This window comes from Rosa rugosa, chromosome 5, assembly GCF_958449725.1.
Source record: "Rosa rugosa chromosome 5, drRosRugo1.1, whole genome shotgun sequence".
In the NCBI taxonomy this organism is placed as follows: Eukaryota; Viridiplantae; Streptophyta; class Magnoliopsida; order Rosales; family Rosaceae; genus Rosa; species Rosa rugosa.
In genome coordinates this window covers 31,880,548-31,935,526 of record NC_084824.1, presented here as the reverse complement: position 1 = coordinate 31,935,526, position 54,979 = coordinate 31,880,548, and the positions used below count along the sequence as shown (strand labels likewise).

The 54,979-nt window shown below is 36.8% G+C and overlaps 3 protein-coding genes across 9 annotated transcripts in view; 2 read left to right on the top strand and 1 right to left on the bottom strand.

Annotated features, from left to right (window-relative positions):
- Positions 1-5,055: 5,055 nt before the first annotated feature.
- On the top strand, positions 5,056-18,260 carry LOC133712746 (ATP-dependent RNA helicase DEAH13). Of its 7 annotated transcripts, none has more exons than XM_062138845.1 (20): positions 5,057-5,236; positions 5,414-5,468; positions 5,634-5,683; positions 6,335-6,469; positions 7,127-7,212; positions 7,484-7,556; positions 7,639-7,713; positions 7,794-7,843; positions 7,999-8,059; positions 8,525-8,905; positions 9,320-9,565; positions 9,719-9,949; positions 11,126-11,239; positions 11,324-12,547; positions 12,879-14,365; positions 15,270-15,446; positions 17,095-17,187; positions 17,261-17,391; positions 17,638-17,760; positions 17,904-18,260. In XM_062138845.1, exons 5-15 carry the CDS (start codon positions 7,181-7,183, stop codon positions 14,355-14,357), a joined length of 3,966 nt encoding a protein of 1,321 aa, XP_061994829.1. In that variant the 5' UTR covers positions 5,057-5,236; positions 5,414-5,468; positions 5,634-5,683; positions 6,335-6,469; positions 7,127-7,180; the 3' UTR covers positions 14,358-14,365; positions 15,270-15,446; positions 17,095-17,187; positions 17,261-17,391; positions 17,638-17,760; positions 17,904-18,260. The 7 variants fall into 7 exon arrangements, with proteins under 7 accessions (XP_061994833.1, XP_061994829.1, XP_061994830.1 ...); XM_062138846.1 differs by having other exon boundaries at positions 15,043-15,446; XM_062138844.1 differs by having other exon boundaries at positions 14,948-15,446.
- A 23,584-nt stretch (positions 18,261-41,844) lies between these two features.
- On the top strand, positions 41,845-44,017 carry LOC133713101 (uncharacterized). The gene is made up of 2 exons (XM_062139223.1): positions 41,845-43,858; positions 43,951-44,017. The coding sequence occupies exon 1, from the start codon at positions 42,230-42,232 to the stop codon at positions 43,796-43,798; it is 1,569 nt and encodes a 522-aa protein (XP_061995207.1). The 5' UTR covers positions 41,845-42,229; the 3' UTR covers positions 43,799-43,858; positions 43,951-44,017.
- Positions 44,018-46,737: 2,720 nt separating this feature from the next.
- LOC133709338 (CMP-sialic acid transporter 2-like) overlaps positions 46,738-54,979 on the bottom strand; it is a 9,225-nt gene continuing 983 nt past the window's right edge. The window contains exons 2-16 of the mRNA XM_062135049.1: position 54,979; positions 54,273-54,389; positions 53,647-53,703; positions 53,220-53,297; positions 52,708-52,752; positions 51,378-51,437; positions 51,057-51,179; positions 50,662-50,739; positions 49,510-49,579; positions 48,636-48,743; positions 48,320-48,453; positions 48,090-48,169; positions 47,478-47,523; positions 47,314-47,374; positions 46,738-47,194 (exon numbers count right to left, since the gene is read on the bottom strand). The exon at position 54,979 is cut by the window's right edge and continues 209 nt beyond it. Of these exons, the coding sequence (XP_061991033.1) occupies positions 47,324-47,374; positions 47,478-47,523; positions 48,090-48,169; positions 48,320-48,453; positions 48,636-48,743; positions 49,510-49,579; positions 50,662-50,739; positions 51,057-51,179; positions 51,378-51,437; positions 52,708-52,752; positions 53,220-53,297; positions 53,647-53,703; positions 54,273-54,389; position 54,979 (1,048 nt within the window). The 3' untranslated portion in view covers positions 46,738-47,194; positions 47,314-47,323. The remainder of the gene's footprint in view (positions 47,195-47,313; positions 47,375-47,477; positions 47,524-48,089; positions 48,170-48,319; positions 48,454-48,635; positions 48,744-49,509; positions 49,580-50,661; positions 50,740-51,056; positions 51,180-51,377; positions 51,438-52,707; positions 52,753-53,219; positions 53,298-53,646; positions 53,704-54,272; positions 54,390-54,978) is intronic.

The following is a 54,979-nucleotide window of genomic DNA, read 5'->3' as shown; positions in this document are numbered from 1 at the left end:
TCCTAATCCCATGTTGTACGTATCAGCAGCCTCTATGTCCTATAAATAGGAGCTATAGTGGGTTTTCTGGAATTAAGAGGTTGATGAGGCAATTGGAGATAAGCCTGCAACAATGACTGAAGCAGATTATACGAAGAAGAATAAGAAAGCAAAGAGCTCCATTGATCAGCTGCATCTTGCTGATAATGTCCTGCTTCATATTGGTGAGAATATGACTGCAAAGGAAGCATGGGAGAAGCTTGAAAGCGTCTACAGGGGTAAAACTATCAGCAGCAAGCTACTCTTGAAGGAACAACTCTTTGGCCTCAAGATGGAGGAAGGGGATGATCTGAATGATCACATATGCAATTTTCAGAATTGCATATATATCAAACTTGGAGAAGGTTGGAGCAAAGATGGATGACGAAGACACGGCTGTCATGTTATTACATTCGCTTCCACCTTCATTCAAGCACTTCAAAACCACCATGATATTCAAAGATACTATCACACTTTCTAAAGTGTGTGAGAACCTGGAATCATATGTCAAAATGGACAAAGAAGAAGAAAGTTCTCAAGCACGGGGACTTCATGTCAGAGGCAAGGAGAGAGGAAGTTCCAGGAATAGAGGTGGTGGATTTGAAGAAAGAGGCAGGTCTAAATCCAAGGGGAAAGGCAAAGAAAAGAAGAATGGTTGCTTCGAATGTGGTTCACTCGACCACTGGAAAAGGAATTGCAAACAATGGAAGGAGAAGAAAAAAACGCAGATGTTAGGAGAAAGCTCCAAGTCAGCCAATGTCGTTACTGGAAATTATAGTGACGATGGAGAATTTCTTGCAGTAACAACCAGCTCCGGTGCACTTAAATATTGGACCTTGGATACAGCCTGCACATTTCATATGTGTGCACACAGATATTGGTACGACACATATGAAGAGAGGAACACCAGGGAAGTGTTGATGGGAGATGATTCACCTTGTAGGATTATGGGAATCGGAACAGTAAAGATCAAGATGCATGATGGAATTGTCCAAACGTTGGGAAACGTCCAACATGTCCCAAAATTGAGCAAAAATCTGATTTCATTGAGCACTTTGGATAGGGCTGGATTTTGGTATAAATCTGAAAAAGGACAGCTCAAGGTAGGAAAGGGACAAATGGTCTACATGAGGAGTGTGATGCAACCAGATAACATGTATAAACTTACGGGTTCTACGGTGGTTGGTGGAGCTGTAGTTTGTACAGAGGAAGACAAGACTGAGCTTTGGCATAAACGGCTACGGCACATGAGTCAGAGAGGGTTGCAAGAATTACACAAAAGGGATCAGTTGGAAGGTGTAATGAGCTGCAAACTTGAATTTTGCAAGTATTGCACACTCGGAAAGCAGACCAAGGTGACGTTCAATGTGGGCAACAGTGAGAACAAATCCAAAGGAGTATTGGACAATATTCACACAGATGTTTGGGGGCCTACACCAACAAAATCAAAGGGTGGAGCCAGATACTTTGTCTCTTTCATAGATGATTTTTCAAGGAAGGTTTGGGTATATTTTATGAAAACTAAAGACCAGGTTTTCACTAAGTTCAAGGAGTGGAAAGCTGAAGTTGAAAACCAAACAGGCAAAAAAAAACAAGTGTTTGAGAAGCGACAATGGAGGTGAATATAGAGATAATCAGTTCTTACAACTATGCAAGGATGCGGGCATCACAAGACACTTTACAGTTAAGAAGACTCCTCAAAAAAATGGTGTTGCAGAAAGGATGAACAAAACTCTCATGGAGAGAGAAAGAAGCATGAGACTTCATGCGGGGTTGCCTGAAACTTTTTGGGCAGAAGCGGTTAATCATGCATGTTATTTGATTAATCGATCACCTTCTAGGGCTATTAACTTCAAGTGTGCAGAGGAGGCATGGTCTGGAAAGCCAGTTGATTATTCCAACTTGAGAGTGTTTGGTTGTAGTGCTTATGCACATATTCCCAACTATGAAAGAACCAAACTGAAACCAAAGTCTCATGAGTGCTTGTTCATCGGCTTTGAGAAAGGGGTGAAAGGTTATAAGTTGTGGGATATAGTCAACGACAAAAGAGTGATCAGCAGGGATGTAATCTTTGATGAGAAGACTATGCCATTGAATGAGGAGGTTACTAGCAAGAAGGAGAGGATGGTTGTTGTTGAAGAAGAAGCAATCAAGATTTCATTAGCTAAATCATCAGATGAATATTTCCAAGCTCAGGTGGAGCAAATTGAGCAAGTAGGGAATGATCAAGGAGCTATTGAAGAAACAGAGCAGCAACAACGGTCACCAGTTAGGGCTCAGGTGGAGCAATCCCCACAGAGGGTCGAAATTCCCCTATCCCACAAGCACCTGAGTCTTTTAAAAGATGCATAGCACTTGACAAACCTAAGAGGAATTCAAGAAAGATACAAAGGTTTGGGTTCGAATAGGAAGAAGATGTGAGTCATGCTCTGAGTATAAGTCAAGGAGATCCAACTACTTATCAAGATGCCATAGAAAATGAAGAACGGGCAAGTTGGATTGGTGCTATGACAGAAGAGATGGAATCTTTGCATAAGAATTCCGTGTGGGAGTTGGTTCCTAAACCCAAGGAAAGAAAACTTGTTGGCTGCAAATGGGTGTTTAGGAAGAAAGAAGGAATACATGATGCTGATGCCATAAAGTAAAAAATCATAGACGTATTGAACGTCCACTAACTCGAAGACCAGTTACTACAGATGGATACATATATATAAACAAGATTTTAGATGAAGACCCTAGAGTGTTTAGACATGTGTATAGAATGTTTCCTGATGTGTTTCGAAAACTATGCAGTATTATCAGACAGAAAACACTTCTTCGAGACACAAGACATATTTGCATCGAAGAAATGCTTGCAATTTTTCTACTCACTATCGGGCAAAATAATCGATATTCGCAGGCAATCTTGACATTTCGTCGCTCTCATTACACTTGTAGCAGAACCTTCAATAAAGTTCTTAAAGCATTGAATACGTTAGCTCCAGAGCTAATGGTCAAACCTGTGTCTGTGCAAGCTAAAATAAAAGAAAGTACAAGATTTTATCCTTACTTTAAGGTAAATAGTGCAAGTTTTATTAATTTTAGTACAGAATCATTAGTGTAAGCTAATTACTTTTTTTTTTTTTTTTTTCAATTTTAGGATTGTATGGGAGCGATTGATGGGACACATATTCCAGCAATGGTGAAGGGACCTGAGATAAGCGCATACCGAAACCGATATGGAAAAACATCACAAAATGTATTGGCTGCTACTAACTTTGACTTGGAATTCATTTATGTGCTCAGTGGGTGGGAAGGTTCAGCTCATGATTCAAGAGTACTAAATGATGCATTGACAAGGGGAAATGGGCTTAAGTTAGCTCCATGGACTATACCCTATTCCTAAATTTTATTAGCTCATAAGTTTTCTTTTAATTCGACGTAGTCTCCTAATTCTAACCTCATGTCTAACTAGGTAAATTTTTATTGGTGGATGCTGGATTTGCAAATAGACGTGGTTTCTTAACACCTATTAGAGGCGTCCGCTATCATCTTAAAGAGTTCAGTGGTCAGGGTCGCCACCCTGAAAATGCGCGTGAGTTATTCAATCTTCGTCATGCTTCCTTGAGAAATGTAGTTGAGAGAATATTTGGAGTACTTAAATCCCGTTTCACAATATTCAAGACTGCACCTCCATTCCCATTTAAGACACAAGCGGAGCTAGTGTTGGCTCGTGCAGGACTTCACAACTTTCTTCGTAAGGAATATCGTTATGATTTATTTCCTGTTGAACCGGAGGATGAAGAAGATTATGAACATGAAGAAGATCCGGAAGATGAATTCCAAACCCAAGACCAACAAAGAGAGGAAGCTAATGATTGGAGAATGGAGATAGCTAATCATATGTGGAGAGATGCAAGACCTGCACCTGATCCTGAACCCAATCCTCCACCCGTTGTTGAAGGCAACAATGCAGCAGAACAATCATGATTGTTTGAAGATGTAGGATTTCCAAGTTTTGTTTTTTTGTTTTTTTTTTCTAGTGTATACGATTGTTTTACAATGGTATTAGTACAATTTTTTTTCTTTTATGTTTTGGTATTTTTCAACATAATGCAGGCATAATATAAACCATTCTTGGTTCTTTGAATTTGTTCGTATTGACTAGCAGAATTAAAATATAGGGAATACATGATGGTCTACTCAAAAGAAGATGAAGAAAAATGAAGCTTTTGATAAACCATCAGAAAATTTGATAAACCATACCCAATCAAGAATACCAAATTCCATAGTTGCCTTAACTAGAGTGGGATTTCCATGAGGGCAGCAACAGCAAAAGCAACCTTTTTCTCAGAGGCAGATGCTTCATGCTTGTTTAGCCATAATCTCCGTAAAATTAACAAACTACCAACATAAAGAAACTAGTTAGAGATTTCAGGTATTCTGAATAACTCTCCATTTGAAGTCTATATCTCAGTGTTATAGCTAAAATACCTGAAAATTATCGAATTCTCGTGTAAGGAGCTTGTCATCAAATTTTCTCATGTCTTCCCAGGGACCATCGCTGACTCCAAGATACACAAAGCGAGATAGTTTGAATGGATAAGGACCTTCACGGGTATCGTTTGCCTCATCCCAAACCAAAAGGGATTTCAATTTGGCCACTGCTAGAATCGAATTGGGAAGTTTTGCTTGGGAGCTCAATGCTGGGTACACACTCTCTGCTTTCACTCTCCATCTCGTCTCGATTTCCTTTTCTGTTTTTTTTTTCTCACTCTTTTGGTCTTGGGCCAACAAAAACACTCCATCAAAATCCATAAATTCGTCTTTACAAATCAATAAACTCATAAAATCTATTGAAATCTATCACTTAAAAAAAATCCACTAAAATCCAACTACAATACACCCCCCTAAGATAGTTCTTATTTGGATTTGCTCATAAGAACCCAGATGCGATGCAATCACAAAGACGATTTTGGCCTCATTTGAATTTGTTTTACGGCTCTGCCACTGCCCAGACCGAGTGTTTTTGCTTTCTCTTCTAGTGTTCTGCGTCCTAAACCGCCTCCTTCACTCCCTCAGACAACTTACCTCCTCAACTGTGGCTCTTCCTTCAACCGCGTCTTCATCGGAGATTCCAATTCCGGGTCGGGTTTTGTCTCCACAGGCCGGTCCACCTCCAAACTCACCCTCTGCTTCAAGCTATAGCTTTAGCATCAAGAAAATTGGAACTCACTTGGTACGTTTTCATTCTCACCGTTTTCGGCTTAGGGTTTTGATTTGAGAGCAGCAAACTTTACCTTCCTTTAAAGCTTTCATTCAATGAGTATATATATATGAGTGATTGGGAAGAAAAAGAAACAAGAGGTGAAATCTTGAATTTGGTTTTGATTCTTTCTCATCGGATTGGTTTCAGGCAGACGAAGAACAGGGGGTTGGTAAGAGGTGATTGCTCTTGGATTTTTGGAAAGGTCAGTCTCTTTCTCAACCCAGAGAAAGATTTTCCTATTGTTTTCAATTATGAGAATGATTTAACAAAAAGATTTGCTTATTTCGTTAACTGAAAAAGACTTTACATATGTTTTGTATTTGATTCGTAGATGACTAACTGATAAATTTTCTATGTGCATTTGCAGCTACACTCAAAACACTGAATCAGTTTTTGTCATTAGAACCAACCACCTCGGTAATTTTCTCACTTTTTTGATACATGTACAAACTGGTTATTTGGATAGAGATATGAGATCAAAATGATAGAATCGTTTAGCCTTTATTGCTGTTTGGTTTGTTTCTCAGAATTTGTTATGGTTTTGTTGTCACTAATGGTGTCATTAGGTTTCAGATCGAAAGAGTTTTTCTCAAGTAGTTCAAAGTGTTCCTATATCGCATTCATTCCCGTATTATTCTTTATTTCCCCTAAATCCATGCAAGGAAAATGAAATCTGAAATAGGCATTGTATTAGTAAACTTATAGACATATCAGTTCTCAATATTGAAGAAATACAAACGTTCAAATTATTCTACATATTGTTTTCTCCGGTAAAAGACGTACTTTGATTCTTATCTTTCAACTTTTGTCCCCAGAATCACGACTTTGAGGTTTGCAATCTAATTGTTAAAGTTGTTCCAGATCTCACAATCTAAAGAACTACAAGTTTGGACCTCATTAACAATATATATTTGCTAGAAAAAACCTGTTTTCCTGTTGCCTTATATTCTATTCTGCAGAGTGATCACCTGCAAACTATATTCGTAATTTGGTGCTCTACTTAATATTTTTAGTATCCTTAAAGTTTTGAATGCTGATAAGGGGTTCATGAAAATTCTGAGACTGCAGTATACTGCTTTGATCCGTAGCTGGGGTCATAGAGAATCACTAATAGAGCTTACAAATCAAAAGGAGATCGTAGGAGATCTTTTCAACCAACCTCGACTTGCCTCTCAAAGACGAACTAAAGGGCGTCCTGCTCAAGTATGCTTTTTCTAGAATTAGTTTTCTTTCATTGCATTCATAATAACAAAGCAACATTTGCTGGCAAACAATTATTTTTCTTTTAAATGCTCGAGTCTCTTTCCTCATGAGTCTATTAAAACAGTTGCTGCTTTAGCTTTAATAAATAGGAGTAATATAGTAATCCATTAATGCGACCCTTAAGTCTGGTGTTACCTCTTAACTAAATTGATGCTATATATATATATATAATTTTTTTTTTCATTCATACCCTTATTCTACATTCAATGGATTACGTCATATCATCAGCATTTAGCAAGCATTACAAATTCCTAATCCAAGAATGTGGGCCAAAAGATGTTAGACTGAAAAAGGAAAGAACACGTATTAATGTATGTGCTCTTTATTGTATCTCAAGTGTTGCTATCCTTTCAGACCCTTGCTGCAACAAATTTACTGAAAACACATATCAAACCTTGTAAGAGGGAGATCCCAGGGGCCTGGGCATTTCTGTTTTCTGCATCATTTTAGGAATTGTTAATTTGCGGAGCATTTTTCTACTAGTGTTACCGATATTGGCTTATCGTCTCTAGGCTCAAGTATCTACACGCATTTGATATGAGTGGCTAAGCCTGTTATGATATTCTGACTCTGCCCGTGTTCGTAATTTTATTACAGTCATCTTTTCAGCTTTGTACAAGATAAAAGAGGACCAAAATTTGGAGTTTCAGTATGGAAAATTTTGAACAGCCTATGGACTTGAGGTATGATTTCTATTGCACAATGGAGGATTTTTTTTTTTTTTTTTGTAATTGCATTTTGCCTCAAACTTTGTATCCTGGACAATATAACATGGAGCAAAATTCCTAAACTGTGGGCACTGGCTCGATTGTTTTAGCTTTTGGAAATTTTGATTTGTTTCTTGCACAAGTTAATGTAGATTCTCTACTAATAACTAGTCTGGTGGGACTGGGCACTGAAATATGTACTGCACTTTCTGTTTGAGCATTCATGGTCTTTCCCTGTTTCTGGCAGCTCTGGAGGTGGCGATAGCAATGCAATCATCTTGCCAAATAAGAGAAAGAGGAAAAGGAAGGGTACTACTCAGGTATGTGCGGAACCTAAATCACCGATCTCATTCTTTTCTACTCTATCTCAAATAAAGAATTTCTCATATCTGATTGGCATAGGAGGGTAAGATACTTGGCACAAGAAAAACACCGAAGATGACCAAATCCCAGGAAAGGAAGTTGCAAAAGTTGGAGGTACGTCAATATATTCATTTGTGTATATCTGTTTAAGTCTCTTAGCTTGACATGGATTAGTTTGCTTTCTATTTCTGCAGGTCGAGAAGGAAAAAGCCCTTTTGCTATCCAAGAGCATTGATGCCTTAGGGTAAGTCTATCGTCCCCATCCTCCCCTCCCCAACTTCTTCTTCTTCTTCTTTTTTTTTTAAAAAAAAAAAATTATTATTTAGTGTCTTTCTTGGTGGTTAGGCCAGTTTTCTACACAAGTAGTGCTTGATGCAATTTATATGTTTAAATTATCAGGAAATATAAGCTTCCGGAGGGTGCATATTCTCTTTTGCAATCATCAAAAGATATTGGCCAGGTTTGTATTTATTAAAATGTTCATCATTTTTTTTTTTAATATAAACAAATTTTATTTAGCAAAAAGAATGATACAAAAGAAAGTGGACAAGCAGTCCACAAATGCACTGAGCTACATAACAAAGCTCCAAACAATCTAACAACACTAACAAAACTAGAAAGCGCACAACAACCATACAAGAACAAGGACTCTAGAGCAGCCTTCCAATCTAACAGAATGGAAGAAAGACTAGAGTTTGGAAACCATCGAAACAGAAGACCCCTGAGCTGCCCAATATCCTACTGTTTCACCACAGTAATCTTCAAGAATCCTTCTATTTCTTTCCATCCAGAGCACTCAAATGACAGCACGAACACTACAACCCAAAGTACTTTGGCTGACCCTTTCCCAAAGCAGACAAAATGAAAATGTTCATCAAAATTTGTTGCATATATCTTCATTCTTGACGGGTTCTTCTCTATGTAGGTTGAATCAAAAAAGGAAAAACGTAGGAAGGCTGTACTATTCTCCAAAGCTGGATTAGAAGTTCCCTATACCAACCAACCATTAAAAAAGAAAGATGGTATGGATGCTTGTAGTGAAAGTGAACCTGAGTCGGAAAGAACTCAGTTAAGGCAGGATCTTGACAAAAGTGGTCAAGTACAACCGATGGTAATACAAAAGGAAATCCAAAAGACCACATCTGTATATTTGAACTCCTCGCAGGGGCTAGTCTATAGCAGAGGACATGCTACGAATGGTGGTCCTGCCGCTGGCTCACTGTCTAAAAATGTTATTTGCAACGTGTCTTTGCCAGAAAACATAGCTTCTAGTGTGAATGATGACCATGAAAGAACAGAGGCAATGGTACTTTTCATTTTTATCATATTGTGAATTTCACAACTTTGTTGTTTTGCTTCCCTATTTATGCAATTTAAAATTTTAAAAGGAGACTTGTTTTACTCTTAGATTACATATTCTGTACATTCTGTTATTCTGGCCTTTTGAAAAGGGAGAACTTTTTGGAGTCTAATATTTTAGTGTCTTTGTGACACGTGTCCAATGAGCAATCTGAGATCACATTTCATTTTGGATTAGGTATTAGATCATAACAATGAGCACCATGTAAAAAAGATGTGGAGATGTCCCTGTTTCTCAACTAAGAATACATATATAGAGCAATGACAACTGTAAAACTACCAGTTTTTGTATCTTTCTGGGTGGCATTCATTTGTATATCTAGTATATTTACTGACTAATTGGAGATTGGATATCGTATAGGATAGAGTAAAAGGGAGCCCAAAGGTGACTTCAAGCAGGACAGGTGAATTTTCTGATTTTGCTGCTCCAAGGTCTCTGATCGCTCCAACTATAGTGCACGTATCAAGGCCGGTTGAAGTTGAAAACACAAGGAAGGATCTTCCAATAGTAATGATGGAACAGGAGATTATGGAGGCTGTTAATGACCATTCCACTGTTATTATATGTGGAGAAACAGGGTGTGGTAAAACCACTCAGGTTCCTCAGGTGGGTTATAATATTTATACCCTCAAAATAATAAAGAGAATCATCATCATTATTATTGCCCATTATTTTGCTTCATCTGTCATTATTTTACAGTTTCTTTTCTTAATTCTTTTTGAAGTTTCTAATTTCTGCATTTTGGTTTACATCTTGCAGTTTCTTTTTGAAGCTGGCTTTGGTTCAAGCCACTCTTGTCATCGAAGCGGTATTATTGGTGTCACTCAACCTCGTCGTGTTGCAGTCCTTGCAACTGCTAAGCGAGTTGCATATGAGCTTGGTCTGCATTTAGGTAAAGAGGTTGGCTTTCAAGTTAGGTTTGACAAAAAATTTGGCGACTGTACCTCTATCAAGTTCATGACAGATGGAATATTACTACGCGAGCTTCAGGTGCACAACTATTACTTTTAATGTCAGGATTTGAACAACTATGCATCAAAATCAAATCTTGACTCTGATTTAATTTATTTGAGTTTTTACTTAGGCAGGTCCACTGTAGAATGAGCCTATATCTGCTATCTTATCTTACATCTCCATCTGAAGTAGGTTCAATTTAGGAAACAGAAAGGATTGTATTGTTCTGGCCCACCTGCAATTTTGCCCAACAAAGATACTTTAGACAGTCCAGTTTTGAAGTCTCCTTTCTGTGACCCTGCAATAAGAAACAGCAGTAAAATCGGAAACCATTTAGCCATTATGAGCATATTATTGTTTGAAATATTGTGTTTTTCTTACTTTTAGACCACTATAAGTCTCAATTGAGATGATTTTATGTGACGATGATCTTTAAAGGGACAGGGGAGTTAAGAAAATAAACAGTGTTGAATATTAGAACCATAGTCCAAGCTGAAAACTACAAGTGGTATTTTCTGAAAAGGTGGATCCTTTTTAAGAAGTTTTGCCTGAGTACCCTCTCTCAGTCTCCAGGGCACTTGAGGTGCAGACAGCTCGGGGCCCCTTAAAAGAAAAGGTTTCACCCTGTTAAAGCCCTATTCTTAGATGCCCTTTCTTATTTTTCTTAAAGGCCACATTTTGTTTTTCCTTTATATTCAAGAACAAAGGGATCATAAGAGCATTGAATTTAGGCCTCTTCCATACCAATATAAAAAGGAAAAATACATTTCCTCTGCAGAAAATCAAGGATATTACTACTTGTTTTCAATTAATTGGTAGGTAGGTGGCAGTGGCTCTTTGAAACTCTTTGAAGGGTTCCATTCGTTTATCTCTCTTCCTTTCATCCAAGATCAAGAAATGGTTTGTCTTTGCTCTGCTATGGTGAAATTGCTATAATTTTGGATACCCTCCACTTATGTGGGCGCTGCCCAATTTTATAATTGCATGATTTTATGCAAAGGGTCCTAGTTTGAGGGTTTCACCAATGGATCTTTGGAACTGGAACCTTAGTGCCAAGTCTTGCTCAGCCCCAAACTGATTTCTGTTTGTTTGGATTTGCTCCTTTCTGTTTAGAGAAGCATTGTTCTCTTTCGAGGATCTGTTTTGAACTCTTTTTCCTTTTCATGTTAGATTCTATGCAGCATGGTTGCTAAACCCTCTATTTTTTTGCAGAGTGATTTTTTGTTAAAGCGATACTCTATAATAATTCTTGATGAAGCTCATGAGCGGAGCTTGAGCACGGACATACTTATTGGAATGCTTTCTCGTGTAATTAGTACTCGCCAGGTGAAGCTCAAGAGCGGTGTCTATTACTGGAAGTTTTACTATTAACAATTGTTTATCAACCATTTGTTGTACTTGTATTTGCAGGAAATCTATGCTAAGCAGCAAAGGGCTGTGCTTTCAGGAAAAACTATAGATCCTGGACAACAAGTTTTTCCATTAAAGCTTGTGCTGATGAGTGCCACCTTGCAAGTGGAAGACTTCATTTCTGGTAGAAAGTTGTTTCATGATGTCCCGCCAGTTATAGAAGTTCCCACTAGACAATTTCCAGTAACCACTCACTTCTCAAAAAGAACTGGGACGGACTATGTTGGCCAAGCATATAAAAAAGTCTTGGCAATTCACAAGAGGCTACCCCGTGGGGGCATACTTGTCTTTGTCACTGGGCAGAAGGAAGTAGAGTTCTTGTGTCGAAAACTACGTAGAGCTTCAACAGAACTGGTCATGAAAACATCTAGAGGGAAAATTGGGTGTAATGCCACTGATGCTTCTAAAAAAGATGTTGAATTACTAGATATGAACGAGATTAATGAAGCATTTGAGGTTGAAGAAAATTTAGCCGACCATCAAATAGACAGGTTTAGCTCTGTTGATGAAGTTCTTGGTAATATATACGAGGATGATTCGTATGATTCAGACACAGACAGTGAAGTGGAAATTATTGAGGATGATGGGGGTTTATTGTTACACGATCCCCCAGAAATTGATGGTGTTGGTGCAGATGTTTTAGGAGAGACAGGGAGCATTGCTTCACTGAAAGCTGCTTTTGAAGCTTTGGCCGGTAAAACTGAACTGTACTCTAGTTCTGATGGGAAACAGCCAATTTCAGTTACTGTAGATGCTTACTTTAATAAATCCCATCCTAGTCTTGGGAAAAAGAGTGAGGTTGATATTGATAATTCCCCAGGTGGCTTGCATGTTCTCCCTCTTTATGCTATGCTGCCTGCGGCTTCTCAGCTTCGCGTATTTGAAGAAGTCAAGGAAGGAGATCGACTAGTTGTTGTAGCCACGAATGTGGCTGAGACTTCTTTAACCATACCTGGGGTAAAGTATGTCGTCGATACTGGCAGAGTAAAAGTGAAAAACTACAATTCCTCAAATGGTATGGAAACATATAACATAAAGTGGATAAGTAAGGCATCAGCTGCTCAACGTAAAGGAAGAGCCGGAAGAACGGGACCTGGGCACTGTTATCGTCTTTATTCTTCTGCAGTATATAATAATGAATTTCCCGACTTTTCTCCAGCTGAAATATTGAAAGTCCCTATTGATGGCGTTGTCCTTCTCATGAAATCTATGAATATTGAAAAGGTTCCTCTCTATTTACATTTACATTCCCATAACTGTACATTACTTGTCGCGCGTTAGATTGTTCCATATCTGTTTATTTCTATGTTATTAGCTGTTTATGTATTATTTGTCTTCTGGTGTTCATGGTTTGGATGTTCTTACAACTTTCTTTTTCATTGATTGCCTTCTATATCTAAAAGTATGTTTTTTTTTTTTAATTACTTGTTTTTCATCTGAAAGGATTCTCTCTCTCGTTATTCTTTTGTTTTTGTTTTTTGTTTTTTTGTTTTTTGTTTTTGTGTGTGTGTTTGGACGTATTCTAGTATATGACCTTGTGTTGTGGAAATCCCAGGTATCCAATTTTCCATTTCCAACTCCACCTGATGTTGCTGCCTTGGGTGAAGCAGAACGTTGCTTGAATGCCCTTGAAGCACTTGACAGCAATGGCAGATTAACACCTTTAGGGAAGGCCATGGCTCGTTACCCCATGAGTCCTCGCCACTCCAGGATGCTCCTTACGGTTATTCAAATCATGTACAACGAGAAAAGTTATTCCCGCAGTAAATTAATTCTAGCATATGCAGTTGCAGCAGCGGCTGCTTTGAGTTTGTCAAATCCTTTTGTGAGGCAGTTTGAAAATGACTCAAATAACCATGACTTGGATCAGGATGAAAATCTCAGCACTCCTGTGAACAATAAGGTGTTAGAGAAGCAAGAAAAGTTAAGGAGGAAGAAACTAAAAGAAACTGTAAAGGTGTTTCGTGAAAAATTTTCTAATCCTGTCAGTGATGCTCTGTCTGTAGCTTATGCTTTGCAGTGCTACGAACTTTCTAGGAGCCCACTAAAGTTCTGTGATGATAATGCCCTACACCCAAAAACGATGGAGGAAATGTCCAAGTTGAGAAAGCAACTGCTCCAACTTGTATTTAGTCAATGTGGTGTATCTGGCAGTGAGAAGGATTTTTCATGCATTTTTGGAAGTTTGGAAGATGTTGAACATGTTTGGAGGGCTTCCCATGATAAGAGTCCTCTTTCACTGTATGAGGAAGACCTCTTAGGCCAAGCTATCTGTGCTGGTTGGGCAGATAGGGTGGCGAAACGTATTAGAGGAACCTCAGGGTCATCTGAAGTAGATAGAAAAGTTCATGCAGTGCGGTATCAAGCCTGCATGGTTGAAGAGACTGTGTTCCTCCACCGTTGGTCATCTGTTTCTAATGCTGCCCCAGAGTTTTTGGTGTACACTGAGCTAATACAGACAAGACGTCCATACATGCATGGCGTTACTAGTGTAAAACCAGAATGGCTTGTAAAGTATGCTCCGTCTTTATGCACTTTCTCTGCAGCCTCATCCAATGCCAAACAGTATTATGAGCCTGTGACTGACCAAGTGTTACATGATGTCATTCCAGCCTTTGGTCCTCATCTATGGAAGCTTCCCCCACATAGTTTGCCTATTACTAACTATGTCTCTCGAGTGGCAGTTTTTGCTTATGCTTTGCTTGAAGGCCAGGTTTTGCCATGCTTGAGACGTGCTCGTGAGTTTATGAAGGCACCTCCAGCTAGTATTTTACGGCCAGAGGCAGAAGGGCAAAGACGGGCTGGAAATTTGTTAGCTAAGTTGAACATAAAAAAGATAGACAGCTGTGCTATGTTAAGAGAGATCTGGAAGGAGAATCCTAATGAATTGCATTCAGAAATCCAGGATTGGTTTAAGGAGAGTTTCCGCAAGAATTTGGCAGCTCTATGGTCAGACATGCTTAGGGAAGTTCTTTTAGAGCCGCAAGAACGGTTTTCAAAGAGGGAGATCAGAAGAATTGAAGTTAAAAGATAAACTAAATGGTTAGTTTGGATGTTGGACGAGCACACTGACACAAACATTGTTTGCCTGAATATGAGAGTCAAAATTGTAGTCCGTTTAAACTTTTTGTTTGCTTGTTATTCTATTTGAACTCCCAGCAATTTCACTTTTAACTATTGTTTGCTTACAGGTCTACACACCAGTGTATTTTAGGGCTGGTTAGTTACATGAAAAAAGAAAGAAAGATAAAAACTAAAGTAAACATGGGTATACATATTACTTGAAAGTGTCATTTTAAAATTTATATTATCAATTAAGTCAATATATGTTTTTATTTCTCATTAAGTCACCAAAACATAAAAAAGATCAATATTTACAAAAAAATTGTGATATCCAGTCAACTTAACTTATTTTTTTTTACTGTTCACTGATGGTTATTTTCTTTTAGGTGAGTTCTTGTTATCTGGATTGGTAAATTGACCTATTACTTATTTAGTATTTGTTTAATATGTATCTGTTTTGTTTTGTTTGTTGGTAGTAAAACAAATAAAATGCCTTTAGTTAGCAAGCGTGGTTAAGACTATATATGTGGCTACAGCTTACTAATATACCTTTTGCTATAGCTAATTTAAATGGGGAAATAGGAGCTGGAGGGGTTCTTAGATATCATTATGGTAACTGGATACATGGATTTGTTGCTCATCTTGGGCATGGTCAGGTTTTGGAAGTTGAGACATGGGGTATGTTATTGGGATTACAAATGGTTGCTGATCTTGAAATGGATAAAGTTGCCCTGGAATGTGATTCTGAAGTGTTGGTTAATCTGATGAATAGTGAATTTGATGATATGCACCCTGTGAAGACGGTTATTTTGTCTCCATCTTCAAAGTAGCTTCTCTGTGTGTGTGATTAGCCACGTGTTTTGAGAAGTTAATATGGTTGCAGATGCCCTTTCAAGATGCAATTTATCTGCTGAGAAGTTTTGTTAGGTTTGGGGCTGAAAATGAGAGGACAAAGGCCATTGTGGAAATGAATGGTGCATATTGTTCGAGCAGGCCCATGCATATAGGTGTTGCAATGCCAAAAAATCATCTGGATATCAACAACAGTACTCTTCACAAGGTATGATTGAATGCTGTGGTTTTTATTGCGTGATATGAGTTGGAAGTTTAGTCCTTAAATTATTCACCTGTAACAAGTCCCCCGTTTTTTTATCAACATGCTGGATTCATCTGTGCACATTTGAAAAATGAAGTTTTATCTTCTCTTTTCTTATGTTATGAACTTGCTGTTGATGTAATTTTAAGTCTGGCTTTTTACAAAGCTGAAAGTGTAAAGTAACAAACTTGTATTATTGAGCCAACCCACATCTTGCACGTTTTCCTTTTCCAATTTTCTAATTTCCGTTCCTCCTGCTTTCTACATAAGTTGCATGCTTTGCTTATCTTACTTCTAACCTTAACATTTACTCAAGCTTAGGATATTTAGTATTGCTTGTTTTTCCATCATCAGTCATTTCTACTTTCTCAGCTCTATCGTATATTAAAGAGCTTCTTGTACAATGGCAATTGGTAATAGTAATCGTCATCATGTCATAACTGACTTGGAGGCATTGCAGTTCATTGGGCGCTCTAGTTTTAACAGGCATGTTTGATTGTAATTGGCACCTTGCAGTTTGCATCATCTTCTTTTCTTGGTTCTGTTTTTTTTCTTCGTTCAGTGCTCTAGCTGTCAGCGAACTCATTGACAATGTTTTTCTCTTTTATTTTTTCCCGAGTGCTGGTATACATCCCTTGGATTAAGTCCCATTAAAATACTAAATACATCCTGAAAATAACACATCTATAATGAATTGCCTGTTCCTGGTAGTGATTTGTAAAACATATTGTTTTCTTTGCAATTAGACATAGCAAGAATGGGTTTAGTCATAAAATTGTTATCACTAATTGAAAATTTACGAAATTGAATATTTTCATATATTGAAATATTAAACAAGTCAACTACTAGAACAACTGTCCATAGTCACCAATTTACCTTCTTCTGAGCTACATATTTGAAAAGTACTGAAGCTTTAGTCATTAATTTGAAAAGGGTGTCATTTGTATGATGTCACGAGGGGATTAGTCATTCTTTACATCTAATTTCTTTTCACTATCCTTAACTGTTTATGCATGTTAACCTTTTCATTTTCTTGTAACCTAGAACTTTAATTCAGGCACCACAAGGATGTTAGTGTTGTGTTTTCCAACACTATTAAGTGCTTTCATAAAAGCAGCTGGTTTATGAGCTGGCATGGGCATGTTTAGGGTGGGATGGTGTTATGAAAACAACAGTCCCCATTGCCATGTTGAAAGAGTTGAAGTGTTGATTTACTAAGTTGCTTAACTTTTCAAATATTTGTAAATCTTTCTCTTTTCTTTGTTTTGGCAATCCCTATGATTTCAAATTTTTCCCGTACTGAAAGTTTAATGTAGAATTTTGACATAAATTGTGGACATCTAGAATTGAAGACTCAAGTGACAACTATGCTTCTCAGTGTGTCACTGTATTTTCCTTCATTTTAAAACGAGTAGTTCTACACCAAGCCACTTGGACTTTGGATCAACTTGTAAATGATGATGATGCAATTGAATTATGTTTTCGGTCCAGTCCAGGGACCTATGATATGTAACTGTGGACATTATTGTTAGAAAATGCGGTTTTCTGTTTTAATATGGATAGGATTTTAAGCTGTATTTTGTAGTAAATATATTTTTCTTCCTTTAATTAGGATTGGTATTGGCTGGAGGTGGTGGACATGCAAATGCCAAATGGTGCCATTGCCCAAGGTTCTCAGTCTGATGGCGAGCCCAATAACACAACTGTGAGTCTGACTCTTCTCTTTCTGCTTCTAATATCTTTAACTCGATATGGCTTCTTACTCTGACTCATTGTAGATATTTGTTGAACGGCTTGATTCTGATGTCAATGAGGAAGACCTCAGGCCACCATTTTCTCAATTTGGTGAAGTTGTCTCTGCAAAAATACCGGTTGGAAAAGCATGCGATTTTGTTCAGTTTGCTAATAGGTAGTCTTGCCATGTTCTGTATATCCTTATTATAGAAGTAAGGCTATAATTAGGAATCAGGAATTTTGCTGGTTTGATTATTTTTTTCAATTTCAATGTTATAATAATTTATTGAACTTAAAACTGTGTAAAAGGTAGAGTCAAAAAGAATTATAATGAAAGTATCAAAGACTGCAGAAATTAGATATTCTATGTTCCCATGTAATGTAATGTAATGAAATATAACCACATTGTTTTGATTTGTAGGAAGGATGCTGAGAATGCAATGAATATGCTAAATGCAACTGTTATTGGAAAGCAAACAGTTCGTCTGTCTTGGGGTTGCAGTCAAGGCAACAAGCTCCCTATTGCAGTTCAATAAATACCGTTGTAATGTTTCTCATATCATCTTTAGTCCTATGGTTGAATTTTGCCATTCTAGCAATTCAAAATTGTCCTCTCTCACTCTATCACACTCTTTTTTTTTCCTTGAGTTTTTCTCTTTTGATTATTAATATCATGTGATTTTGCAGTGGAGATCGGACTCAAGTAACCAGTGGAACAATGGAGGACATTATGGAGGGCAGGGGTATGGTGGGTACGCAAATGCTGCGCCACAGAATCCAGATCTGAGTATGCATGCTGCAGCTGCCGTTAACGGGTCTTCTTAACAGGGACATTGCAGTTGCTAGCCGCATGTAAACTGAACTTTTGTGAGTGGATTTTTAGATATAGTTGTCAGTGTCGTTAATTTCTGCAGGATTGATTTAGCTGCTTATTTAGCTAAATCTGTAATATGTGGAATTTTGTGGCTGGATTGAATCATCTTGAAGTCGATGTGTGAGATTAATACTTTATTTAGAGTTCTGGGTCTGCCTGAATTTTTTTTAAATGGACACGAATTTTTTTTATCCCAGAAAATATACACATGCTTGGGAAGTTACTCAGAACAGAATATGGAAACAAGAATTTCGAGTTTCTATTGGCTCTAGCCTCTTAGGCTATATAGATAAAGAGGCCCTACTATTGTTATTGCATGATGTTTTGTTTTTCATTTCTTATTTTTTCTTCTATCCATGCATATAATTCTAGCAGCTTAAATGAGGCAAATCCTTGTGGAAAAGGCCTATGTCCAATCCATTTTAAGATTGTTATGTGTGATCATACTTACCACAATATTGTAAGAGAATATTACCCTATGGTATAGAATTGTAGTTGTCATTGAGGTAGTAAAGCTGCTATTGTACGTTGCCAGTTGATGTCCACACCCTAGAAGGTGTTTTCTTCTTTTTCTTTCTGTCTGCTTTTTCTTTAGGTGTTAGATGACTTGTGTGAAGTCCTTAAATATAGGAAAGTTGTAATAGCCATGGGAATTTGTTTTGTTGTTTTTTCCTTTTGGGCCATTTGGATCCTCATCTATCCAAAAAAAAAAAAAATTAACTGGTCTGGAAAAGTACTGAGGTTGAAGCTTTTGGGTTGCTGAGAGGTCACGCGATAAAAAAGAGATTAAGGAAGAAGAAAATTATATATATTTTTTCTCTGTGATTTGGAGATCTTTTGAGCAAGTGTGGTGTGAGAGAAAGACAACTTGAGAATTTGGTTTGAGTACTGACGGGAGGAAGAAGATCAAGTCTTCTTCAGGATTCCAAAGTCGATTTCTTTCTTTTGAAATTCTTTTTTTTATTTCCTTTTGGGAGGATTTTAAACTAAGTTGTCATCCCAGTTTTAACCTAGGGTTCAATTAGTTTAGTGTCTGTGTTGTTTCTATCCTTCAATACCTTTTCGATTGAACTTTGAGAAATTGGTTCTTAATTTCTATTGTGCTTTGCTCTCAAACATTTTGGAACTATTCTACAGCAGAATTTAGTCTTCTTTCCTTTTGTTTTCATAAATTTCTTCACAAGTAGCCTTAGTGGTTTGGTTACAGAATGTTTTGAAAAACCTTGGGTAATTTTTTATTCTTTATTAATGTGTATGTTTCTTTTCTTTCTTCTTGAAACATAACTTGAATTATGGACTCTAGTTCAGGATGTGTTTATGTTCTGTTAGGTGTTGAGGGAGCTACTTGAGCCCCCTTTTTTTTTTTTTTTTTATTCTCTCTCTCTAGAAGTGTTTATACAATCTTCCTTGTTGGTGAGTGAATTTTTGTTTACTCAAGTATACTGTATACATTAAGTTTTTTTGTTATGATGTTGGATATGCTTGATTTAACAACCATGATATATGGTGACTGATGGTTGTAAAAGTGAAGTTTAAATTTCTAAACTTTAGTGAACTATTGATTTATGTTGTGGAAGCATAAAATTATTTATGTTTTAGGAGCCAACAAGAGAGTGGTTTTGGTAATGTGCACATTACATATGACGTAGCCATATTATCTGGCATGATCCTTGGGCTATGGTAGCAGTTTTAGTTAAAAGAAATTGCAGTGACATTCCTAATATTAAATACTAGAATTATTGCTCTCGCGATGTTGCGGGGCTCTAGATTTTGTATTAGTGCAATTTTGCTATGTTAAGATGTATATACCAAGTCATCAATATCTTTATTAATAATGCGTCACAAAGTTTTTCAAGCCTTTAACACTTCGTCTTTACAACAAACCTGAACATAAAATGGAGAAAATGTATCACGTATAATTAGAGGAAATTATACTCGACTTAGATCATATCACATATCAGATGATTTACGATTTCATAAACTAATATGGCAGATTTGACTCCATTGTAGGAAACTGTTCATGGCTTGAATAAAAAAGGGCTAAATACCGGTTACTACTCTGTGGTTTAGGTCCAAAATCAATTCAGTCCCTAGACTTCTAATTTCATCAAAAACACCCCTGCACTTTCAATTTTGATCTAATAGATCCAATTCGTTAATATTTCGTTATGGGTTCAAGTTATAGTTGGATTATTTGTTAAAAAACTATTTATTTTTAATAGTATGACTCACTCCTAAATTGACTATGCAGGCCACCTCGACGCCACATCATAAAATATAGGCCATATATAAGCCACGTTAACAAGTTAAATAATTCAATTGTTGGAAAACTAACAAATTGGACCTATTAGATCAAAATTGAAAGTGCAGGGTGTTTTTGATGAAATTAGAAGTTCAGGGGCTGAATTGATTTTGGACACAGGGTAGTAATCTGTATTTAGCCCAATAAAAAATGGTGTTCAATAATTATGTTAATTGTATAGTGGATGAAATAATCTTATTTGCTTGTGTTTTAAAGTAATTTCAGATATGTATGTCTCAGATATCTAGAGTGCAGTGTTATCGTTTTTTCTATTATTTTTTTTCCTTCGTTTTTATCTCTTTCTTCTTCCTTCTTCCGGGCTCACTCCCTTGCTTCCAACGCCGCCTTCCTCACCTCCACGCTCACTCCCTCGCTTCCAATGCCGCCCTTGCCCTCCAATTGGTGAGATTTATGGTCCTACAGCTTATATTTGTAACTCAGCAAATATTTAGTCATGTGAAAAGAAAGAAAGAGATAAAAACGAAGGGAAAAAAAACGAAGGAAGAAAAAAAAAATAACAGAAAAAATTAAGGAAAAAAAATAATAGAAAAAAAATTACAGAAAAAATGAAGGAAAAAAAATAATAGAAAAAAATAACAGATTAAACGAAGGAAAAAAAATAATAGAAAAATAACAGAAAAAATGAAGGAAAAAAAATAACAGAAAAAACGAAGGAAAAAAAATAACAGAAAAAAAAATTATTAAAAAAAAAAAGAACTGAGGGCATAATGGACATTTTGGTGTCAAAAATTGACGTCGTGTACTGATAGTGGGTCGAGTTTCAGATTTCGTGTACCGAAATGTTTGGTTTGGAACTTTATGTATAAGGATTATTAGTGGCCTTTACTTGGTGTACTGTTTGCAAAATTTTCCCGAAAATTTAATAGAGAGAAACATTCTTACAAAGTATTAAACTTTCAATTAATGTATCCTAGCTATTTTGAAGCTATTGGGTAAATCATTGTGCAAGAACCTATGCTCTACATCGGGACTGAATCTTTTATACACGATGATTAATTGGAGATTAGTTAAATAAAATTATTTGGATATTCGACGCATTAGCTATTTTTCCTTTAGATAAGAACTCAGACTATATTCTATACTGTCTTCAGGACGGTTGATGGGGACATCTGTAATATCCCGGAAATTCGTTATTAATTTTTTATTATTTTTTAGAAATTATTAAGTTGGTCGTTAGCATGATTTCGTGGTTTAAGGGTAAAGTGAAAGTGTTTCGGACGAATAATTATTCAAAACGTTTTATTTTCGAGGCGTCAAAAGGTTGACTTTTTATTCGTTGGTAATCGTAGAGTGCGTCGATACGAGTTCGTGGACATGCAGAACGCAAAAATCGGAGTTCGTATGAAGAAGTTATGGCCAACGGAAAAAGTTTCCAATATTGGATAAATAGAAAAAAAAAATCACAAAAAAATTCTGGTTTCCATTTTCGAAAACCCAAGTCTCTCTCTCTCTCTGAAAATGACTGGATTTCGTTTTCAGGCCAATTCTCCTCCGATTGGCCACCAATCAGACCGCCACTGGTCTCGTTTGGACTGCCACTTCCTCATCCCTCAATCTGGGGTGGTTTCGCAACCCATCTCGGTCTGTAGGCGGCGCAATAAGGAAGAATCCGACGTTATGTGCGTTTTTGGGTCGCCGGCTATTTCTTTGTCCTCTGGCCGAGCCACCGGTCAAGTTTTGAACCCCATGAGACACTGATCATTTTCCCTAAGTATCTTGAACCAATTTGTAGCGAGGAAGGACAATTGAACAGATTGGGATTTTAGGGTTTCACCGAGCTCTTGACTTATCAAGGTAAATTCCGGCAAATCCTTTCATTTCTGGACTTCATGGTAGTTATGAAAGTTGTTTTGCATGTTTTTGGGAACATTTTGGCTTAGGTTTCATGACCCAATTCAGGGGTTGCTGACGACGCGTGAAGCCCATGTGCAGCCACTGCCGGAGGCGCGTCGACCAATTTTTGGGTTTCTGTTTTCGTTTTTGTGTCCTAGTCGTCGATACGAGCACGTTGATATATTATGGGGTCATGTTGTGATCATTTGAAGCATGCTAGGTTTAACATAGTTTCGATTTTCTCGGTTTACGATCTGTGAGGATTCGACCGTTGGATTGTCGTATAATTTTGATAAATTGATCCTAGAAGTGTTCCGGAGACATTGGGAGGTCTCAGAGGATGTTTTGTCTTGATTGATGAAATATTCGGTTTTTGGTTCAAGTGCTGGGTTCGAACTGTAACCGCTTACGTTTTAATCGTACACTAAGTTGAGACCTTATTTTTCTTAGGTGATTGACGAAGAGTGTTCTGAACTTTATCTCGGCTGTGAGAGAATCAGATGCAACAGGATTTAGAGGTGAGTAAATCTCACGGGATTCATTTATAAACGGAGTTACTTGACCTACACAAAAGTTAGTGTTCAATTTAAAACCCTATCAATGTAGTAAGAATAAGCAGTGCCTTGGTTTATCTCCTTTACGGCTTAAGGCACCGGATTTTATCCCGGTCCGCTGGCAACCTCCACCGTATGGTTGGCTAAAAGTGAATACTGATGGATCATTCAAGGGACCTCAGGCAGCTGGTTTTGGAGGAGTGTTCAGGGATAGTGATGGTCTATTTCAGGGAGCCTTTTCACACAGGATTTCTGCTCAAAGTGCAATAGAGACTGAAATTCTTGCAGTTATAGAAGCTCTTAATGTAGCCAAGGCATGTGGTTGGACTAATATTTGGCTTGAAACGGACTCCGCCCTTGTAGTTCAGTATTTCAAGTCTCCACACTTGGTTCCTTGGAAGCAAAAAGTAGCGTGGTTAAATTGCATGGTGTTCATCTCCTCTATACATTTTAAGGTAACTCATATCTACAGAGAAGGCAATGCTTTTGCTGACAAGCTTGCGGATTATGGCGCTACTAACAATGGTTCTATTTGGTGGCGACAGTTGCCTAGCTTTGTTACTGGGATTTATGGTAGAGAACTTTGTCTGCTTAATACTTATCGCTTTATTTAGCATGTTTGTTCTTTGTTTTTTTTAGCAAGAATGTTGATTATAGTTGGATTTTATATCTGTTCTCTCTTTGTTTTGTCCCTTAAAAGTGGTTTTGGCCTAGTCCCCCACTTCCTTTTGTACCTTTTTTCTTCTATCAATAAAATTTCGAATAAGGGCGAGGAGTTAGCCCTTATTTCGCTTCCTTAAAAATTTAAAAAAAAAAAAAAAAAAAAAAAAAAAAAAAGTGGGGATCGTTCTCAACCGGGGAATAGGGACTTATTAATTCTTGAAAAATAAAGCGTTAGACCAAACAAAACTATATATTATATACATTATTTACGAAAAATAAAAGTGAGAGGATTTAAGATTTATTTTCTAATTTAACAACTAATTAAATATATACATGTGACACATCAAAACACAGAATCAAGTAGAGATAAATGAATGGAACGATTTTTAGATATAATTAACTACTATTAACACGTTGGCAAGGTTTCAACAATCAAATCACGAATCAAAATATGTCAAAGCATAGAATCAATCAAGAACAAAGATGAACGCATACAAAGTTTGATTCATGATGGTGTTTTATGGTTTTACTCTTTGGGAAAACAATATATATTGAGAAGATTGATTTATATTGTGTTGAAAGAGTACTACTTTGAATTGTGGGGCAACATTTTGAGTTATGTGGGTCTTTTTAAATGTTTTTATGGTCGGTGGAGACCTAGTGTCACACTGATGATTTTTAGTGGCTAAAAAGGAGGTGCCATTGGGGAAAATTGTAGTAGTGACTAAACATGGATTTGTTTCTCCTAAAAATGTTCATTATGATGTGACTGACAAAAACTAGCCGATATGCATGTTAAATAATAGAATATATCAAATTTTTTGGTACACCCCAAAGGTGTGTTGTGTGCATCGATGTGAATTATCAAATCATTGTTATAATTTTATTATAGTTAAATGAAAATGTTTGTGGGACTTGTATTACCAGTCTCGTGGGTTGCTTATATAAAAGTTCGAGCATTTGTCACATTTTGAGTCATGTGGGACTTTTTAAATGTTTTCGGTCTGAGGATCTAGTGTCATAGTAGTGACAGAGGCAAGAATATCAGGATACCAAGCCTTTGGCCGGATGATTGGTTACGATTCAGTTAGAGCTCTAGTCTGTCTGTCATTGTATGTCATGGGGGTAACAAGCAGGTTACTTGTGACTCATGAGTACGTGTTTTTAAAAGAGAGTTTGTGGTATATTCTTCATTTTAATTGTTCGAGGAGGGACTTGATTGCATATTTAAATTGTGAGTTACAGTAATATGATTTTGTCACTTTAGTAACATAAGTTATCCTTAAGAGGTAAGGATGTCGAGTTTTGAAAATGAATAATTTTATGTCTCGGCCCTTTGGAAGCCATAACTACCAAGAATGATATTCACAATGGTAAACTGGTGAATCAGATTGATTGATTTTAGAATTTACGCAAACAAATTAAAGTACACAAAAATAATGTAAGCAAATAAAAATACAGACTTTGATATAAGAGAGAAATAGAGACTTGGCATCACACCTAGCCTTACTCATGCATGTAATGTAACCCAAAATTAATGTAACAACATGCTCTGAAAAATTTCCCCTTAGTGCTTTGATGCTACCAAGAAACCAACTAGTCATGTAATTTAACAATCTCTTCCAAAGCAAAGCTAAATTACACAATATTTATACCATTCAAATCTTCCGGATCATAAATGGCCTATGGTGCCGTGAGCCTAAATTCTTCTGGAACCTAAACTCACAACATCATGCTTTAATTTCTAGGTAAGAAATTCAAGCAACTTAGTTCTTCCCGTAGGAATAAGCTAAGCCACCACCTATTTAGCTACACATGCTCACGGAATCAAGAGTTTATAAAGTTTATGTTTCTGATTTATTAATTTCCTAAAGTATTCTTCTAGGTGATAAATCTATAAACACACTTAGGATACATGAAAGTATAGTAGCCAAAAGATTCAAAACATGCATAAACATTAAAGTATATAGGAATTTACATTGTTTTGTGCACAAATTCGGCTAGGGCTCCCAAATTCAACTACTCACAACTCATATTTACACAACTACAAGCCATTATTATCATAAATAACAAATGCAAAGAGTGGAGAACAAGTGATATACCCAAGGGTTTGACTCATTTTGGAGTCAAACCAAAAGCACAAGATGTCTCCCTTGCCTCCTAGATGCTATATGAGAAAAGAAATGCTTCAAGGTATAGGGATTTTGGTTTCTAGAACCCAAATCACTATACAAATCCATAAAATCTCAAGAACAAAGTAAGAACAAGGCTTGGATGTGTGAGAAACAAGAGAAGTGATTGATCAAAGTGTGTAGAAACTTCGGTTTTAGTGAAACCTAAGTGGCTACACACCTTTCTCTTACACAAAACTCAAAAAACTATGTACAAGGTATGAAAAACTAACCTAAAACTAGAGAAAAGAGAGTTTTGATGTTCCAAAATGGGAGAGCCAAAGGTATGCCCAGTTTTGGGGAAGAGAATGAGCTATTTAAAGGCCAAGGCAATTCAAATCAAGGGTGGAGATCAGAAGGAATCAATGGTGAGATGTAATGGACAACGATGTTAGCACAAAATATGGATCTAGTCTTTAAATCCACATAAAAATGACTTAAAAGCCCATAGATATTTGGTGGAGGAGATAAAGTAAGGGTAGGAAGGTCATTGTGTAACAGAACAAGACAATAAATGGGAGACAAAGGAGTCAGATTTAAGAGGAGAACCACTTGTCATCTTTCAAATATTGAATTTCAAAACAACCTACACCACATCTTCCTATCTAAAGTCTCTAACCTAGTCAGCTCTTCCTTGCCCTCCACACATGTTCTTGGCCGGAAATGGAGGAATCCGGCGTTGACATGTGTTGACCCCTTTTTTGTCCGTTTGCGCACTTTCTTCTTCTTTCTTCCTTCAATTAGATCTCTACCAAGACTTTGGAATTGGCCTTTTATTTCTTCATACCAAATATTCCTCCATGAGTGTAGATCATCTTGGTAAAATTTCAGAGCTTAGTTCTCAGTGGTTTGGCCGGAAATGCTGCCAGAATCCGTACAGGTCTGGTTTTATAGTTTTTGTCTTCTAGTACAGAAACTTGCACCTATCTTTTGAAGGCCTTCCCCTCCGAACTAGCTCTTTCACTCTTCATAAGAAATAATTCTCAGGATGTCTAGAATGTCTCTGTAAAATTTCAGTCGATTTGGAGTTCATTTGATAATGTTTCTGCTACTCTTTCCTTGCCTAGCTCGGACTCTTCTAGCTGGAGTAGAAAAATGTGCTAAAGTTGACTTTTTAGGACATTTCGAAGCTTCTCTATCATTTACTAGCATGATAAACAAAACACAATAAATATATATAAATAAACACAAACGTTAAGCAAACGTGCAGGATTAGGGGAATAATTACTATGTGATTATGGACCTAACAACTGTTGCTTTATTTTTCCTCTATAAGAGATCGCTTCAGCTAAGGTTATTCACAGCTCAACTCATCACAAATGGCATTCACTATGTTGCCTATGTTCTTTCTTCTTCAATTCCTTAAAACTTTGCCCTCAAATTTTCTCTACCAATAAACACTCTTGAGATTAATATTCTAACCTCAAAGCACGGGTCAAATTTATAATCTCACCTCGTGTATTGGTAGTAGTAAGCTCATCATCACTGCCACTAAATTTATTTTTAGACTGCCCTTTCCTTTACAAAAAGATGTCCTAACAATGACATTCACAAGTTATCTCTCTTCTTTTTTCTTCTGCTCTTTACAGCTTTGCTCTCAGTTTTTATTCCTCGATAATCATTCTTGGGATTAATATTCTTACCTGAAAATATGGGCGGGACTAATAATCTTACCTTATGTTTCAGCAATATTGACTTCTACATCGCTGGAAACTTTGGCCATTCTATAGTTGTCAAACCTTGTTCTTATTATTAAGTTTTTCGCTCATCAGGCTTGACAGACAAAGGCAAAAGTCATGAAAAACTCATAGTTTGTGGAAGTTGGCCCTACAGAGTTCCATATGGGAATTTCTCCTGCTATTTCTTCACATATTTGTGTTAAACTGAATGAGCAAATCAAGACTAAGATCAATTCACAAGAACATAAACACACTGAATATTAATCAAGACCATATGAACCAAAATATAAGTTTAGAGACTAACCTTCTTTTGTGTTAGGAGCCATAGCAGATGCACTAAACGATCTTGATGACAAACACAAGTTGATCTTCTCCTCAACTCTGGATTCAAGCTCCTTTCTATGGGGCAGGACTTAATGCTTTGTAACAGAGAGAGCAGGGACCAACACTTCTATATATATTGGTTATGTTCCTAAGAATCCTCCCATAAAGATGTTTCTTAGAAACCAAGTCACCAACAATTAGAAAACCTAATGCAACACTAAATTGGATTACAATGTAAACCAACTAATGGATTCCTAACCAATGAGTTGATATAATTATCTCAATAGGTTTCTAGGTATCGTACTTAGCTTACAACTCCTATTAATGAATCAAGTTATAATCCAATTTGCATTCTGCATAATAGATGATGATAGGTCCATTTAGTTCTAACATTCTCCCACTTGGACCATCATTGTCTATTCACAAACTGAATTAAAACAATTTCCAGAAATAGCTGAAGTGTGCACTGAGATGTAAGTGTACTTTAAATCCATTCAATTATGTCAAAATGCATAACCATTGCAGAATCAAGAAATAGGCATGTTCAAATGAGCATACTCGTTCCAGACCACAAAGCAACAGTTTCTGCACTTCACATGAATTCAAAACTTAATGTGATGCAATCAAATAACATTATATATCAAACTGCAGTTGTTATTTGATAACAGTCCAACCTAAGTATTTTGAATATCAAAATCACAACGCAAACACAATTTCTTTACACACAGTGGATCAATGTTTGCTTTTAACTGAATATATGCATATATATATAACAATCCACTTGAACTGAACTGATAAAATACAACAACCATAAATTTTACCAAAATGAATAAATAAGGCTGTCAAAACATTAACTGAAAATACCTCATTTTATTAAATCAAAGCATGAAGTACAATATTTCTGTTACATAACTCAAAACAAAAATCAAGAACTGAACAAAAACCAAAACTAAACTGAAAAACAATTTTCTCAAAACATTTTGCTCCCACTGAACTTAAGCATCTTCAAAACTCGACAGAATTCCCATGTTCCTGGAATGCTCCTTAAAAGCTGCTACTCACAATGCTTTAGTAAATGGATCTGCCAGTTGGTCACTTGTCTTGACTCCAGAAATCTCAACTTCACCATCTTTAACTCTCTTTCTGATACTATAGAATTTTAAATCTATGTGCTTAGAGTTATTTGATCTCTTACTATTCTTACTGAAAAACACTGCAGCCTCATTATCACGAAACACCTTTAAACTTCCAGTTACAAGATCACTCAACACTTTATTCTCCAAAATAAAATTCCTGATCCACAATCCCTCACACACTCCTTCATATATAGCTATCAACTCTGCCTGCATGGTGGAAGTAGCTATCAATGACTGCTTCATTGTTTTCCAAGCTGCTGCACCACCCGCTAGCATATAAACATAGCCACAGGTCGACTTCATAGACGTAGGATAATTCCCAGCAAAGTCAGAATCAGTAAAGCCAACTAATTCAAGCTTTTTCACACGTTTATACACAAGAATATGGTCTTTGGTCCTTTGCAGGTACCTTAGAACCTTCTTACCAGCTGTCCAATGCTCATGTCCAGGATTTGACTGAAACCTAGATAGCATCCCAACTGCAAACGACAAGTCTGGTCTTGTACAGACTTGTGCATACATTAAACTCCCTACTAGCCTAGCATACGGTATCGACTCCATCTCAGTTTTCTCAATATCAGTTTTAGGACACTGATTTTTAGTTAGTTTATCTCCCTTAGACATTGGAACTTCACCATTAGCACATGTTTCCATTCCAAATCTTTTCAGAATTTTTGAAATATAATTTTGTTGAGATAATCCCAACAATCCCTGCTTTCTATCTCTCTTAATCTCAATTCCTAATACATATGATGCTTCTCCCAGATCCTTCATGTCAAAATTACTTGACAAGAAAGCTTTAGTATCTTTCAGCAATTTTACATTACTGCTAGCAAGAAGAATATCATCTACATATAGGATAAGAAAGATAAAATTGTTTCCAACAACTTTAAGATAAACACACTCATCGACAAGATTTTCAGTAAATCCAAAAGATGAAACCACCGAGTCAAATTTCTTATACCACTGCCTACTAGCTTGTTTGAGTCCATAAATGGATTTCTTGAGTCTACAGACCATATTTTCTTTCCCTGCCTCAATAAAACCTTCAGGTTGTACCATGAAGATTTCTTCCTCCAGCTCCCCATTCAGGAAGGCTGTTTTTACATCCATTTGATGTAATTCCATGTCATAATGAGCTACTAGAGCCATTATGATTCTAAATGAATCTTTAGTTGAAACAGGTGAGAAAGTTTCTGTAAAATCTATCCCTTCCTTCTGTGTGAAACCCTTAGCAACTAGTCTAGCTTTATGTCTCTCTATGTTTCCACTGACATCTCTTTTGGTTTTAAAAACCCACTTGCAGCCAATAGGCTTGTGATTTTCTTTTGGCTTTACAAGCTCCCATACACCATTTTTATACATTGAATCAAGCTCTGCAATCATAGCTTGAGTCCAAGCATCAGAATCATTACTTCCAGTTGCTTGTTTAAAACTAGCGGGATCATTGTCATCAGATAATGCAGATTCTACTTCATTTAAATAAACTTCATAAATATCATCCTCCCCTCCAAACCTTGGTTTCCTTACTCTCTGTGACCTTCTTGGTACCACAACTTGGTTTTGTTGTGGCTCAGTTTGAGGTTGAGGTTGAGGTTGTGGTTGAGGTTGAGGTTCAGGTTGAGTCACTTGCTCTTGCTCCTGTCCTAAGTCAAATTCAGCCATTTTAGAATCAAAATCATTGGCCTCTAAATTTTCATCTACAGCATTTTGACCTTCAACTAGATTTTGACTTTGAGCCAATCCTGAGTTTAACAAATTATTTTGAATGCTTGGCATTACTGCTATATCATCCACATTTTCTACAATTTCTTCAAAATCTGAGGACAAGTCTTCAAAGTTTGTATTGCAGACACTTTCACCTAAAAATTTAACGTGATGAGTTTCAAAAACTCTAGGTGAATGATGAGGTGAATAAAGTTTATAGCCTTTAGACTTTTCACAGTAGCCAATAAAATGACAAGTTACAGACTTTGGATCAAACTTTCCTAAATTTGGATTATAAATCCTTGCTTCAGCTTTACATCCCCAGACATGACAATGGTGTAAACTTGGTAGCCTACCACACCATAATTCAAATGGTGTTTTATCTACAGCTTTGCTCGGGGATCTGTTGCAAAGGTAATTTGCAGTTCTTAAAGCTTCTCCCCAAAACATCTTAGGCAATCCAGAAGTACACATCATACTTCTTACCATATTTAATAGAGTTCTATTTTTCCTCTCGGCTACCCCATTTTGTTGGGGATTATATGGTGTTGTATACTGAGCCTTTATGCCTACACTTTGCAGATATAATGCAAAAGGACCCTTTTGTTGTCCTTGCTCAGTATATTTGCCATAAAACTCTCCCCCCCCCCTATCAGACCTCACAACCTTAATTTTCAAATCCAATTGATGTTCAACCTCAGTTTTGAAAATTTTAAAAGCCTCAAGTGATTGTGATTTTTCTGACAGTAAGTAAATGTAGCTATACCTGGAAAAATCATCTATAAAGGTAATGAAGTAAATATTTCCACATATTGTCTTATGTCTAAATGGTCCACATATATCTGTATGGATTAATTCCAACAGTTTCTTGCTTTTGTTAGCATTTTTCTTTCTTAAATTTGTCATTTTCCCTTTATAACATTCAATACAATTTTCAAGATCATCAAAGTTTAATTCTGGAAGTGTTTAATTTTTCACAAGTACTTTCAATCTATCTTTTGATATGTGACCAAGTCTCCTGTGCCACAAGTATGCAGATTTTTCATTATGCAGAATTCTTTTTACACCAGTAATGGTATTTGTACTTGATGCATGTGTTATTGTTATTTTCAACAAGTAAAGTTTCTTGTTGACTTAATGAACAATTCAATCTTAAATAATCATTCACAATAACACCAGAACCAAAAATAGAATAATCTTTAGACAGGAAATCAAGAGAATCCTTGAAATTTTTGATTCCATTAGAACCAATGTAAAAATTACATCCACTCTTAACCAAAAGACTAACTGAAAGCAAATTCCTCTTAATTGAGGGATTATAATAAACACTATCTAAAACCAGAAAATTTCCTAATCCCAAATCTAGTCTCAAAGATCCTACTGCCTTGACTGCAACCCTCATTCCATTCCCTACGCAGATGTTAGCTTCATCACTTCTTGGCTTCCTCATCCCTATGAATCCCTGCAAAGAGTTCGTAATGTGTAAGGGACTGCCACTATCTAACCAATAAGAATGAGGTTCAATGTTAACAAAATTAACTTCTAATGAAAAAGTTTCTAAATGATCAAATAAATCAATCTTACCCTTTTTCACAAGCCATGCCTTAAATCCTGTACAGTCCTTCTTCATGTGTCCTACTTTCTTACAAAAATAGCACTTGAACTTAAATGGCTTGTTGACTTTAGCTGCTGCAGTATTTCCTAATGGTTTAGCTATAGTTTTCTTAGGCTTGAATTTGTTCTGTTTCTTTGGCTTTTCAACTAAATTGACAGAGGTGGAGGGCTGCTTCTCTTTCTTCATTCTACTCTCCTCATCCACGCAAATAGCTATCAGCTCATTCAAGGTCCAGCTCTCCTTCTGTGCATTGTAGCTAGTTCTCAAGGTATTGAAGCTAGGTGGTAGAGAATCTATGGCATTGTGGACAAGTTGGTCATCCTTGACTCCCAGATCTAAATCCTTGAGCCTAGTGTTCAGCTCAGTGAGCTTCAAGATATGCTGCCTAACACCTCCACTACCAGTATACTTCAACTCATTCATCTCCTTGGAAAGTCTAGCTGCCTCAGCCTTATTGCTTTCCTTGAATTTTTCAGCTATTGCTTCCATATAATCAACTGCCAAAACAGGCTCTTCAATACTACCCCTCACAGTATCAGACATGGTAGTTCTCATTACATTCTTAGCCCTATAATTGGATCTATGCCAGTCTCGATAATATTTCTTGTCATCAGATGAGCTATTTGCATCTACTCCAAAAGGCTCTATATCAGTAAAACACAAATCCATGTTGTCATGCATCATTAGGTAGAACTCTACACCACTCTTCCAGGCCTTAAAGTTTGATCCAGTAAGCATCTGTATATTGTTCAAATTCATGTAGGTGATTCCTAGGGAGCAAAACAAAGAAAAAATAAGTTTTAGTTTTCAACAGTTCTCAAAACAAATTTTTGTCAAAAAGATGTTCTGCATACATGTGTTAATTCTAAAGCAGTTCAGGTAAACACACAAGCAGAAAACAAACCATCTAACAAAACAAAACAATACCAAAAGAAAATAATGCAATTTTTAGCCCCAATTCTGCAGTTAATATCAAGCATCACTTTTATAGCAGAAAACATGATATCCAAAATTTTCTCAACCATTATGCCACAAGCAGTGAATTCAATTTATTCTAAAAGCAATCAACATCTTTATGACAGAAGAAAAGTCTTTAGAATCCCAAGCTGAATCCAAAAATTATGCATAATGCTACTTATCAAGTTAAACCATACAATTCACACTTCTTTGGAAGACAATATATATGCACAGTTTAAAAGAAAGCACAAATTTCAGGTCCTTTAACAACTCAATGAATTTCAACCGATAGATAGACAATTGCTTTGTGCAACATATCTCCTTAATTCTTTAAATTCTCAGACCATGAAAAAGTTTTGATCAAAAATTTCTTTCTTAAAGACAATTTACTGTCAGTCGAAATTTTTATTCAATCTGCAATTTTAACACAATAAGCATGTATAGGGAGATTAACTTAATAACATGTCATATCATACCATCACAGATCATGATTAATTACAGAAACTTCACAACATGTAAAACAAACATATCAAAACATCAATATATTCAAACATGTTCATTCTGAAAACCATCATATCACAAAAACAAATTCTGAAAATTAAGTTTCATCCGGTCACCATCTACTCTAGCCTAGGTGCACGCCGGGAATGCCTCTATTGTTCTTGCTCATCACGATGATCAAAATATTCCAAAATTTTAAAACCCAAAAATTTCCAGAAATTCTAACCTTGTATATTCTTAATTTGCTGCAAAACTTTATCACGGAAGCATGATTTTCAATCAAATACAACAATCAATCAGTTCGGCTTCTTAATCCGCAGAATTTGGTGTCTTGAATTCCATAGAGGACATTAACGTCCCCTGCGCTTTCAATCTCGGACCAAAAACCCTAATCCCCGAAACGAATATGACCGTTAGAGTATAACGGTCATCTGCAGTAGGGTTTTAAATGGGATTGGGTCTGGGTCAGCGCCTGCGGGTTTTGGGCCGAAAAGATTTTTTCAAAAACTGGCCCACTCGTGGCCTTTTTTTCTTTAGCAAGGTTTAGAACAAGTTTTATAAGTTTTTGCTGAAAATAAAATTTTGGTTCTTCCAAAAATTGATTTATGTTTGTGAAAACCTAATGCTCTGATACCATTTGTTAAACTGAATGAGCAAATCAAATCAAGACCAAGATCAATTCACAAGAACATAAACACACTGAATATTAATCAAGACCATATGAACCAAAATATAAGTTTAGAGACTAATCTTCTTCTGTGTTAGGAGCCATAGTAGATGCACTAAACGATCTTGATGACAAACACAAGTTGATCTTCTCCTCAACTCTGGATTCAAGCTCCTTTCTATGGGGCAGGACTTAATGCTTTGTAACAGAGAGAGCAGGGACCAACACTTCTATATATATTGGTTATGTTCCTAAGAATCCTCCCATAAAGATGTTTCTTAGAAACCAAGTCACCATCACGTCACCACAAAGGCGGACTACATGCTAGCATAATAAATAATCACCCTAAGTACGGCATAGGAAAACATGAGAAAACCAAATCAGTAAAGCTTCCCCAACTCTCAAAAATAGAAAGGACGAGTACGGTTCCCAACCGCACTCGGATAAATTCTCATGATAGAAAAATCAATAAATCGATGGTGTGTCCCACGACACGCCAAAATATTCTCGAGTCAATAACAAATAAGCAAAGAAATTCAATAAGGTCCACAACTCGAAAGATTCATCGGAAAGTTCATAATAATAAAACGAATGAGAAATTCTCAAGACTTCTTAAAAACAAGATCCATGAGCCAATGTCAATAAACCAAAAATAGATTCCATAATTCGAAAACCAAGTCGTAATCTCGAATAAAATAAAACCATCATTTATGAAAAGAATTCTTGCATGCATATATTTTAAAGAAAGTGTCCACTCACAATAAAAGACTAGTCTTGTTGTCGGTCGGAATCCTCCTCAAATGGGGCCTCCTCTCGTCCTGTACAAAGTAACACTCGTAAATAACCAAGTACAGACTGGAATTACATTTACGTTAAATACAAATCGAATCTTAACACCGCCCTTATGCCCAAAGACTCCAATCATCATCGGATTTAATCTAAACTTCACCAATTTCCACAATAATCCCATTTACAAAACCTACAACTCATACATGATTTACTAGCCAAAAACAGAAATTTATCTCCACCCTATGCGCCTTCCACGCACCATCCACAGGGCAGCGCGTGGGGCCAGTTCAAATCAGATCACCAAATTTTACCAGCAAGTGCATCTCAACAATCCAAACAACTTTCTCAACTACGACAAAGTCAGAAAATACCTTGGTTGGCCGGAATTGAAGCAAAACCCGAAGAACACCAAAATGAACAGTGAAAAATTCAAATCACCGATTCTTCTTCCACACCTCAAATTGGGTTATGAAACTTGGAGGGATTCATCTATGAAGAATGGGTTTTCCAAAATAACTGGGTTTTGCAGATGGTGGCCGAAATTGGAAGAAATCGGTGAAAACCCCCATTTGCTACAGTGACGTTCCCTACTCAAATTCTCTCTTCTCCATCCAAATCACACAGCTATGGGCTTGTGGAGGAGGAAGAGACGCTTCCAACATGACCGGTGGCATGTCGATTGGTGGCCGGACGGTAATGAATCGAAGGAAAGAGTGAAGGAGGCCGACGTGGGGGGGGGGGGGGAGAGAGAGGAAAATTTACCCTGGTGGTTTGTTTTTCGGCTATAACTTTCGCATACGAACTCCGATTTCAGCATACCACATGTCTACGGACTCGGTTTAACATCCTCTACGACTTTCATGAGAAAATTCTCTCAAAAACTTACCCGAACAAAAAGTTAACTTTTTGATCAACCAAAAGTATTAAAACAAGGTAAAAAGCGAAAGTAATTGTCGTTTATTGTCCAATGAAAAGTAAACTAGTAAGTTTAGGTTCAGGACGTAACAAGTATCCTTTTAATAGACCCACAACCGCAAATTTTGGCCGATCGAAAATATTTTGTAAATAACGGCCTCATTATCAGCAGCCCCAAAAAAAACCCACCAAATAGATTCATAAATTATTTTAAATTTAAACAAAATTAAACTTAATCAAAACACACACATACCTAGCACTATAAGTAGGAACCCGTGGAATTCAAACCCAGAGTCAATGGCTACTAAAGATGGCAAAAAACAAAAAAGCATAGAGTCTGCAACCAAATTTTTGTCTCAAAGAGGGGTAGCAGCACAGCAAGTCAACAAACCATAACTCCCATATGCGCATGCATAACATAATATTAGAAAGGGAAAATTTCGCAAACAGTACACCAAGTAAATGCCACTAATAATTCTTATACATAAAGTTTCAAACGAAACATTTCGGTACACGAAATCTGAAACTCGACTCACTATCAGTACACGACGTCAATTTTTGACACCAAAATGTCCATTATGCCCTCAGTTCTTTTTTTTTTTTTTAATATATTTTTTTTCCTTTGTTTTTTCCGTTATTTTTTTTTCTTCCTTCGTTTTTATCTCTTTCTTTCTTTTCACATGACTAAATATTGGCTGAGTTACAAATATAAGCTGTAGGACCATAAATCTCACCAATTGGAGGGCAAGGGCGGCGTTGGAAGCGAGGGAGTGAACGTGGAGGTGAGGAAGAAGAAAGAGATAAAAACGAAGGAAAAAAAATGACACAAAAAAAATAACAGAAAAAACGAAGGAAAAAAAAATAACAGAAAAAAAAATTTATTAACAAAAAAAAAGAACTGAGGGCATAATGGACATTTTGGTGTCAAAATTGACGTCATGTACTGATAGTGGGTCGAGTTTCAGATTTCGTGTACCGAAATGTTTGGTTTGGAACTTTATGTATAAGAATTATTAATGGCCTTTACTTGGTGTACTGTTTGCGAAATTTTCCCTATTGGAAATTTTCTTCAGAATGCAACTTTTTTCGATGCAGTGTCTGCCATTTGCAATACACCACAAAGACAGAACTGGAATCTACAAAAACTATTTCTGATACTACATTATGCCAAAAACATATATAGAAGATAACCACGACCCAATAAGATATGCAAAGTAGAACATAAACTTTCACATTTCCACCATAACAGAGATGACAAAACCAACAACTCATTGGGTTCATTTAAACTGTTCATTGCATTTCAAAACCAACTACACACCCAAGAAACTCATAGGCAGAGATAGAAAGGACAAACAAAATAATCACAAATTGGTTAAAAAGCAAATAAGAGAAAATAGGGGACAGAAACAACAAACAAAACAATCATATCTTGGTTAAACAACAAAATAATTCATATAAACTCTCACATCTTGGTACTCTGTACAAAATCATTTACATATTGTTCTTCCGTCATTTTGTTACATATTCACATTGCTATAAAAAATAAACAATAGAAGCAAAACTAAAATTGAATAAACTCATCAATATTCAACAATTCTACCATAGCAGAGCAACGCAAGAAAAACAACAATAAGCCAAAAAAAAAAAAAAAAAAAAACCACCCTACACTAAAGGGTAATGGAACAGAATCTCGATGTGCGCTTCTGCAAGCCAATAATCAATCATACCAACGTCAGCATGCACAACGCAATATGAGAATTTCCTTTCTGATTGCAAGTCTGTTCTAGTGTGATGCTTGCTCCACAAAATGCATAGCAATGATGAGATTTTCGCTCACAAAAACAATTCATCATTTTGAGTTATGCAAGAACACACAGAAAGAGCAAACATAAGACAATCAGAACAAACAAAACAAAAGGCCACAGAGCCAACATTATGTATATTAATAACAGAACCTCTTTCCCCCACAACATGCAGTGTCAACTAAAATAATCAATACATGGAGTGGCTACTACAGCAAATTGTACCATCACCTGGGATCTTCTTCGATTGTTAGCTTCTCAAATTCATCTCCCTTGGTTGGTTGTTGGGGATTTCAATGAGGTTTTATGCCATGCCGATAAGTCAAGCGGTCCACCTCGTAGTGTAGCCCAAATGCACAGATTCAGGCAGGCACTTGTTTATTGTGATTTGATCGATATGGGGCTCTTCCGATCTTGTTTCACATGGTCTAATCGCTTTACCAAGGAGAGACTTGACCGGGCTTGCCAAATAGTCCAGTGGAGGGAGCTATACTCTTTCTCCAGAGTTATCAATCTCCCTCTTTAGTCAATCTAATCACTGCCTTATTCTAATTGAGGTCAACCCTAAACCGACGATTTTGCAACGAAACCCTAGGCAGTTTCATTTCGAAGAAATATGGCTCAATCACCCTGATTGTGTCAACATTGTGGAACAAGGCTGGATGCTCCCTACTTCAGGAGAGCCAATGTTATAGGTTGGCAGGTTGATCAAACATACTGGACAACTTTTTTTATGTTGGAACTCTAGAGTTTTCCAACAGCGACAAAGTGAGATGAAATTGATCCAAGTTAAATTGGAAGAGTTGATGAAGAAAAGCTTTAAAACTGGACACTTTGAAGAACAAAAGGCTCTGCAGTTCAAGTTGAATGAGTTGCTTACTGCAAACGTAACATACTGGAGAGTGGAGACAACGCTCTAGGGTTCAGTGGTTAAAAGAAGGGAACCGAAACACAGCTTCTTTCCATAAAAGAGCTTGGAATCGTAGATATAGGAATCGGATTAAAGGCCTCACAAATGAGTCAGGGCAGTGGACTTCTAAACTTGAGGAAGTCTCTGAGATCTTAGCCCACTATTATGAGACAATTTTCCGAGCTAACAACTCTGATCCTACAGTTCTCAATACTATCCTTGATTAATTGTCTACAACCTAGAGTTTCAGAAGGGATGAACTCTGACCTCATAGCTCCATACTCTGATGCTGAAATCAATAAGGCACTATTTCAAATGCATCCATCTAAATCTCCGGGTCCAGATGGTATGTCTGCATGTTTCTTTACGAAATTTTGGAAGTAATGGAAAATGATGTCTGTTTTGCAGTCAGGGAAGTACTCAGTACTGGCCATATTTCTCAAGAGTCTAATTTTACTCACCTTACTCTAATTTCGAAGATAAAAGAACCAAAGCTACCGTCTGATCTGAGGCCAATTGCATTGTGTAATGTTGTGTATTAGATTGCTTCAAAAGTTCTGTCCAACAGACTCAAGACAGTTCTTCCCCACATCATCTCCCCGTTACAAAGTGTTTTTGTTCTGGGTCGACTTGTCTCTGATAATACCTTGATAGCCACGGAAATAGCTCATTTTATAAAGAAGCTTCGTAGGCAGGCTGAGGGCTTTTTCTCTTTGAAACTTGACATTTCCAAAGCTTATGACCGGTTGGAATGGCAGTACTTGGAAGCTCTTCTACTCAGATTAGGTTTCTGCCGTAGTTGGTTTGCTATTGTGTTAGCAACGGTAAAATCAGTTAGTTAGTCTGTTTTGAACTTTTGATCAATGGCTCACCTACAGGATTTATTTTTCCTACCAGGGATATACGGCAAGGAGACCCCTTGTCTCCATACTTGTTCATTTTGTGTGCAAAAGGGTTATCAGCATTGATCTCTTCTTTTGTCCAGAATGGAACCATCAAAGGTTTAACTATGGCCCCTATTGCACCTACTATATCCATCATCTGCTATTTGCATACGATAGTTTTCTTTTTTGGGGAAGCCTCAGTCCGTGAATGTCAAGCTTTCTATGAGATCCTGAATTTTGAAGTTGGTCGAATGTTACGTACCGGACTTCAATTTACCAGTTTACCAGTCATTTGGATGGTAAACGACAATTTCTCTCACTTTTATTTTCATTTAGGTACTTTTAGGGGCCCTAAAAATTGACTTTTTGTTTCGTTTGTTATTTAAGAAAATTTTCTTCACAGAAGTCGTAGAGTACGTTAAACCGAGTTCGTAGACACGTGGCACGCTTAAATAGGAGTTCGTATGGAGTAGTTATGACCTAAAATTTATAAGTTACTGTTCATGATAACTTTCTATAAAAATGAGAAGTTACTGTGGTAGGCTTCCATTTTCGGAAACCTACCCCGCATCATTCTCTCTCTCTCTCTCTCTCTCTCTCTCTCCGACCCCTTTTCGTTTTTCTGGCAATTCTTCTTTGTCCAGCCACCTGACGACTCGCCACTGGTCCCGTTTGGACCGCCTCCTCCTCCTCTACAAGTCTGTGGTGGTGGGTTACGGCGATTTGGCCGGAGGAGGGAGAAATGAAGCAAAAACCGAGCCGAGCTGCTTTTTCGATCGCTAACAATTTCTCCAGATTCCAGCCACCTCCAGCGACAAAACCGGTCCTGTTTTGAAGCTCTTGAGGCGTACTTGTACCCTTCCAAGTCTCTTGATCCAATTTGAAGTGCGGAGGAAGAATCAAAGATTTGAAATTTCTAGGGTTTGAATTTCGGCCTCTTTCCTTTTAGGCTAAATTTCGGCCAATTAAGGTAATTCTGGACTTTGTTGTAGTTGTGAAAGTTGATGGGCTTGTTGAGGGGAAGATTTTGGCATGGGTGTTGATACCCGGTTCGGGGGTTGGCTAGCGGCACGTGGGTCCCACGCGCCACCACTGTTGGTGAGAATTGTTTACAAGTTGAAAATTTCAACTTGAAATTATAACTTACCATCATGTCACATTTTTTAGATGGTAAATATTTTCTTGAAATTTTAATCTATACCCACTGCAACTGTTCTAGCAGGCACTGTCGTTATGTAACACCGTCTTGTACTTCCAACAAGACAACGACTCCTTCCAACATTGAAACAGTGATGTGTTCGATTCTTACTGGCATACGTAAGCGTGGGATAAGCTAAGTTTTTTTTTTTCTTTTCTTTTCTTGTTTTTATTAAAAAAGAAAGGGAAAAAAAAAAACGTCACGTGCTACTATGTTTAACTTGCACTGCTGCGCGCTGAAAAGACTCCCCGGCCTCTACCATTCCCTTCTTAATGACTCTTCATTTCTGTTAATTCTGGGTTTTTCTTGTTGCTCTGTTTCAAGAACGCTACTTGTTCTCGGTTTTCGGAAGATGGTTTTCTCTGAAATTCACGTCTATTGGAGCACTATATAGAAGAGGAAATCCGGTAATCTTGAGAAGCTAGGACGTTCGATTTTTCAGTCACTGAGGGTAGTACTCGTCGATTCTGTCTGTAAGTTCAATCGGGTAATCTTGGTTCTCTGCAAGTTCTAATCTTTCTCCACATTTTGTCTGGTGTGTTTGTTTTTTCGCATTTCGTGGTTGATTGATACTTTATACTTATAGTACTCGTTTTCGGCGAATTATCTGGGTTTCAATTCTTGATTGATGCTTGTATGGGTTTAGGGTTTACTAACCTTGATGCCCAAATTGAAAACCATGTTATAGATTACTGCTTTTTCATGTTTATTCTACTAGTTGAATCAAGTTTTCTGGGCTACTACATTTAAATGGTTTTGGGCGCCAAGTTTTTACAAAGTGCTGGTATGATTAAGTGACTGAATCTATGATTTTTTATTGAAATTTAACCAAATTCTGTAATCAAATGCATGTTCTGTGTTAAAGATTGTGTCTTTTAGTGTTTATGAATGTGTTATATCTGGTAACCTGGGTTGGTACAAATCCCTGTTTTGCACCACAATTGAATGCTTCATTGTACTGAATTCGACCACTATTGTAAGCATATCCAGCATCTTCATCTGGTTGTACAAACCATTGTTTGAATATGGCATCATTGTTGCGCATAGAACTTGCATCTTGTATAACAGTATTTGCAGCATATGTAGAATTCATTGTAGGAACAGATGCAGTGGCATAGCAGATTCTATTAGACACAGGAGGAGGAACATCCCTCATCTTATACCTTGAATTACACATGGACTGTTCAGTGTGTCCAATAGAAGAAGAAACACTAGTTGTAGGCATCAAAGCATTAGAATCACATTTGGCATTTGTAACAAGAGTCGGTGCAGGAGCAAACCCTCTGAAACTATCATCATGTGCTATAATTTCATTCTTGGAAGGCAAGGAAATAGACCTGTGAGCTTCTTCACGTTCAGCTTCAGCTGAGAAAAAGAGACCTTAATTCTTGTCTTGAAATCGGGTTATGCTTGGCCCTGATTATAGTTTTCATGGTAGTACAGTCTGTGGATAGATTTCATTTCTTGGCTTTGACTTGTCTGCTACTTTCCTTCCAGGTTTGTGGTACCAAATGACAGGTGATACAAATTCCTGGGCCAGAAAAAAACAACAAGTTTCAGGTGCTCCTGGGGTGAAGAAAGTTCCTTGGTTAAAGAAACTGCTTAACAAAAGTGGCTCGTCAAGGAAACTGTTTAACAAAAGTGGGTCTAATCCGGCTGAGAATGAAACTGACCAGTTGGGCTCAACTGAAGGGAGAGCATATAACAATGAGGTTCGAATCGGAATCAAGGAACCAGAGGTGATGCCTCACAGGAATGCTGTTCGAGAAGATGGGGGTTGTATTGATCAGAAGGTTAATAATGGTGCACCTGTTCAGGATATGGTTATTTTTAGTGGCGGTGTTCATCATCAGAGGCAGCAGCAAATTGAAAATAGTGGGGCAGATCATGTTGTTATCCATATTGAAGAAGGTGTGGTAGGTTGGGTTATAGTACCTAACATAATCCCAAGGCCGAATCTTGGAGCTGGGAACTTGGAACGCGCTTATTCATTGCTTTCTGTAGGAGGGATCATAACTCCATTTCACAATTTTATGAACTTCTGGCAGGGCAACGGTCAAGGATTGAGGCAGCAGCTCTACAATCTTATTCTGAGGCAGCAGCAGAATTATAATATTGGTGCACAGGGTGATAATGATTTTCACCATCAACTAGTTCTGGACATTAAAGAAGCAGAAGGAGGAGTGGTAGGTGGGGGTAGGAGGATACCAAGGATCAGAGTGGCAGGTGGTGCTAGGAGGATACCGAGAATGATCCTTGTGAGGTTGAGCGGTGGAGATGTGCCTGTCCATTCCACTTACGCATGGCTTTGTGAGAAAGGGCAATCAATTCCATTCAATGCTAGTGTGCATTCAGTGTATGGGTATGGTCAACATTCAATCTGGTTTGAGGAGGGAGGGCTTCCTCCGGCTGTTGAACCTTTTGCACCAGATACTGCAGACTTCCTCACCAAATCAAGTCCTTATTTCTGCCAGGGATTGATATCGCTGGTCGTATTTTTCCTTGTTAGCTCACTACCGTGCTTTTTCTTGAAGGGCTCAGGAGAAATAATTGGACCTAAAAATGATTCCAACGCCGACCCATTTTATTTCAGCATGGTCATAATGTCTTCCACAGGATACGGCGATATGTATCCCAAATCTACCCGTGCCAGACTGTTGACTTGCTTTTGGATACTTTTTGGTGTTGGAATTGTCGCTGGGCGATTAAGTGCCGTGTTTAACTGCTTAGCCAATGCCTTTGGCAACCTTTTTTTTGGATACATGAGTCGTCGATCTTCAGGTCAACTAATAACTGAAAGGTCCAGGGCAAAATACAAAGTTTGGTTCGCTGTGTTAGTAGTCACCCTATGCATCGTTGTAGGTCTCTTTGGCTGCAAGTATTTGGAAGGAATGGACTGGCTGGAGTCCTTTTACTTGTCAGTGGTTACAGTCTCATCAGTTGGTTTTGGAGATCTGCACTTTAATTCTTTTGCTGGAAAGGTTTTTGCGACTTTCTGGATACCAGTAAGCACCATTCTAGTTGGAATTTCATTTGGTTATATTTCAAATTGTGGATATGGAAGCTTAAGATGGAATTGAAGGTGATGTATGAACAGATGAACAGATATATAGACTCAGATGATGTACTACAAAACAGAGGTATAGACAGTTGATTTGATAGAATGTATAGCTGATGTTTAGGTGGATGTATGAACAGATATATAGACTCAGATGATGTACTACAAACAGAGGTATAGACTGATGCCTTTGATTGAAGGTATAGACAGTTGATTTGATAGAATGTATAGCTGATGCTTAAGACTTGTTTGAGAGGTTTTCTTTTTGTACAATTTTAAATCCCATTTTACCCTTTTGCAAACAGTCAAATTTAAAAAGTTGACATCTCTGATCGATCAAGGTAGAACTTGTTTAAAGCTTATCTACTTCTATATTTACTCTCTTCACTTTTTGCTGAGCAGCAAGTCGATAACACATCCTGCGTGATTGTCCACGTTTATTTTTCTCCATGTTACATTCACTTTCTTTTTCTTTTTCCTCTACTACTATTCTAAGCTTCTAGTAAATAAGAGTAAACCAAAACAGAACATCAATCACCTAAACCAGCTTGCAACCTTGAGCGTTCCACAGAATAAAGTGACTACTTCATCAGTTCTCCACATGCAAACAAGCTTTCACTATTAGGCTAGAGAATAACCTCTTGTATACAAAACTGAAATCTACCCCAGTAGCAAATCCAATAGAAAGACTGAAATCAAGAAAATTTGGAATAGATTCCACCCGGTTTTTTTTGTTCTGTCTTCATGACTGAAATCAAGTAATAACTTTTTGTTTTTCATCAGTAGAGAGGTGAAAAAAAAAAAAAAGGGGGGGCCTTGACTCATAAAACTAATTTTACCCAAAACATTTTCACTTACCTCACCAACAAAGTAGAACCCTCACTCACCGTTTAAAGATTAAATGTCAATTATAATTTTTGAAGAATTATGAAATTACGTTTACTGTCACTCAACTCTCTCTCTCTCTCTCTCTCTCTCTCTCTCTCTCTCTCTCTCTCTCTCTCTCTCTCTCTCTCTCTCTCTCTCTCTCTCTCTCTCTCTCTCTCTCTCACACACACACACTCAAATTACCCTATGACTTCGACCAGACCTCCGCCGACGACACCAACCTCTCTCTCCCCGGCGACGCCTTCACCCTCTTTGTCAATCTCCCTCATGTACCTCCTCCTCCTTCTTCTCCTTTCCTTTTCATTATCATTTACTCCGATTGCTTTTTTTTTTTTTAATTAGATTTGGTTTCAGTGAGCTTATTTCTATTGATTTTGTTGTTGATTTCTTCAATTTTGGCTTGTATTCCAAAAGGGGTTTGTTCCTTTCTCTTGCTCCTGGAGAGTGAGATGGGTTTCAAGAATTTTAGATTTTGTTTTCGGCTTCTTTATCCCGTAAGGCCTCATTTGGTTCGTGAAATTCATGGCTTAGGAAATAAAATTTATTCATTTCCTATGTTTGGTGTCCATAAGAAACAATTTTCCTTTCTTTTTTTTTCCTTTAAAAAAGAAAAATGTGGGGAAAAGTGAATTCTCTCATCCTTCAAAAGTTCAAATGAATCATTTTCTCATCCACTCTCCCCGCATTAATTACACTAGCCTTCTTCATACATGCTCCTGCATATGTAATACTTCTTTTTTTAAAGAAATTTAAAAAAATAAATGAAATAAAACAGTTAGTGCAAAGAGAAAATAGTAGGAGAGAAAAGTGAGGGTTGTGGGATAATTTCTTTTTAATTTTTGTAAGGAAAATTCATTTTATAATTGTCATATTTACCCTTGTGATTTAATTTAATATCAAAGTTTTTTAATCTTTGAGGGTTAAATCTGTCAAAATCTTTGATTTTGGCTAACAAAACAAGACTCTTAATAATAGTATAAATAGTATAAGTACATTTATAACCTTGTTGAAAATTATTATTGATCATTTTATTTAAAAAGTTTATGAGATTTGTGTAATTATATATGAGGATAAAAATGGAATATTAGTATGATTTTGTTTCATTTCCTTACACAAACCAAACACTAGAATGGAAACAAATATATATTTTCTTCTCACTTTCCTAACGTTTCCAAACAGCAGAAAGGAAAATTAGTGGGAAGTTTGTTTTCCTTTCCCATCGGATTTATTAAGGAATTGATTTCCTTTCCGCGAACCAAACAAAAAACAAGGCTCTTTCTCTCTGGAGTGCAACTCTAAGGTCGTCACTTGTGTTGACTGGCGGCGGCGCTGAAAACTCACTGACTCTTGATAGAGATGTTTCTCGACTACATAGTGGTCCTGTACCTTGGATATGGAAGGATGGCAGCGTTACTCTTTCTCCTCCCCTCCTTGGTGGCAACAGCGATTGGATTCGACAGTGCACTTCATGTTTGGATTGGGTTCATCTCCTTGGGGGGATCGAAGCCTCAGATGATGGCCATCTTGACCGTGATGACGTGGGACTTCCCGCCTTCCATCTTGTTAGTGACAATCAGAGCAGGGGCTTTTGATGACTGGTTTGCCTCTCTTGTCATTGGTGACAGAGGTTGGGCAACTGGTTTGCTCGAGGCCAACTCTGACAAGCGACGACGGTGCAGTTTTGCAGGTTTGGGATTCAAGTGTTTCCCTGCCAGCAGAGGTGGCGGTGGATCCATGGCGGCGGCTTTCTGTGGTAGTGGCTTTCTCTTCTAGGCCCTAGTTGGGTGGATTGGACCTGGTTTGGGCTGTATGGACCACATGGGCTTCCTTTTGGGTTAAGGTGGACTACATGGGCTTCCTTTTGGGTTAAGGTGGATTGGAGGTTTCTATTTGGATGGTTCTGATGAATGAAGAGGGAGCGGATGGAGACAAGTCATCCTCTACTCCAAATGTTGCTTGCCTTTGGTCTTTCACTGTTTTGAAATGTTACAGATAAAACCAAAATACTGCTTCACTTTTTTGATATGTTACATTCGACATAAAAAAAGAAGGGGACAACGAAAAACTATCACATAAAGAGGGAAAAAGAACATATTCATTATTTCCAGATAGTTGTCCCATAGCAACACAAAATCTAATTTTGTACGAAAAAAAATAAACTAAAAATTACAAAATAAAACAAAAGCCAAAAATGACATGTGGTGAAAATATCTGTGGTCCAAGGTAAAAGAATTGGTAGCTAAGACAGAGGTACGAATCCAATAACTGTGGACAACACCATCACCCATGTTGCTATTTTCTCTATCCAAATCTTCTGAGCAAAAATTGGGATCACTGTATGGCATGTATAATACAAGCTCGTTTATACACTGCTTTACACACCAACTTAGGGAAACCCTGCGACATCAGAAAGGGATCCCCAAAAACAGTAAAGTATTTATCCTTAGATTAGTTATTGGATTTTGAGGAACCTCATTTTATCTTGTGTCATTTAATTCCTGCCAAAAGAATTCCTTCCAAAGAATAAAACCTGCAAGAAAACAAAGTTTGTTTGATTTTAGGGATTATTGGAGAAATTTTGCAGCTCTATTGTTATTCAACACAACCAAGAACATATAGCAAACATATAGTTGAAAAACAATAACTTACTCCAATAACTTTAGGTGGGTAGAAGTGGCTGTCTTTCGTCAGAGCCTACACGATGACTAGCCTGAATAACGATGAAATTGATAAGAATAACTTTAAAAATATAGTATGAGATAAACACTTAGAAAGTCATCTACACAAAGCTAAGAAATTTGCGTTATTAAAACCTCTTCGTTTGCTCCTGCTGCCATATTTATAAAGGAATCCTTTGACCTGAAACAGAGAAGGGAAAGAGAAAAACTATTTAGTAATCATCATGGATGAATAAATTTCTTTTTCCATGTATTCCTCCTTTACAATAACAAGTAACACACCACTATACCTCCTGCTAGAGGCTCTACATTTCCCTTTTCTTCTTCTTCTTTGTGTGTGTGTGTGTGTGTGTGTGTGTGTGAGAGAGAGAGAGAGAGAGAGCAATGGTGATCTGTGAGGGGTTTGGAAGGGATTGATTTAAGTTTCTCAATTGCTTCAGACAGTGGAGCTAAATCTTATGGTTCTTTCTACAGAATCAATTGCTTAAAAGATTGAGACGGTACTTGAGCTATTCCTTAATACAAAATTATAAGTTTCAAATGATCATGAAATAATCAACTTAAGTAGAACTTTTAAAACATCAAATACCTATTCATGTGCTAACAGGAAGTTTAATTATTGACATGGAGTTTGGAAGCATACACACCAGGAACACAATAGCTTGCATGGCATTTGAACCCCAAATTGATGCCATGCCATTCCACTATCATATGCAACAGAAATGAGCAAAAAGAACTAGCACGTACCTGTGATCATCATGGACATCTACCAATTCTAGCTTCCCATTTTGTTCTTCATCTTTGGCTTTTGAAATAGGAGAAAAGAACTAATGGAACATTGAAACAAACCAAGGTCACCCAATGAACTGTTCAGAGAAAATATATAGAAAGCAAGTTTTTCCTAATTTATACTTATTGAATTGAAAATTGATCTTCGCATAAATAAGAAAACAAAAACAAAAATCTGCTATAATTACCTGGTGCATGGAGATGAAGACAATAGAAATTCCTAAAACAAAATTCATAGTCAAAGTATGACCAAATAGCACAGCAGATGCTATGCCTGTGAAGATAGTGGCTACAGTGGATGAGTACTTCTTTAGAATTGTATCTGTAAACATTGAACAGCATCTTTCATTAAAGGAGTGAAGAAAAATGAAATTAAAAAGACGGAAGTTTCTTGAATAGAAAGAAATGTCTCATTAATAGCAATCTTCATATTGCAACTGCTTCCAATCTAAAATTGGCATGACATCTAAACCTGAAATGGCTAATGCAGATAAGATAACTGACCTGCATATTTGAAGAAAAAAGAAGACAGTATTCCTTGCGCTGCATTGTTTGCTATCAGAAACATTGTAGCTTTTGAATGACCATGAAGGATATCAAAGCTACTTGGACCTGAAACATTAAAAATGAGGTGATGAAAAATTTACAATAATAAATCCTAAAAATCTTCTTTCTTATAGTGCTTGTTTGTTTTTCCCCCCTGTTTGACTGGGATTTAGTGAAGTCAATAGAAATTGAATATTGCTTTCAGTCATAACTCATTACGTCGAGGTAAAAGTCATAGCATTTATGGAACCTTCATTCAATGAGAATAAAGATTACAGGGAGCTGGAGTCTCTACGAGGATATTTTCTAATTAGGATTTACATCCATATTGCTTGTGTACTGTTCATTGGGACTTTGGGAGACTTATCACATACTTTAATTCATAGGGAGAGAGAGATGCGTGTAAGGGCACATGCAAAAATCATGGTTCATCTCTTTTCTGCACCACAAATTATTTTCTATGAAATCAAATAAGGTCAGCCCTTTAGCTATTAGTCTTGGCTGTTTGTCTATTCTTTCTTCAGGTGCCAAGTACAATTATTGCTTTAGTTATTTGTAAAAGCATCCAATAAAGAGAAATGGGAAATAAATCTCAATCTCTCTCTCTCTCTCTTCAGAACTTCTGGGTAGTAGCTTTCCAGTAGTTGGACCATCTTAGAAGGTTGAAGACTAACATTCTACGTATGCATTTTATGTGGAGTAACAAAACCCCTTCATGATTTAAATAGTTGTTTTCTACTTCAGTACTAATCTATTGAGAAAGTTTGTATATATCAAACAGAAAAGAACTCTGGTTTCTCTGAAACTACAATTAAAATAATGTAGTACATACCTTTGACGATGGCCATTACCACTATTCCTAGAAAGTTGAATATAGCACCATACCCATATAAAAATAAGTTCTGCGAGCCAAATGAAGAAGAGTTCAAATGAGGAGATAAACTGAAATAGTTTACAATGTTGAATCTAACAGAAGAAAAACAAAATTAGAGAGAGAGATGAGACACATGCTAAAGAATTTCAAGAATATGTATACAGTCACAAGTCAGACGAGGGAAAATTGAAGTTATAAAGAGGTCAACGTCCAACCCAAAAATAATACAAGCTCCAGATAACTTATGACATATAAGTGGGTGAAAAGATAATCCATCAACCTGTTAATAAAATCTCAGCAATATGTTTCCATCGTGTCATAAACTTTTACATAGTGCAAAAGATTAAAAAGCCCATAAAAGTCTGGCAGTATATAAAAGTGTATATCGCTGATATTCTCTTCTGGAATTGCTTTCTTTTTTGTTCTTTAAACTGCCTGAGTTTTGCTCCCCAAAAAAATGAACATTCATGTGTGTTTTTATTAGATTTAACACATCAAGAAAAAGAAGGAGAGCAGAGAGTTCTGGTTGTGAGTGCACTGCTAGAAGCATTCATGCATGAGGGAGGTAGCAGAATCTATTCAATAGTTCCATAAAACTCCACACACACACACAGTAATTTATGGAACTTACATGTTTTCAAGCAAACTTATGTCATTTCTGTATTGCTTGAGAGTATATCATAAATCAATAGTTCCATAAAACTGCAGACTGCTATTTCCAAGAACACACATTTTTATTACTACGTATAATCCCTGTAGAACGAGAGCCGGTCCTTTTTTACTTTCAACTTTTACCTTTCCTGGGCTACGGCAAGTTATTAAGAAATTTTGTTGTAGTTGATACTTCAATTTCAACCCCAAACACAATCATAAGTTCATAACCATATATCACTTGGCAAATTAAAAAGGAACCTAATATATAGCTCCTCCAAACACAAATCATAAACAAGTAAAATCATAAATACTAGGCTAGCCCAAATTTGAGTGACACTAACTGGAAGTACAGAAGCTAATGCTATTTTCTAGCTTTTAGAAAATCAATCTCAACACCATTTTTAACCGCAATCAGTTTTCCTGGTTTAACACAGAAACCAATCATCAAAATCCTACCTGAAGGTATATGCTTGTGTCATATTGGCTCTTCAAAGCATACTCATTGTAGACAGAAGCCAGGGATGGAACTGTTACCTATAAAAGGAACCAAAGATAAGTCTCCATCATGGATGGAAAGGTCTTGGTCACATAATCTAAAAGGATACTAAGGGCCTATCTTGGAGTGCTTTTGTGGGACTTACAAAACAGATCTTTCTTGCATTACAAGACATTATATAACCACAAAAGCACTTTTCAGCCAAGCAATGAAAAGTGCTTTTGGTTTTTGAAAAAACTTTCATAACTACTAAAAGCACTTCAAGCAGATCAGCATATTAAGCTTAGAAGCCCAAAGGTACATGTTAGAAAGGAACTCAACACTACTAGAAAAAAGAAACATTAGAGATTCTTACAAAGATCAGCGTGTATATGTATGCGCCAGTCGAAATTGTTAGATCTAAAGCAGTGGAACCTGCAGGTAAAGATCGCAACTGATTTACACTAATCCCGATGAGCAACAAAGCAAGGGCCTCCCACTGTATCAAAGTAATATATGTTATCATTAGACAAGAACAGGATTGACAAATGAGTGTAAAATAGTAAAATGACAAAATAGCAGGTTAAAAACCGACTTTCCCACATATTCACTTCTCCAATTCTTTTTTCTATTTTTATTTGATTTAAAAAATAAAATAATAAAATAGAAAGGCCATTTGGCATGCACACAGGTTTACCTGAATTATGGAAAATCGGCGTTTCATTATCATTTTCAGGAGAACAGCAATAACCAACACCTGCATGTCCATTGTGAAACAATAGAAATTTAAGAAGTGATGAGTTTAAGACGACAATGTCTTACTCTAATAAAAGAAAATGACCACCAGAATTTTACATGCGCCACTAACATATGGCCTATTTTACATATATTTTCATGCAGGATAAAATATGTATGCCAAGCAACTTCTTTTAACCAACATCACTGCTGCAGATTATTTCAATTGGGTAAAATGTCAGGCTTATCATGTATTGACACAGGGTTCGGTGACTATACATCGTATAGTCCAAACTAGCAATTGACAAGCATCTCACAACATACTCTCATCTACCAGAGGTTCTTGCTTTCTGGAGATTGTTACTTGCTCAAGAAATATAAAAAGGGAAGAAACATGGAGGCTGGAGTAACTGCATGAGCACATTGGAAATTATGAGACAATGTCCCATTGAGCAATCTGAATACAATTGGTTCTTACATATACTACAATGGTCCCCAATATATTTCTTATCCATTATGGTAGCATAAATGCAACTGATCATGTAGCTACTCACAATGTAAGCACAAAAGTTTAACAGAGTAGGATATCTGTTTGTTTAGGACTGAGTCACTGTCAGATGGCTCTCCAGAATTGTAAATAGTATACTAATACTGTCAGGTCAGAAGGCATTCAATGACATCCTCTTGCCAGGTTGTAGAAAACACGGAAAGAAAAGAAGGGAAAAAACCAATATTAACAGTTTTTGAGTTTCAGAGTTTCACTTTATAGTTGCTACTGTTATTGGATTGCAAGTTAAGAGTGCCCATTATGCTAAAAGTAAGCAACTCTTATTCCACATTTTGTTTCCAATCGAACAAAAGAACAGGTAAGGTCCGCATCAGATGTCATTAAAATGACACCTGAATCCTTGCTGCTGTCTCCAGAATAATATATCCTCCAAGCACTTATTGCTACACAATAAAGACTGATTCAGTGTTTTTATACACTTCCTGAATTAATCCAAGGGTATTAGACAGAAAATGCAGTGTTCTCTACCAAAACAGGATAGACATGTAGAGGACCGAAAACAAAGTCACATGTACAAAATTTAGAGCAATAATCTACTGAGCAATATATATATATATATATATATATATATATATATATATATAGGGATACATGTAAGCCATCAAGCTAGAAGTAATCTTTCCATGAGAAACCCGAAACGCAAAGGCCAACCAAATGATGATATGGCTAGTAATATCACTAATCAGGAAGAAGGTGATATTAATTATATTGAGATTTCATGTACCTTCAGATTGCTCAACATCTTCACTGTAGCAGGATTAAAATACAGCTGCAAAATAGGATTAAATAACTTTATGACTTTAAATAAATACAAAAGCTCTCTAGAATCACTGAAAGGGGTACCCTTTCAATTAAGATAAGGATAAAAGTTGGATGAACAAGTAGCAATGCATTTAAAGTAATACTCATGCTTCTGTACTATTTAACAAAATAATAAAATCTGAATAAGCTGATAGCTAACTCTCTATCTCACACAACCAAGCAGTTGTATGTACATAGCATGTCGTTCATGAACGGTGCATGAACACACACACTTGTCTAAACACTTTGTCTTGTTTTATAAAATACTGCATGGGAGAGTGCTTAGATCTAAACATGGTTATCACAATTTAATCTCAACAGGGATAGCAAGACTGCTCCAAGAATCCTACTACAAACTAAAAATTTAAGCATCAATATGTATAAACCACCCAGATCCACATAAAAATGCTAAGAGAATCCATGGAAGAACTATACCTGCATGGTGAACTTTAAATAGTTATTAATAGCATATAGAAATGCTGGAACAGCAAGAAGCACATTGTTCCGAGCTGCCTGCAAAAAGAATAAAAGGATATTGTTGATTTATTCCACCACAAATGACCGTGTTTGTCTTCTAGAACATATAAAATATAAACAAGTTTACAAGTTAAATAAGACAACTCAAATATGGATGCAAAACAGTTAGATAATGAAATATAAAAAAACAACCTCTATAGTATAAAGGAGCACATAACTTTCCTAGAAAGAAACCATGAAGAACTAACTAAAGAAACACTTAGAGTTGGTCTGTTTTAATCTTAGGATATCCAATCTCCAAAAAAATCCCAATTTTTTCGAACTAAAATGCATAAACTTTTTGAATACATGAACATAAAAAATTAACAATTACTGAATAGAGAACCTGTGTGAATGTAGAAATCGAGAGAAGAGGCTTCTCCCCGACTTTCTGATTCTTAGCCTGCAGAATCAACCAAAACCTCAATAAGCAAAATGCATACAAGCCCAACAAAAAACAAAACAAAAAAATGAAAGTCTACAAGTACTCTGAAATTCCACTAGTACAAACTAGAATAGAGTGCTATTACGAACTATCAGACATCTCTCTCACTATATATATATATATATATATATATATATATATATATATATATATATATATATTCTTAGCATATAAAATCCATAATCTTCATTAAGGTGAGCGCCTCGCATATGTAGGTTCTCACTTCTCCAGAAAGGCGAGGAAAAGGCACTTTCTAGTCTAAGCATACGAGGCAATGCCTTTGATCTTTAACAACAGTGGATGATTTATGAGTAACATTCTTACGATGCCTTATTCCACTTTGACAAGAACGACTCAACCTTAGCAGATGATGAAACACTTACAGCAGCAAGGAATAACAGTAACTCAATCTGAAATCTTCCATTAAATAAAACGCTTCATATATATGTGCCAAGAAAAGTTGCGCAATAAGCATGAATATTAAGTAGATACTTGAGTAAGGGAGAGAAAAAAGTTGTTGGCTGTACCTGCAACAAGAGCATAACAACAGCAAATAGAACCTTTGCAGCCTCCGTCAAAAAGTTGACACTAATCGGGCTAAAATCAAATTTTCCATCCACCTTGGACATATAAACCAGAATTGGCTGGTACAAAAGGTAAAAAAATTTAAAATGTCAGATAACTGAGAATTGAACTGCGAAGAGAATTTTAGAATAGCTAGCTATAAAAAGTTGCAAGTGTTACTGTTTATCTACTATAAACTTCATTTTATTTTTCTAAAATTCCACATAAGTTTGATAACCAAAATTTCTTAAGAGTCAAAATCTAAGAATATAAGTGATATATCAAATCAGTAGATCAAAATCAACAACACTACCGGAACTTAGGAGGTCAGAAATGATGGTAGTGTGATGGTAAGAAGACTGGCAACAGGTGAAGCAGGGGCAAAATGTTAGCACCATCTCAGTCATCATGGTAATGGTGATTACATTAGAGACAGACAGCAATGGAAGAGAATAGTGTTAGTAGTGGTGGTCTTGATGCTAGTTTGTGGCGTTGGTAGAAGAAATAGCAACATCTCTGGTAGAGTAATAATGCTGATATAATACCTTATTTCTTGTAAAACCTAAAACCTAATTTATGCACCAGAACCTAGACAACTCTTTGAGTAACAAACACACACACACACACCTAAACTTTTCTAGTTCAATAAGTTCATAGATGAAAACAAACC

Bases quoted from the DNA above. Each gene is read 5' to 3' on its own strand.
- LOC133712746 (XM_062138847.1), top strand. From the start codon at position 7,181: ATGGAAAATTTTGAACAGCCTATGGACTTGAG. The intron at 7,714-7,793 runs GTACGTCAATAT...CTATTTCTGCAG, and splicing joins GGAAGTTGCAAAAGTTGGAG to GTCGAGAAGGAAAAAGCCCT. The intron at 8,060-8,524 runs GTTTGTATTTAT...TTCTCTATGTAG, and splicing joins CATCAAAAGATATTGGCCAG to GTTGAATCAAAAAAGGAAAA.
- LOC133713101 (XM_062139223.1), top strand. From the start codon at position 42,230: ATGACAGGTGATACAAATTCCTGGGCCAGAAAAAAACAACAAGTTTCA.